General features: G+C 39.9%; 1 protein-coding gene across 3 annotated transcripts in view; it reads right to left on the bottom strand.

The window, feature by feature from the left end:
- Positions 1-70,482: 70,482 nt before the first annotated feature.
- PLRG1 (pleiotropic regulator 1) overlaps positions 70,483-72,089 on the bottom strand; it is an 18,019-nt gene continuing 16,412 nt past the window's right edge. For all 3 annotated transcript variants that reach the window (XM_061383917.1, XM_061383918.1, XM_061383919.1), the window contains 2 exons: positions 71,572-71,765; positions 70,483-70,955 (listed from right to left, as the gene is read on the bottom strand). In XM_061383917.1, the coding sequence (XP_061239901.1) occupies positions 70,896-70,955; positions 71,572-71,765 (254 nt within the window). In that variant the 3' untranslated portion in view covers positions 70,483-70,895. The remainder of the gene's footprint in view (positions 70,956-71,571; positions 71,766-72,089) is intronic.

The raw sequence follows: 72,089 nt of genomic DNA, 5'->3' as shown, positions 1-72,089 counted from the left end.
CCTGGATTCTCCCCAAGCCACAGCTGTTCAGTGGAAAATGCCTGGATCCCATTGAAACAAGGCAGTCAGGGAAAAGAGCCACATCCGGCCCAGTGTGTCTCCTCAATACGACAGGCACACATGAATCCTATTTGATCAAGACACAGTTATTTTGGAAATAAGTAGATCCTGCTGGATTCAAGCATGGTTTATGACTAGCACACACAGATGGAGATGTACTGGGTACAGATATTATCTGTGAGAACTCCCTCAATGCACAGACATTTGGTAAGAAAACGTGTGCCACAGATTTTCGTCCATCTCAATATCTCAGTTATTTTTCTCATGGAACACATGTGGATCTGGCAGTGCTGCTGCTTGATTAAGTTTGCCTGGATCACACAGGATCTACCTGCTTTGCCCTGACTCTTTAGATTTAGCAGTGTGTCTGCAAAGAGAAAGGCAAAGCTGAGTGTCAACCTTATTCATTAGAATAATCAACAACACAGTAGTGAAATCACAATAGAAATGTTCCAGGCCTTTCTGAAAACATGCGAATTAAGGAAAAAAAACTTTCATCTCTATCATCACAATTTACATTTTGTGCACATTTTCATCTTTTTTGAACATAAATATCTTCTGTGTCTAAGGCAACATTTTCATTACATTTCCAAAAAATTTTGAGCAATTCATGATAAAAATACTATGATCAGTCCTGAAACAAATCTGAAAATTAGGCAGATATTTACACAAATTAAATAATCATTGAATTTATCTACTTCAAGGCAGTTTTCTTATAGCTACTATAATTTATAAGGAGTAGATCAGTGCTTAATAGGTTTAAAGATATTTTAAAATTGCAGTCCAAGCAAACCTAAAGAGAGAGCTTATGCTTTGAGAAGCCACAGACTTGGATTCTGAGGACTCTAGAACCCTGAAGTCCTGGGAGAGTCTCTTCTACTCAGCAGATTTCCCAAGAGACAGGACTGCCATCCCCAGAGAGACTATGGTAGAAACTGCTTCATGAGTTCAGGGGCTCCTCAACTTTTTTCTGTTGACTGCCAATTTCTTATTTCCTATAACTATTTGTATCCAGTGCAAAACAGAGAGAGAGAAACAGAGGAATGAAATTCCAGAAGCTCTTGTCTTGGAAAGATGCATTCAGTTAGTAAACCATCATCCTGCAGGAAAGCAGGCCTGAATCCCACGGTCAGTGACCTCCTTCCTGACCACTGCACCCTGTGTTTTAACCATTAGCTGAACTCCAGGGTACCCACAGTAGGAACATTACTGCCTTTGCTGGAACTTCTCTTGAAAGACCACTTCCTGTCTCTGTGAATATATATTTTTTCCTCTCTGCCTTCATGGGCTTTTATCTCTAACCCTTTGCTTTATTTATAAACCCAGCTTCTAAGTTTTTGCTGTGTGTTTTATCTTCAAGATCTCCTCTGAAGCCCTTCAGCCTCTTGTCTCATGTGTTTTTATTCACCTGCTTCACCTGTGGGTTTTGTTCACTGCTCTTTCCTTCTTTTAATCCTTCGACTCCAATCTAGGCATAATGGGGAAGCTTAGATATAACAGCAATAAAGAAAATGCAGTATAGAGGAAATGCTTAAAAACCCAAATGATAAAAAACTTCAAGGACACAGATGAATGTTAAAAGCTCGGAAGCAAACAGCAGCAATCTGACAGGCTCATTTGTGAGCAAGTGTGCTCATGAGGGAAAAGGCAGGGCTGTACCAGGCTGCAGAGTGGCCACAGCTGCCAATCCTTGAACTTTGCAGGTGCCCAGAGTAAAAGATTTCAGTAACCCAGCCCTTCCTCTGCAAGCATGCCACCAGCAACAAAGCCATAGTCACCGATCCAGGTAATCTGAAGGATTATTCAGGACCTCCCTTTCCCCTGCTCCTAGACAAGGAAGACATCCATGCCCTAATCCCAAGAAACTTGCATGACCAAAGGGACTTTACAGATGGGAATTAAATTACAGACCTTGATGTGGGGAGATTGCCTGGATGGGTCTTTATAAGTGAAAAAGGAAACAAGAGGGTCAGAGTCTGAGAAGGAGATGGGACAATGGAAGCAGAGATCATAAATCAGTATGAAGGGACTGTGTGGGAAAGTACTCTGGCAGCCTCTGTTACCAAGTTCAAGCTTGCTCTCCTTGTAGCACAAAAGGCCAATGAATGGGAGAAGCTGGCAAACCAATGTCTCAAAATGATGCCAGGTTCTTTTATAGATCAGAGATGGGGAGAAGAAAGGAAACAAAATAAAAAGGCCATTAATGTTATAAATATCTCCTAGAGTGGCAAGCCCTGCGGGGCAGGGAGGCGGGGGGGAGGGATGTGTAAATTTCTTCCTTCCTACCATCTACAGGTGGACAGAGCTCTGAACAAACACGCTTCAGGTTAACAGACAGAGGGGAAGGATTCTCTGAGGCAGGCCATTATATATAATTATAATAACCAAAGCAACAAAAAGCAAGACAAAGAAAGTCCCAACATGGAGTCAGAATTGACTTCTCCCAGCAACACCTCTAGAAGCTGGAAAAGACAAGGAAACAGATTCTCCTCTAGGCACCCAGAAGGATTACAGCCCTGCCAACACCTCGATTTTAGCCCGATGAGACCTGTGTCAGACTTCTAACCTCCTGAACTGTTAAATAATACATTTGTGTTAGACCATGAAGTTTGTGGTAATTTATTATAGCAGCAATAAGTAACTAATGCATCCCTGGATTGTACCAAGGTGTAGGGAAAGAGCAAATTACCCAAGATGGCATTGTCAGGCTCTCTCACCCCACAGCCTCTTGCTTTTGCCCCACGTTTTGTAAATAATGATCATAAAATATCTGAGCGCCTTGATAGCACTGCGCATGCGTGTCACGAGGTACTCGCTTGGTCACGGGCCGCTCTGTGCTGTATGCTTATCTGCTGCTGCTGCTGCTGCTAAGTCACTTCAGTCATGTCCGACTCTGTGAGCCCACCAGGCTTCCCCATCCCTGGGATTCTCCAAGCGAGAACACTGGAGTGGGTTGCCATTTCCTTCTCCAATGCATGATAGTGAAAAGTGAAAGGGAAGTCGCTCAGTCGTGTCCGACTCCTAGCGACCCCATGGACTGCAGCCCACCAGGCCCCTCCGTCCATGGGATTTGCCAGGCAAGAGTACTGGAGCTCCACCTAAAAAGCAGCGGCATCACTGCTCCTCGCGGCTGCGTCTGTTGGGTCGGCCACGAGAGGAGACGATACAGCGTGTTTGCTGCTGTGGCTGCGGCGCCTGCCAGGAGAGAAGAAACGTGTCTGAAGTTCCTACAGCTCCTTGAGTTTTCGTCCAGCCTCCCTGCTTGTGCCTTGCCTGCCATGGGTTTAGTGAACAGTGCGCACAGTGAGACCCAGTGAGACAGCTGGCCACATGAACAGGAAGAGAAGCAATACACAAGGCCAGTCTGTCCTCTTTATTGCCTTCTCTGAAGTGACTTCCAACGTTTCCAGTGCCTCTGTTGTCTCTCAAACGTCTAAGTTCTCGTGGCAAAGGAGGCGGAAGGTATCACAGCATTGCTTTTGCTTCCAGCCAACAGTATCTCAAGGGATTAATTCCAGCTGGAAATCTGGGGAGATTCATTTCAGAGAAAGTATTTCTTACTATGTCAAATGAGTGTTTTCCCTCTGATTGAAATACATTATTCAAAGTTTTATTCTTGTATGAAATGTTTTAGAAAAATATCTGCAACAAAAAAAAACCCACTCCTGTTTAAAAGGTTAAAGGAATTCTATACAAATAAAATCCAGTCACGATTATTAAAACCTCAACTAGATGAGCATTCAGAGTACAATTGAGAGGTAGCCACAATTTATCTAAGGTAGAGAACAGAGTCTTTGGGAAAGGAGTTATGAACACAAAGGTTAGTTTTAAAGCAGTGCTTGGCCCAAGAGCTGGAAATTGGTATTCTGGGTCTATTGTGGAGAGAAATAAATCCTGAGTGTGGAAACAATCTAAGTGTTCTATAATCAGCCATGAAATCGACTCAGTGGGGGTTGCTGGGCCTAAGAGGTAGGAAACCTACTAACACACAGGCAAGGAATCCTTTTCCTTTCATCCTCAAGTTCTCAAATGTAAATGCACTGGTAGATTTCAAATTTTTCTGACTTTCTCTAAGAAATACATTTTATGTCATAAGAAATACATTTTATGTCATAAGCTGCTACACAGGCGTAGATAACATAATGTAACTGGAACAATAGTTTCACAGCACCTACCTTCCCTTATAATGTGACATGTATTTCCTAATTTGTACTATTATTTTCTTTCTTTTTTTTTTTTAATGCTGGCTAGCACCCACTAACTGATCATGACCTGCAGTTTAAAAACACATGTTCAGTAATACTATTTATCACCAAAGTAGGCATTTTCTGCCCAATTAGTGCTAATAATTTCATTATTACCAAGTGATAGTTTGGAACAGGCTACCTTTCATGTCTTTTCCAACTTCTTAATTTTCTAGTTTTTCCTTGAGAGAAAGATTATTTTATCCAAAGTTTCATTTTTAGTAGAATGAAACAACTGACAACTTGTAATTTTACCTCCAGCAAGTTTATTTAATTAATAAACAAAGGGTTTATTTAATATATAAACAAATGCCAGAGATAATTCTGGCATTTTTTGTTCACCAGTGATTAAAAACCAGCAACTATTGAAAGTATTGCCATATCAACATTGGTATTTTTAAATTTTGGTATCAGGAATTGGGAAATCAGAATCAGTCCTAAAGGGTAAAGTATTTCAAGCCACTTCCTGCCAGAATTTTGGCTTCCAGTCTTGGATTCTAGCCAGCATCACCTTGAAAGTCCTCTCCAGTGCCCATCCCTAAATCTGCTCACAGCAGGTAATGACTAGTATTCTAAGAGTCCCAGAACACTGCTCCATCACTTGATTTCAGCAATTTTGTTTCATAACACACTTCTCAGGTTCTTGCCTGTAAAATAGGAGTGATGCTGAACTCTTGGGGCTGAGGAATAGTTAATAAACTGTGCTTATCCCACAGAGATGCAGAACAATAGTAATCACTCATCCATTTGCTGAGAGGGGACAGATTCCAGTTTCCCATTTTCTAGAGACATACTCCTCACTACCAAACAAAACTGGACCAGTTAACTTACCTAAGATCTATAGCTCACTAGAATGATCTCATTGGTGTGTGTCCCTGATGGGGACTCCAGTTGTTAATGTGGGGGCAGGAGGGGAGGAGAATCGGATACAAGGAGACATATTGCCTAAACAGGCACATCCACCAGGCCAGCTAATTCCCCTTCTATTTTGAGAAGAGCAATTATTTTAAATTGCTGGATATCCAAATGATTTGGGGCCCTCGAATACAGCAAATCAATAAACTGTAATACAAGTGTCTCCAGCTACTTTGATTTAAAACATATATATATGAAAAAAAGAGAGAAACAGCTCATGCCTCTTCCTTTAGAATTGAAGCAGGATCACAATTTAAGGCCTTACAACAGTAAACAGGTAGACAGAAAGCATACTACTTTGGAAACTTTGGACTATATAGCAAAACTGCTTTGTAAGTTTGCTTTAAACCCCATTAAATTCTGGTGAAAAGTTTCATGTTTTGGGGGAAAGGACCTGATCTCTTTTACAGAAGTCGGAGAAGAATGTTGTTGTTTTTCAGTCATTCAGTTGTATCTGACTCTTTGCAACCCTACAGACTAAAGCACACCAAGATTCCCTGTCCATCACCAACTCCCGAAGGTTGCTCAAACCCATGTCCATTGAATCAGTGATACCATCCAACCATCTCATTCTCTGTTGTCCCCTTCTCCTCCTGCTTTCAATCTTTCCCAGCATCAGGGTCTTTTCTAATGAGTTGGCTCTTTGCATCAGGTGGAAAGTATTGGAGTTTAAGGATAAAATAGAAGGATGCTGGAAAGTGGATGTGGGATGTGAGACGGCAGCTAGGAAGGTACCAAGAAATCTCTTGACTGTGTCTAATATTTACCTGAGGCATCAACACAACAGAAGCTCAGAAAAACTCACCCGCCCAAACTGTCCAGACCCGAACTTAAGCAGGCATGATCAAATACTCCATTTGAAATGTGGTTTATAAAGAGAAATGCATCCAAAATTCCAAATAAGGATTTTAAAGGAAATTTTTGAGATTTAGATTTAGATTTAGCAGTGCTGAGGGGGAACAGAGTGTTGATTTATGAAGCTAAGAGAAATTATGAGCAGCTGGAATATTAAGGACGCATTGTCAGACACTTTCATCTCCAATTTGGACTGAAGTGCTAGAACTTTCCAATGTCATGATTTGGACTCATAAAATTTTGTATGTGCATGCACACTCAGTCATGTCTGACTCTCTGTGACCCCATGGACTGTAGCCTGCCAGGCTCCTCTGTCCCTGGAATTTTCCAGGCAAGAATACTGGAACAGGTTATCATTTCCTTCCCAGGTGACCTTCCCAACCCAGGGACTGAACCCATGTTCTCATCCATCTACCTGCATTTGCAAGTGGGTTCTTTACCAGTTGAGCCATCATAAGATCACAGAGGTTCCTATCTAGTCAATTTGAGGAAGTGTTATACCCAACCCTTGGATTATTTGATTGATAGAGCAGTTAAAGACATAGCAGTTAAAGATAAATACAAAAAAGTAGTTAAATATTATTGTTTTATTTTTTCTTTAGACATTTGTTGTTACCGTTCAGTCCCTCAGTCGTGTCCAACTCTTTGCAACCCCGGGACTGCAGCACACCAGGCTTCCCTGTCCTTCACCATCTCCCGAAGCTTACTCAAACTCATGTCCATTGAGTCAGTGATGCCTTCCAACCATCTCATCCTCTGTCATCCCCTTCTCCTCCTGCCTTAGTCTTTCCCTGCATCAGGGTCTTTTTTAAAAAGTCAGCTCTACACATCAGGTGGCCAAAGTACTGGAGCTTCAGCATCCAATGAAAGTCCTTCCAACAAATATTCAGGGTTGATCTCCTATAGGATTGACTGGTTTGATCTCCTTGCTGTCCAAGGAACTCTCAGGAGTCTTCAAAACCACAATTCAAAAGCATCAGTTCTTTGGTGCTCAGCTTTCTTCATGATCCATACATGACTACTGGAAAAACCATAGCTTTGACTAGGTGGGCCTTTGTTGGCAAAGTAGCGTCTCTGCTTTTTAATACTCTGTCTAGGTTTGTCATAGCTTTTCTTCCAAGGAGCAAGTGTCTTTAAATTTCATGGCTGCAGTCGCCATCCAGCGTGATTTTGAAGTCCAAGAAAATAAACTCTGTCATTGTTTCCATTGTTTCCCCATCTATTGGCCATGAAGTGATGGGATCAGATGTCATGATTTTAGTTTTTTGAATGCCGAGTTTTAAGCCAGTTGTTTCATGCTTCTCTTTCACTTTCATCAAGAGGCTCTTTACTTCTTTTTTTCTGCCTTAAGGGTGGTGTCATCTGCATATCTGAGGTTATTGATATTTCTCCCAGCAATCTTGATTCCAGCTTGTGCTTCACCAGCCTGGCATTTCACATGATGTACTCTGCGTATAAGTTAAATAAATGGGGTGACAATATATAGCCTTGACGTACTCCTTTCCTAATTTGGAACCAATCCATTGTTCCATGCAGAGAAGGCAATGGCACCCCACTCCAGTACTCCTGCCTGGAAAATCCCATGGATGGAGGAGCCTGGTAGGCTGCAGTCCATGGGTCGCTAAGAGTCAGACACGACTGAGCGACTTCACTTTCACTTTTCACTTTCCACTTTCATGCATTGGAGAAGGAAGTGGCAACCCACTCCAGTGTTCTTGCCTGGAGAATCCCAGGGACGGGGGAGCCTGGTGGGCTGCCGTCTATGGGGTCGCACAGGGTTGGACACGACTGCAGCGACTTAGCAGCAGCAGCAGCAGTGTTCCATTTCTGGTTCTAACTGTTGCTTCTTGACCTGCACACAGGTTTCTCAGGAGGCAGGTCTGGTATTCCCATCTCTTTAAGAATTTTCCAGTTTGTTGTGATTCACATGGTCAAAGACTTTAGTAGTCAATGAAACAGAAGTAAATGTTTCTTCTGGAACTCTGTTGCTTTTTCTATGATCCAATGCATGTTGGAGATTTGATCTCTGATTCCTCTGCCCTTTCTAAACCCAGCCTGAACATCTTGAAGTTCAGAGTTCACATACCATTGAAGCCTAACTTGGAGAATTTTGAGCATTAGTTTGCTAGCATGTGAGATGAATGCAATTGTGCGGTAGTTTGAGCATTCTTTGACAGTGCCTTTCTTTGAGATTGGGATGAAAACTGACCTTTTTGACTCCTGTGGCCATTGCTGAGTCTTCCAAATTATCTGGCATATTGAGTACAGCACTTTTGTAGCATCATCTTTTAGGATTTGAAATAGCTCATCTAGAATTCCATCGCCTCCACTAGCTTTGTTCATAGTGATGCTTCCTAAGACCCACTTGACTTGGCACTCCAGGATGTCTGGCTCTAGGTGAGTGTGAGTGATCACACCATCATTGTTATATGAGTCATTAAGATCTTTTCTGTATAGTTCTTTTGTGTATTCTTGCCACTTCTTTTTAATGTCTTCTGCTTGTTAGGCCCATTTCATTTCTGTCCTTTTTCGTGCCCATCATTGCATGAAATGTTCCCTTGGTATCTCTATTTTTCTTGAAGAGATCTCTAGTCTTTCCCAATCTATTGTTATCCTCTATGTCTTTACATTGTTCACTTAGGGAGGCTTTCTTACCTCTCCTTACTATTCTTTGGAACTCTGCCTTCAAATAGGTGTATCTTTCCTTTCTCCTTTGCTTTTCACTTCTCTTCTTTCTCAGCTATTTGTAAGGCCTTCTCAGACAATCATGTTGCCTTTTTGCATTTCTTTTTCTTGGGGATGGTTTTGATCACTGCCTCCTGTACAATGTTATGAACCTCCATCCATGGTTCTTCAGGCACTCTATCAGATCTAATCCCTTGAATCTATTTGTCACTTTCACTTAAAAAAAATCATGATGAGTAATTTTTGAAATCAAAAAACATTTTAAAAGAATAATTGAATCAAAAGAAATTTTGAAATCACTCTATTAATTCCGGAAAGCCTGGCTGTCCAGCTGCAAAGCTCTTCCCAAGGTAAAGAATCTAAATGAATATAAACTTCCTCTTATGTGCTGAGCTTGCAGACAGAAGCTTAAAACAATAACAATAATGTCTTGGGGTGGAAAAATACATAATTATCTTCTATATTATTGTATGAATAAATTACTATATTATAAATTATCTTAACCTCTTTCTCTTCAAATTTGTATAAAATCTGCTTTTCTTTACTCCTTACTTCTTGTAGAGGGTTTCTAAATATACTGGATTCACTCCTGATCACTTTTTGGTTTCTTTCAGCCATCTTTAAACCAACATAAAGATGAACAGTTTAAATCGTTGATTTCTATCTCTGTTTGAGTGTTTGTCTAATGTCACTCTTCTGTTGTAGAGAAAAACATGTTGCCTGGCCTTTGTGAGGATCCAGTCATCTACTCTAAACATAAGTAGATTATATATTGGACCCTCACGAGAGTCAGTGAGTCAAATTTTTCCAGCTTGCGTTCCAGAAAGTCCTATTTTAAGCATTTGTATTAAGCATTCAAGGAATAATCCAATAGACAAAATTATCTAGAAGAACTCATATCTACTCAAGGAAGTAGATAACTAAAAAAAAAAAAAAATTACAAGATAAATAATGCCATAATAAGGTGCAAATCAAAGTCTAGCTGGGCTCAGAGGACAGCTTTACTTTAATGCAGAACCAATCCAGCTGAGAGACTTCAGTTCTTTATTTAGTTACTTGTTTACCATCTGGTCAGCCTCTACTCTAAAATGGCACATCCTTGTGTATTTTATTTACTTCTTTCTCCCCAAGGCCCATAACCGTATTAAATTAGTGCAGGTTGCCATTGTTTCTGGAGAAGGAAATGGCAACCCACTCCAGTGTTCTTGCCTGGAGAATCCCAAGGATGGGGGAACCTGGTAGGCTGCCGTCTATTGGGTCGTACAGAGTCGGACACGACTGATGTGACTTAGCAGCAGCAGCCATTGTTTCAAATCTATAGGTTCCAATCTTGGTTTGCTCTCCATAGCTGTTCAATAAACTCATTTATTTTCAATTTATTTATTTTTTAATTGAAGGATAATTGCTTTACAGAGTTTTGCTGTTTTCTGTCAAACCTCAACATGAATCAGCCATAGGTATACATACATCCCCTCCCTTCTGAACCTCCCTCCCATCTCCCTCCCCATCCCACTCCTCTAGGTAGATACAGAGCCCCTGTTTGAGTTTCCTGAGACATACAGCAAATTCTTGTTGGCTATCTATTTTACATATGGTAATGTAAATTTCCATGTTACTCTTTCCATACATCTCACCCTCTCCTCCCCTCTACCCATGTCCATAAGTCTATTCTCTGTATCTGTTTCTCCATTGCTGCCCTGCAAATAAATTCATCAGTATAATTTTTCTAGATTCCATGTATTTGCATTAGTATAAAATATTTATCTTTCTCTTTCTGACATACTTCACTCAGTATAATAGGCTCTAGGTTCATCCACCTCATTAAAACTGACTCACATGTGTTCCTTTTTATGGCTGAGTAATACTCCGTTGTGTATATATACCACAGCTTCTTTATCCATTCATATGTTGATGGACATCTAGGTTGCTTCCATGTTCTAGCTATTGTATATAGTGCTGCAATGAAAAATGGGATGCATGTGTCTTTCTCAATTATTGTTTCCTCAGGGTATATGCCTAGGATTGGGATTGCTGGGTCATAGGGTGGTTTTAGTCCTAGTTTTTTAAGGAACCTCCATACTGTCTTTCATAGTGGCTTATCAATTTGCATTCCCACTAACAGTGCAAGAGCGTTCCCTTTTCTCCTCACCTTCTCCATAATTTATTGTTTGTAGACTTTTTGATGAGGGCCATTCTGACTGGTGTGAGGTGATATCTCATTGTAGTTTTGATTTGCATTTCTCTAATAATGAGAAAATAACTCATAGCTATTAAAAATATCTGAGAAAAAGAATAGAAGTGAAAGGCAGAGAAAAGGAAAGACATACCCATTTGAATGCAGAGTTCCAAAGAATAGCATGGAGAGATAAGAAAGTCTTCTGAAGTGAACAATGCAAAGAAATAGAGGAAAACAATAGAATGGGAACATCTGGAGATCTCTTCAAGAAAATTAGAGATATCAAAGGAATATTTCATGCAAAGATGGGCACAATAAATAGCAGAAATGGTATGACCTAACAGAAGCAGAAGATATTAAGAAGAGGTGGCAAGAATACACAGAAGAACTATACAAAAGAGATCTTCATGACCCAGATAATCACGATGGTGTGATCACTAACCTAGAGCCAGACACCCTGGAATGTGAAGTCAAGTGGGCCTTAGGAAGCATCACTACAAACAAAGCTATTAGGGATGATGGGATTCCAGCTGAGCTATTTTAAATCCTAAAAGATGATGCTATGAAAGTGCTACACTCAATATGCCAGCAAATTTGGAAAACTCAGCAGTGGCCACAGGACTGGAAAAGGTCAGTTTTTATTCCAATCTCAAAGAAAGGCAATGTCAAAGAATGTTCAAACTTCCACACAGTTGCACTCATCTCACATGCTAGTAAAGTAATGCTCAAAATTCTCCAAGCCAGGCTTAACAGTATGTGAACCATGAACTTCCAGATGTTCAAGCTGGATTTAGAAAAGGCGGAAGAACCAGAGATCAAATTGCCAACATCTGTTGAATCATCAAAAAGCAAGAGAGTTCCATAAAAATATCTACTTCTGCTTTATTGACCACACCAAAGCCTTTGACCATGTGGATCACAACAAACTGTGGAAAATTCTTCAAGAGATGGGAATACCAGACCACCTGACCTGCCTCCTGAGAAATCTGTATGCAGGTCAAGAAGCAACAGTTAGAACTGGACATGGAATGACAGACTGGTTCCAAATTGGGAAAGGAGTACATCAAGGCTGTATATTATCACCCTGCTTGTTTAATTTATATGCAGAGTGCATCATGCGAAATGCCGGGCTGGGTCAAGCACAAGCTGTAATCAAGATTGCCGGGAGAAATATCAATAACCTCAGATATGCAGATGACACCACCCTTATGGCAGAAAGCAAAGAGGAACTAAGGAGAGTCTTGATGAAAGGGAAAGAGAAGAGTGAAAAAGTTGGCTTAAAACTCAACATTCAGAAAACTAAGATCATGGCATCCAGTCACATCACTTCATGGCAAATAGATGGGGAAACAATGGAAACAGTGACAGACTTTATTTTTGGGGGCTCCAAAATCACTGCAGATGGTGACTGCAGCCATGAAATTAAAAGACATTTGCTCCTTTGAAGAAAAGCTATGACCAACATAGGCAGCATATTAAAAAGCATAGACATTACTTTGCCAACAAAGGTCCACCTAGTCAAAGCTATGTTTTTTCCAACAGTCATGTATGGATGTGAGATTTGGACCATGAAGAAGGCTGAGCACCGAAGAAATGATACTTTTGAATTGTAGTGCTGGAGAAGACTCTTGAGAGTCTGTTGGATTGCAAGATCAAACCAGTCAATCCTAACAGAAATCAACCCTTAATATTCATTACAGGGACTGATGCTGAGCCTGAAACTCTGATACTTTGGCCACCTGATGTGAAGCACTGACTCATTAGAAAAGACCCTGATGCTGGGAAAGATTGAAGGCAGGAGAAGGGGATGGCAGAGGACGAGATAGTTGGATGGCATCACCAAGTCAGTGGACATTAAGTTTGAGCAAGCTCCAGGAAACTGTGAAGGACAGGGAGGCCTGGCTTGCTGCAGTCCATGGGGTTGCAAAGATTCGGACATGACTGAGCGACTGAACTGAACTGGAAGCTCAGAAGACTGCCATCTTGTGTTGGAAGAGGAAGGTGGAAATCTAACAGATCCTCCCCACATTTTTCCATCAACAGCTGAGAACTGGAGAGATCCTCTCACTATTCTCCCTCCCTTAAAATTAACAGCCTCTTGATCACTAGTAGAAGCTCCAGAATACAAAACTCTACATTCAGTGTCTCTACTATTAATTACTCTCTTCTGTAGAATCTTATTGATTTCCCTCAACCAGATGATTTAAGATATTGAAGGACACATTTTGCAGGCTCAGGTGTCTTACTGGCCCAGAGAACATTTTTAAAGTTTTAAGAAACTCATAAGAGCTCCAAGTCATGGCTGTCAACTCTATGAGGGCAGAAATGTACTGAATGTTTGCCAAGATAAATGCAAAACAGGGCAGGTAAGAAGTCTTAAAGAACTGTTGACTGAGAGAATAAATGAATGACTACATGTATAGCAGATATGGTGACAATTTTAAAAGTGGAGGCAACTGTTTTTCTAATATTTTTGAAAGCAGTCATTTCATTTTGAAATTTGAAGTCCATCTTGAAATATTCACATGTTCTTTAATCTTGACCTAAGCACCAGCAGCACCTGGAAACATGCTACTCTAAAGACAGGGGAGAGAAAAAGTAATAAAGGATGTGCAGAGAAGTGAAGTGTCGTGTCCAAAGGCACATCAAAAATAGGTTCAGAGCAACTGCTTGAGGTCACTGCAAGGACAGAGTAGGCATGACTGGGCAGAGAGTAAATGGAACGTTTAGAAGTTCACCGACTCTTTTTGACATTGCTTTGAAAAAAAGCTTCATCAATATCTCTCATTTCTTTCTTTCTATTTCTCAGCTATTATTTCACCACATACGCTAGCTTATTTTTAAGAAAGTCTGTTCTCAGGATGATTATTTTCAAATGACTTAGAACTGGATTTCTCATAAGCAGCATTGTAGCCACTGGAGACTTCTGTGCATTGATATAAACTACAAGCTGTTTTGAAAGTTCATTGGTCATTCTAAAGCTCATCTGTATCTTGTGACATCATAGAAAAAAATGCTTTATAAATGATTTGTTTTTCACAGAGTCAATAACTAATTACCAGTGTGAACCCTATAAATAAATCAATATTGAAAAGTAAGTCTGAGTGGTTTCATTGTGGAAATGATTAGCTGACTGACCAGTGAACAAATCCTTGGATTACTACTTGGCTTACTTGATCTGTTTACATTTCTTTTTAAAATTGGTTCCCCTCCATCCATCATTATTATGATAAAATACACACATAGAAAAGGTGAGACAAGGATAGTCGAAGATGTGAATTTAAAAATCACTGATTCTAGAAAATGTTTTTGGCTTCTGACTTGTTGAGAATATGAAGCAGTTTTCAGGACACAGAACAGAAAGTTGGGTGGGCAGCCTGAAGATGATGTAATTCATACTCAAAGCAATAAACCGAAAAGAGAGGTACTTGCAGAATGAAAAAATGGCACTGCTCCACTAGTGTGTCTGAAACAAGTTAACATTGTCTCTGAAACTCAATTTTCCTTCTTGGTCTCCTTCAAGGATCTTTTTTTTTCCCCAAAAAAACTTTATTTATTTGTTTATTTTTGGCCACACCACACAGGGATTGAATCTAGATCCTGGAAGTACAAACGTGGAGTCCTAACCACTGGATCTTCAGGGAAGTCCCAAAGAACTTTACCATTTTTAAAAAGTAAGGGTTCAAGATGAAGGAATTTTCTTGGCCACAGTGAGGACTGTGCCCAGGCTGGAGGTCAATCCCAGAGGGAATCCATGCCCTTCTCTCTATTTCCCTCTCCCCAAGTCCCACAGCAGCTGGCTCCTCTTGGCTAAGTTGTCTGTGCTACTTTCGACTTGTTTATACACACAGTGTGATTCCAGCTGGTCCAAGGTGCATGGTATAGTCTATTCTTAACAATATATCCCCAATTTGGGTGCAATAAGTTGAGATTTTCATGATTGCTGAGTCCTGAACAAAACAAATATCTGTTGCTTGGTAGAGTTGAAAGTCAAAATAAAACACCACCAGAGGAAACAAACCAGTAGCATATGGTAAAGCCAAGAAGTGAAGCTGGCCTCAATCTAGAAGGCCAGTCATGCTCAGTCCAGATGTTTGAAGTTGGGTTTTGTGTGTCCTGATGAGTTTTCAGTTCTCATCGTCAGATGTTTTATTCCCATCTTCACGGAAGTATAATTGACAGATGAAAATTGTAAAGATATGATAAAATGATATTTTGATATACATATGCACTATGAAATAATCACCATAATCAAGCTAATTTGCATTTTCTTTCTTTTTTTTTTTCTGATGTAGTGATAATAGTTAAGATCTACCCCCTTAGCAAATTTCAGCATCCAGTATACTATTGTTAACTACAGTCATGTTCGCAGATGACACCACCCTTATGGCAGAAAGTGAAGAAAAACTAAAGACCCTCTTCATGAAAGTGAAAGAGGAGAGTGAAAAAGTTGGCTTAAAGCTCAACATTCAGGAAACTAAGATCATGGCATCTGGTCCCATCACTTCCTGGCAAATAGATGGGGAAACAGTGGAAACAGTGGCTGACTTTATTTTTCTGGGCTGCAAAATTTCTAGAGATGGTGATTGCAGCCATGAAATTAAAAGACGCTTACTCCTTGGAAGGAAAGTTATGACCAACCTAGACAGCATATTAAAAAGCAGAGACATTACTTTGCCGATAAGGTCTGTCTAGTCAAGGCTATGGTTTTTCCAGTGATCATGAATGGATGTGAGAGTTAGACTATAAAGAAAGCTGAGCACCAAAGAATTGATGCTTCTGAACTGTGGTGTTGGAGAAGACTCTTGAGAGTCTGTTGGACTGCAAGGAGATACAACCAGTCCATCTTCTCTAAAGGAGATCAGTCCTGGGTGTTCATTGGTAGGACTGATGTTGAAGCTGAAACTCCAGTACTTTGACCACCTGATGCGAAGAGCTGACTCATTTGAAAAGACCCCAATGCTGGGAAAGGTTGAGGGCAAGAGGAGAAGGGGACGACAGAGCATGAGATGGTTGGATGGCATCACTGACTCAATGGACATGGGTTTGGGTGGACTCCGGGAGTTGGTGATGGACAGGGAGGCCTGGCGTGCTGCGGTTCATGGGGTCACAAAGAGTCGGACACGACTGAACGACTGAACTGAACTGAACTGATAGTAGTATTGATATATGTTAGATCTGCAAAATCTACTCATTTTCATAGCTGAAACTTTGTACCCCCATGCCTGGCAACCACCATCCTACTCTCTACTTCTATGAATTTGACTATTTTAGAGATTTCATGTAAATGAGATCATTCAGTATTTTCTTTCTGTGGTTGATTTTTTCACTTAGCATAATGACCTCTAAGTTCATCCATGTTGCTGCAAATGGATGATTTCTTCCTTTTTTTAAGTTAAATAGTATTTCATTGAGCATTTTTGTGTGTGTATCTCTCTATCTCTGTCTGTATGTCTACCACATTTTCTTTATATATATATATATCTATTGACAGGTTGCTTCCATATCTTGACTGTTGTGAATAAGGCTGCAGAGAATAAGGGAGTGCGGATATCTTTTTGAGATGTTGATTGTGTTTCCTTTGGAAATATAGCCGGAAGTGGGATTACTGGATCTTACGGTTTTTGAAGCTTTCATACTGTTCTCCATAGTGGCACTACCAATTTACACCCACCAACAATGCACAGGGGGTCCCTTTTCCCCACATTCTCAGCACTTGTTATCTTTTGACATTTTGATAGTAGCCATTTTAAAGGTGTGAGGTGATAGCTCATTGTGGTTTTGATTTGCCTTTCACTGATGATTAGCAATGCTGAGCACCTTTTCATGTATGTACCTGTTGGCAATTTTAATGACTCCCTTTTTTTTCACAATAGTAAAAGATGTTTATCAGTTTTCACAATCAATAGCCAGACAGAAAGTAAAAGATAATTACTATTGCAAGCCATAATGGGAACATGACTAATTTAACAATATAAAACATTATGTATAATTTGTCAAGCAGAGTGATGTGGTAACTGGAGGCGTATACATGCACATGTTTTCTCCCACCCAGACAGTCTATGTCTCATGGTTGGTGCATTAAATCCATTTACAGTTAAGGTAATTATCAATATGTATGATCCTATTACCATTTTCTTAATTGAGTTTATTTTGTATAGGTCTTTTCCTTGTCTTTTGTTTCCTGCCTAGAGAACTTCCTTTAGCATTTGTTATCAAGCTGGTTTGGTGGCCCTGAATTCTCTTACTTTCACTTGTCTGGAAAGCTTTTGATTTCGCCATCAAATCTGAAGGAGAGTCTTGCTGGGTAGAGCATTCTTGGTTGTAGGATCTTCCTTTTCATAACTTTAAATGTATCATACCATTCCCTCTGGCTTGCCGAGTTTCTGTTGAGAAATCAGCTGACAGCCTGATGGGAGTTCCTTTGCATGTTATTTGTCATTTTTCCCTTGTTGCTTTTAATATTTTATCTCTGTCTTTAATTTTTGTCAGTTTGATTACTATATATCTTGGTGTATTCCTCCTTGAGTTTATCCTGCCTGGGACTCTCTGTGCTTCCTGGAGTTGGTTGATTATTTCCTTTCCCATGTTAGGGAAGTCTTCAGCTATTATCTCTTCAAATATTTTCTCAGGTCCTTTCTCTCTCTCTCGTCCTTCTGAGACCCCTATAATGCAAATGTTGGTGCATATAACTTTTTGTCTCAGATGTTTCTTAGGCTGTCTTCATCTTTTTTATTCTAATTTCTATATTTTGTCCTGGGCAGTGATTTCCACCATTCTGTCTTCCAGGTCACTTGTCCATTCTTCTGCCTCAGTTATTCTGCTACTGATTATTTCTAGTGTATTATTTGTCTTTGTTTGTTTGTTCTTTAGTTCTTCTAGGTCTTTGGTAAACATTTCTTGAATCTTCTCAAAATTGTCTCCAAATTTTTTTCTGAGATCCTGAATCTTCACTATCATTATTCTGAGTTCTTTTTTTTGGAACGTTGCCTACCTCCTCCTCATTTAGTTGTCTTTCTGGGGTTTTATCTCATCCCTTCATCTGGGACATAACTTTCTGTTTTTTCATCCTGATTGACTTTCTATAATGTGATTTTTTTTTTCTAGCTGCTGTGGGATTATGGTTCTTTTTGCTTCTTCTGTCTGCCCTCTGATGCAGGCGGCTAAGAGGCTTGTGTAAATTTCATGATGGGAGGGACCGGTGGTGGGAAAAACTGAGTCTTGCTCTGGTGTACAGGGCCTTGCTCATTAAAGCTTTAACCCAGTTATCTGCTGATGGGTGGGGTTGCAATCCCTCCCTGGTAGTTGTTTGGCCTAAGGCAACCCAGCACTGGTGTCTATGGGCTCTATGGTAGGGTTAATGGTGGTCTCCAAGAGGGCTTATGCCAGTAGGGACCTTCCAGGACTGCTGTTACCAGTGCCCGTATCCCTGCAGTGAGCCCCTGCTGACCCACGTCTCCACAGGAGACCCTCCACACCAGCAGGTAGATTTGGTTCAGTCTTCTGTGGGGTCACTGCTCCTTTCCTCTGGGTCTTGGTACACACAAGGTTTTGTTTGTGCCCTCCAAGACTGGAGTCTCTGTTTCCCCCAGTCCTGTGGAAGTCCTATAATCAAATCCCATTGGCCTTCAAGATCAGATTCCCTGGGGATTCCCAGACCCTTTGTCTGATTCCCAGGCTTGGAAACCTGATATGGGGCTCAGAACTTTCACAATAGTGGGAAAACTTCTTTGGTATTATCGTTCTCCAGTTTGTGGTCACCAACTTCATGGGAATTGGATTTGATTTTATTGTGATTGCGCCCCTCCTATTATCTCACTGAGGCTTCTTCTTGTGTTTTGATGGGGGTGTATTTTTTTGGTGGGTTCCAGCGTCCTTCTGTCAATGGTTGCTCAACAGCTAGTTGTGATTTTGGTGTTCTCACAGGAGGAAATGAATGCACAGCCTTCTACCCCGCCATCTTGAAACAGATGCCTCTGTACAGCTCCTTGTAAAGAAAGTCTTTTGCTTACTTGTCCATTTTTGGTTTTATTGGCTGTTCTTTTAGTGTCAAATCCAAAATTATCACCAAAACCAACATCAAGAAACTTTTTCCCTGTGTTACGTCTTGGTTGTTGTGCACCTTCCAGTTTCTAGCATCACAAGATGTTCATCTGAACTGCCAGCTTTCCACATTCTGCCATCTGTTATGCAGATAAAATCCCATACAGTCTCCATACAACCCTGGGATACAGTGGCAAAAGTTATAAACCACTGAGTGATAAACCATGCAACTACTTTTTTTATATACGCAAGATAGTCTTACTAATACTCAGCATAAATACTAACCTCAGCATAAATATCGAAATTCATACAACATGGATATTGACAAAAACTGCCAAACACCCTTTCAATATAAACAAGACCTAGATGCTCCCAAGACCCACTGGCCGTCCTTTGCCTTCTTTAATTTCCATGTTTCTGTTTCATCCTAAAAATCTGCCTCCTCCAACATCTTCCATCAGATGAAAACGTTAAACCAGACGTAGTAGAGAGAGTTCTTCACCTGTTATGTTGGCAGCAGCTAATTAACATTATTCAGATCACAGAGTTTTCATTTCCTGCCTATTAATGGGAAAGTATTCCCTGAAAGAATCTCTTTACTGTGTATGGGCACGTGGAGATATTATCTGGAGTCTATAAAACAGACCCGGCAATTCCAATTCTCTGATTTTAATGGAGTATAATAATGCACCAGAGCTCTTCGTTTCCTGCCTTCAACATACACACAACCATAGTTTAACAAATTTGTTTAGCTCAGATTTTCCTAGTTTTCCCACAGAAAATCCAGCCCCTGTCCCTTGGGAAACGCTATTGGTCCTGCACAGACATTCTATTATGCACAAAGCATCAGCCAAGGGCTCTTTGGTAGTTACCCTGTGTATTGGGTACAGTTCTTTTCCTAAAACTATGAGAAAGATCCTTCACTCCCACACATTAAATTCTTCTCTGCATATTCATTCTCACATTTACAAATCTCCCATGGGCAGACAGTTTGCAAAGACCATACGGTAGGAAGACATTTTGCCCTGTTTTTAAAATTCTTTTGCAAAACTGTGATAGACAAATAGATAATTTATCCAACCAAATATTGTCAAGGGATGGAGTAAATTCTAGATCATTATAGTTGGCCCCATTTCACAGGAAAATACCCTTTATGATTTTTAATATATTTTTGGTATGTATATTTTAATGAAATACTAGCTTCTTGCCTTTTAAAGTCTGCTGAACCTAAACTTTCTGTAATGAATCCATGATACAATTAGAAACATCACCGATTCCTCAATTCCCCAGTGCTCCCAGGGTCTGCTTAGGTATATAAAGCAGTTTCTTAATACACAAAACATCTGACACTGAATTTTTTAGGCTTTCTTTTTTTATGTTAACATAGTTTCTTGTCTCTTGGAGCGAGTTCTTATTGTTTGCAAGTGTTCATTTCTAATAGCTTGAAACATTCTAGATGAAGCCTTACTTCACTGCAGTAGGTGATTGTTAACACATATCAAGACATTTCTGACTCTCCACATTTATAGTTATCCTGACAGTTTATGATTTCACTCCTAGCATGTAGAAGAGTCTACCTTCATAACTAGAGAACAAAACTGGGAGATGTAGGGCCTAGTGATTGACAGACTACCTCCCTGGTGGCTCCACATGACATCTTCTCATGAGCAGGATTTAAAACCTGTAGTTAATAAAATTTGAAAGAGCAACAGTTTACATACTTTGAATTGTATCCATAAATGAAAAGAATCTAATAAATTGTATTTCTGGTTACACATCTACCATTATAAGTGAAGACTGTCAACTCAGATATCTTCAGGAACCAGCAAATAATATCAGTGTGTGACCCAGTCAAGTATAAGATACTAGTACGTGAAGCCAGTAGTAGTGTGGGTCCCTCTTAATAATACAAATATCTTTAGGAATATTGTGCCTCAGGCAAGCACAGATATGCAAGTCAAATGTGGCCTCTAGAAAATTATCATTATTGTATTTGAAAATCTTATATTTCTCTTGTGTGTCTTTTTTACGACTCACACAAGACACTTCTCTCCTGATTACCAAATGTGTAGGGATTTCCCTATCATCAGGCAGTTCTCTGAGATACCAGGTAGACCGCCTAGAATTTATCTCACTTCTGACATAAACTACCTGGAGAGAGCATCAAATCCTGCAAGGCAAGGACTCAGTCCCACAAGACAGCCCCACCTCGTGTCAGACACCAATCGCAAGGCCAGGTTGTGCCTCGGCCGTGGACTAGAGGTTCCCAGGGTGCCCTTCTTAGTTTAGTTTATTTGCTAGAGTGGCTCACAGAACTCAGGAAAACAGTGACTCATATTTATCAGTCACTTATATTTATCAAAGAAAACAGTATAATTTTGTCCTGGACCTGCTGTTGGGCATGCATAAGCACACAGGATTGACCTGCCAGTCACAAATAAGCAGACAACAGCAGACTGTTTTCCTCAGTACACCTGGTTCATAGTGTCCCATGGACATCTTTAGGATCAAGACCTGACTCTAAACCTTTTCCTACCTTATCACTGTCCCATCTGGGGTAATTTCATATGTTAATGAGTGGGAGGATTATTCCAATAATCTTTATGGGTTATTTACATAAAGAAAGCTGAGTACCAAAGAACTGATGCTTTTGAACTGTGGTGTTGGAGAAGACCTTTGAGCGTCCCTTGGACTACAAGGAGATCAAATCAGTCAATCCTAAAAATAAATCAGCCCTAAATATTCATTGGAGGGACTGATGCTGAAGCTGAAACTCTAATACTTTGGCCACCTGATGTGAAGAACTGACTCATTGGAAGACTCTGATGCTGGGAAAGATTTAAGTCAGGAGGAGAGGGGATGACAGAGGATGAGATGGTTGGATGGCATCACCAACCCTATGGACATGAGTTTGAGCAAGCTCCGGGAGTTGGTAATGGACAGGGAAGCCTGGTGCACTGCAGTCGATGAGGTCACAAAGAGTCAGACATGACTGAGTGACTGAACTAAACTGAACTGATATTTATCAGGTGACAAACCTGTCAATCCTAAAGGAAATCAATCCTGAATATCCATTGGAAGGACTGATGCCAAAGCTGAAGCTCCAATAATTTGGCTATCTGATACAAGGAGCCAACTCATTAGAAAAGACCCTAATGCTGGGAAAGATTGAAGGCAAAAGGAGAAGAGGGTATCAGAGGATGAGATGGTTAGATAACATCACCAACTCAATGGAGATGAATTAGAGCAAACTCCAGGAGACAGTTAAGCACAGGGAAGCCTAGCATGCTGCAGTCCATGAGGTCTCAAACAGTCAGACATTACTTAGCAACTGAACAACAATAACACAGATGAGCTGCCAGGTATAGAGATGCACAGAAGTCTGGGAGGGTACGAAGTGCAGGAGCTTGTTCCCATGGATTTGGGTTGTATCACCATTCTGGTGTGCGAATCTCTTCACCCACCTGGAAGCTCTCAGAAGCCCATAGTTAGAAGCTTCATAGGCACGATGGACCATTGTCTTCATTTCCAGTCCCTCCCCACTCTCTGGAGAAATTGGGAGTGAGGGTGGGGCTGAAAGTTTCAAGCTTCTAATCACAGCTTGGTCTTTCTATGAGAAGCCCCTACTCAGGAGCCAATTAGAGAGGAGTCTCTCTCTAAGGAGACTTACCTCATTAGAGCAAAATGTGCTCCTAGTGATGTCATCACATAGGAGTTTACAAGAATTATAGGAGTTCAGAGCCAGGAACTTGGGGCAGAGATCAAAATACATATATACTGTTATCTCACATTAATAGTTTCATTTTTAGACCACCTTCATCAGTTTTTTTTCATATTAAAGTAATATAACTCAAAAAATCAATGAGTAGCTTTTCCTTTTTGAGTGCTCTAACAGATTTTTTTCTTTTCTGGGGCATTATCTTTTCTTTCAAAGCATGAAAAAGTACATAGTTAATACCATATGGAGAAAGTGCTTGAAATAATTCTTTTCATTGTCCCACAGTTTGGGGGACGTTCAGGACACCCAGGAAGGAAGAAGCATGTGGAGGCTCTGAACAGGGGCCCTGAGCTCAGATTGCAGGGCTGCACATTTTTTCTCCTCTAGTCCCAGACTGGACAATCCCAGTCATGTTTCCAAGGCTCCCTGAGACTTGACTTCTTCATCAATAATGCAGATGGGAACAACGCCTGCTTCACCAATAGATGCACTTCCCTGGTAGCTCAGATGGTAAAGAATCCACCTGCAATGCAGGAGACCCTGGTTTGATTCCTGGGTTGGGAAGATCTCCAGAAAGTCTTCCCCCCAACATTCCAGCAACGCCGGATTCTCCACTCAAACTTTCACAACACATTCTAGTTGTCTTTGGAGCATTTAAAATGATAATTAAGTAATCCATAGTTTAACAAATTATTGTTTAATTGATACTTACAGCTCCGTTTATTTCTCTTCCTTGGTTCTTGTCTCACTGCAACAAAACTTTGGGACGACAGTATTCTTGGGTTTCCCTGGTGCCTCGGCTGGTAAGGAATCTGCCTGCAATGTGGAAGATCTGGGTTTGATCCCTGGATTGGGAAAATTCCCCTGGAGGAGGCCATGGCTACCCACTCCAGTATTCTTGCCTGGAAAATCCCCATGGACAGAGAAGCCTGGTGGACTACAGCTCACAGGGTCACAAAGATTTGGACACGACTGAGTAACTAAGCATAGCATGAATAGATCACAGGAGACAGGCAAAGAAAGGACTTTGAGCCTGGCAAATATCAAAGTTTAACATGTGATAGTTATCATGATCACCATTATCATGGCATTTTATTTGGTCCAGGAAATGATGTCTTCATTCTGTGATTCCTCACAGCTTCCAGTGGAGTTGCCCCGGGCTCTCCACCCGATGAATCAATGGCAGTCTTTGTTTCCAGGAGGAGGATGAGTAAGACTTAGAACAAGACCTCACTTAAAGCACTAAATTAATTTTTGTAAATCTTTAATAGAAACAGCAAATGAGGAAGCAAGACACTCACTTTCAGGAATTGGGCTTTGTTAACAGAGACAAAGATTTGTGTTTCCAAAGGCCTGGAAAGTGGAGAACTTGGTCCTTGAGTCCATGCTGTACATCAAATGACAAGGAAGAACGGATAATGATGCTCTTGGTCTGCCTCCACACTGGGAAGAGACATCTCCCTGGAGAAGGGAGAGCCAGGAATGGAGAAGATGAGCCAGTGCAAAGGCTGTTAGATACCAAGAAAATGACCTCTCTGGGACCCTCTCCTTGACCCCACACCTTTTCATCAGCATCTCCATCCCAGAAAGAGGGAGTGCTGAAATCCCCAGTGTGTTTAAGGCTCCAAAAGCACAGGGGGATACCCTGAGCTCCAGTCTGGAGCTGGAGATGCAGACAGCTCCCCTGATGATCCTGTGACCACCCGAGCCACAGGAGAGCAGCATCCTGGAGCCCCACCTCAGGAGGAAGGTGTGTACATGCTCAGGCGTGTGTGTGTGTGTGTGTGTGTGAAGGGGGAGGGCCCAGAAACATTTATTTAATTCTTGGCTGGACTGTATTTCAAACCAGAAGTAAGTGAGCTTTGTTGAGCTGGCAGGATGGTTTTTCCCTACTGCCAGGCAGAAACAGGGGCTTGAGGATGACACCGACTTGCATAAAAATGAAGTCACCAAACTCAGTCTTGTGACTGTTTATGATTCTTCTCCTTTATTAACTGATTTCCCCAAAGGTGGTTTTTGTGCCTTCCCTTTGCTCTGTTCTGGAGCTCTAGTTACTAAGGAAACAGTATCACCAACTTGACAATGGTTTACTCTCTCCATGGGGTCTGTGCATCTGGTTTTCTCTGCCCTCATCTCCTCTCTGCATGTTACAGCCATGTCAAAGGAGGTGTTTAAGCCTCCACTAGGCTGTGGCTCAGTTCTTGCTTGGATTCTAACCTAAAACTGGTTTCTTGTGACCAGAAACACGGTGCTGCCCAGCTGCCCAGCATGTCAGTAAACTCCATCCCCCAGCATCGCTGTCCAAGCACATCCTGAGCAGCATCTTATGGGAACTGAAGCCCAGAGAGCCCTTCTAGTGGCTCTTTTCCGACAACCACACTTTCATTAATGTAGACGAGATTAAGGTATCAGAGATCTCTTGCTTCGGCTTCTTCTACTTCACTTCTCAAGCTGACGTCTACTTTTTTAAGTTAAAAGACTTTTGGAGATGTATATATGTGTGAAAAGAATATTTATTGAATAAAGAATTTTCAATTATATGGAAAAGTGAATATCAACCCAGAACTGTTTTATGGTGGCATTTTTAAAAAAGGTGGGCTTACCTATGAAAGCCATGGAATTAAGATGAAAAACATCAGTGTGAGAAGGGTTTTTGACTAGTTATCCTTTTCAGCAGGTGTAGAAGCCCCTCCATCCACAAGGGACAGTGCTATCAAGAGGAAGAGTGTCCACTGTGGAGAGGGAGCCCAGCAGAGCACGGGGCAGCAGAGGTCCAGCTGGGCACTTGTCCTGGTGGTGCTCCGGGCTGGATGCTTCCCTGGTTAGTCCTGCCGTCTGGTGCCCTGGAGCGTCCACGCAGAAGCGAGCAAGCCCAGGATTGCTGCCCTTCCTCTCTGCTTGCTCTTCGCTTCCACGGCAGGAAGCTCTTTTACTAGAGGGAGCACCGAGACAGCAGATTAAGGCCTTGCACAAGGAGGAAAAAGAAAAAGAAAAAGAGATTAGGGAATCCAGGAGAAAATCCCAACCTGTCTCAAAGTCCTTGTTCATCCCAAGCATAAATGTCAGCTTTACCTTGTGCCAGGTAAATACAGAGGCCCAAAAATAGGAACCAAAATAATTACATGCTCAGCACTGAGTTATCTTAAGGGAGAATTTTGTTATTTATGACCTGATATTCCTATTGCTGCTGTGAACCTTCAGATTTAAATCTGTAGGAAACATCCATTGCTTGATTGCAAAAAGATACTTGGCCTCTCACATTCTTTCCCTCTGTAATCCCTAGTCAAATTCATACAGAGCAAACTAGTTATTAAAATGATTCTTCCCAAGTGGAGAGGATTACAGGAAAATAAACTATCAGTATCTAATGTAGAAATACAGTGAGAAAAATTTCGAGATGAAGGTGAAACTCGGAGATAATACTGAGGCACTTCATCCAGTCTTCCTGACTATTGTTTCTCCATCCGAATCCATAAACAGAGCAGTGGGGGAGGGATGGGGACGCAGCATTCAACTCTGCTGTGATGGAAATCCTCCAAGTTCGGGCCGTCCAACGTGGTAGCCATTACTTCATGAGACTACTGAGCACTTAAAATATGACTTGCATGAATGAGGAACTGTCTTTTAGTTTTATTTTATTTAAATGAATTAAAATTTAAAATTAAATTGCCATACAAATCTCATGATTTTGAACTGCAGTGCCCCAGAGGATTTCCAGACCTTGGTTATAAAATGCTGCTCCTTCAGGAAGGGCAAAGAAAACGCCAAGGGGTTGGGAAGGAAAGGGGCCTCAACACAGGCATAGACATAAGGGGGGCCACTACACTCGACCTTGGTGCTGACCCTGCTTGGAGCCTCAGAGGATTTCAGAAGCTGACTCTGGGAGAATGGAAATGGGCTAAGATACCCTTTATGATTCTCTTCCAGGCTCATGAGAATTCTACCCATTCATTGTGCGTAATTGAAGTTTCTCCGTTCCTCCGGACATTTTTTCTCATTTGGAGAAGTGCTGGTTGCTAGGAGACTGAATTGCCTTTTCAAGTAGAGTATTTTAGAGAGGAACAATTCACATGATTTTCTTCTTTAGTAAAATGAAAATTTGTAAAATGTTTGAATGCATAGTGAAAAAATCAAGCTTTTACATTTCTTTATGTATTTGTTTTAGCAGTCATAGAAACTTTCATTTACTTTTCCCACTGCCTCACACTGCAAGAAAGAAGACAAAAACTGATTGCTTTTTCTGTAGAATTTATTGAGAAAGAGTAATATTCCCAGGCTTCCTCCTAGGGATGGTGAGGTGATATCCATCTCACTTACTTCACAAGGGAGCTGTGAATGAGAATCAAAAATAATAACATTTATAATGGAAATTGTAAAACACCATCTACCAAAAATATATTAGTACTGAACTCAATTGTTCATGGTTTTATCCAACTACTTCTTACCATGATTTTCATAAATTTATAAAATTAATCCTTCTGAACACATCATTTAATAAGCAAAGAAACTGCAACTTTGAAAAATGAATAAATTTGCCCAGGTTTCTAACATCCAGACAAAGATGTCACTGTTCTACAGTGATTTCTTGAGGGGTATGAAAAAAACTCTTTTAAATGTTCAGGTGAACTTATGTAATCACCGTCAATAACATTTGAATCCTGCAAACATAGCTGTGTGAAATAAGATTTCCTATATAACTCACCCAATCTGATGTCTGACATATAATAGGTGTTCCATTTAAAAATAGCCATAGTAATGATGACAATAACTTAGCTAGTAAAGATCTTTTCTTTCAAATTGCTTGGCCCTTGCTTTAAAAATCCAGTTGCAGTTATCTTTTTTTTTCACTAACAGGATTCTCTAATTTCACTAACAGAATTCTCTGAGTATTGTTTGAAGAAATTTGACAACATTAATTGATAGAATCTGTGGCGTTTCCATCCCTTTTTGTGTATCTGAGCTGCAGAAGAATTCATCAAACAAGGAATAGGAGTATTTGTTTTACAAAGGAAGACTGACTAATGTAGTTGAAAGAGCTACTTGATAATCCTGTTGGATGCCGTATTTTTCCAGGTTAACAATGGCTTTTGAGGAGCTCAAACTCCTTAGAACGAAGTGTCAGCCTGACAAGCATCCTAGAGGGCTTCTTCCTGGAAGGAACTGCTAAAAGCCAGCACTTTGACACAGTTACACTCCTAAAGATGACACTAGTTTACCAACAACATCCCGCAAACACAAGGAACAACTTGCCAGCTATCCCCAAGGTCTCTGGACCTGAGGTTCTCAACCTGGCTGCCCAAAGCTCAGAACTGCCCAGAGCTTTTGTAAACACCCAGGCCTCTCCCTTGGCCAATAAGTACTATCTTTGGGAGGTGAGGCAGGTCCAGGCAGTTTTAACACCACCACCCCCAGCCTGGGGTGAATCTAATGTGCAGCCGTGTTAAGAACAAGGGTATGAAGGTGTTCTGATTTCAGGTTTCCCTCACTTAAAACAAGCACTTCCAGGCCCACAGCCACCACTCTGGCCCCAGCATAAAGACCTCTGAGAGTAGAAGTCCTCTGTACCACCTAACAAGAGATCGCACCTACAGGATGCACAGACTCTCTGCCTGCTCCGGTCTTCTTCCTCTTATAAGCAAGCAGGACCCTGTAGGCCTTCCAAGAACAGACCCCCACCCATGTCTTTTGTCTGTAGAAAAACTTTAATCAAAGAATAAATTTAATCAGAGAAGGAGAAAATGCAGAAAGGAAAACAGTTGACAAAATAATACTTTTGTTATTAAACAAAATCAAGGGCCGTTAGCTCTTCCTCAAGGACTCTAGGTAATATTCTGAGCCTTTGTCCTTTGACGGAGAAGGCAATGGTGACCCACTCCAGTGCTCTTGCCTGGAAAATCCCATGGACAGAGGAGCCTGGTAGGCTGCAGTCCGTAGGGTCACTGAGTCGGACACAACTGAGTGACTTCACTTTCCCTTTTCACTTTCATGCACTGGAGAAGGAAATGGCAACCCACTCCAGTGTTCTTGCCTGGAGAATCCCAGGGACGGGGGAGCCTGGTGGGCTGCCGTCTATGGGGTCGCACAGAGTCGGACACGACTGAAGAGACTTAGCAGCAGCAGCAGATGTCCTTTGAGCTGCTTTGCAGATACTGAAATCCCCACCAGGTGGAAAAACTTAACTATATGCTGCCCACAAGCATGCAGACCCCAGACTGGTTGGAAACAGAAGGTTGACATGCTGACTTTAGATTACCTCACCACCAATGGATAAGAAGAATGTCCATGAGCTGATGATGCCACCCTGCTCCTTGAACACTGTGAAACCCCTCACTAACCCAGCCAGGGTGGGTCACCCAGTCTTGAAGGCTTTAGCCTGCTGTGTCTCCCTTTGCCTGACAAAGAAATCAAGCAATTCTTTCCTGCTTCACCCCAAACTCTGGCTCCATATGTCTATTCAACACTGGTGAAAGAGAGGCTGAATTTCAGCAACACTTCCCTCTCTCCCTCCCTTTCCTCCCATCACCACACCCTTGATCTTGATCTTTCTTCTATCTGTTATTCACATCTCTCTCCTTTTCCCTGTCCCTCCACTAGCCCTCTCAGTTCTGCTCTGAGAAATCCCCCTCTTTGATATTCCTTCATTTTCTTCCTTTTCCCACTTTCTGTCAGTCTATCTTAAGAATCTTTCCTGTGTTCCGTTTCTATATGTTCGTGCCGTTTGTGCGCCAAGCTAAAAGCTTGGGTGGAGGTGGGTGGGGGGAGTCATTGGTCCAGACTTACATAGAAACACTGAAAAGAAATAGGTTCAAAAGGAATCAGTGTCACTGCTTTAAAGCCTTTGAAAGTAGCTACAAGTCCCATTTGGAATGTCTTTACCCTCTAATTAGACTTGCTTTTCCTTAAGCACCATTATTCCAAACAACACACTGTTTTATTTTTAAGCATAGCTTAAAGCTCTTCTCCAGAGAAGGCAATGGCACCCCACTCCAGTATTCTTGCCTGGAAAATCCCAAGGACAGAGGAGCCTGGTAGGCTGCAGTCCATGGGGTTGCTAAGGGTCGGACACAACTGAGCAACTTCAGTTTCACTTTTCACTTTCATACATTGGAGAAGGAAACGGCAACCCACTCCAGTGTTCTTGCCTGGAGAATCCCAGGGACGGGGGAGCCTGGTGGGCTGCCGTCTATGGGGTCACACAGAGTTGGACACGACTGAAGTGACTTAGCAGCAACAGTGGCAAAGCTCTTCTTTTTTAATTAAAGGCACTGGAACATTACTCTGCTATTGTTTCATTGCTTTCAGATTCAATTCTCCCATTCTGTAGCTGGATGCCTGTAATCCCCATGGCAGTAAAGAGGTGGGAGATGGAGAAATTTAAAATGTGAAGGAAAAACTTATTTGAAGTCATCAGGAGAGTAAGCCATTATTATTAACTGTTAGTGCCCTTTTGACATCCCTTCCTCCCTGGAGTCTTTTGAGGATCTCCCATCTAGGCCATTTTGGGGAGATTGCTTATAAATTTATTTCACTTTCAGGAGACATAGGTTCAATCCCTGATCTGGGAGGATCCCACATGCAGGGGAGAACTAAGCCCATGCACCACAACTATTGAGCCTGTGCTCTAGAGCCCAGGACCCCCAACTACTGAGTTCACGTGCTGAAACTATGGAAGCCTTCACACCCTAGAGCCTGTGCTCTGCAACGCGAGAACCACTGCAATGAGAAGCCCCTGCAGCACAACTGGGGAGTAGCTTGGCTTGCCTCAACTAGAGAAAAGCCCATCCAGCAATGAAGAAACTACAAGCCAAAAATAAATAAACAAAAATTATTTTTAAAATAAAGTAAAAAATAAGAAATAAAATTCATGCTAAAAGGCGTTGGTCTCTGTGTCTGACCTCTCACTGAAACTGATTGACAGATTTCTGGGATTTTCACTCAGCAGTTGTTTGTGCCCATCTCTGCCTTTGTGCTCCTGAGTCCCTCTCACTGGAATTCTTCTCCAGTTCTTCTCCTGTTTTCCTCAAAAGACGCTGACATTCTGCCCTGGTTTATCCATCTCTGACACTCTCCCTTTAGTTATCTCACTGAACTCTGGAAGGAGTGGCTTAAAACTAACCTAAATAAGAATTTGATTCCTTGAGATTGTCGTGAATGCATGCAGAAATGAATTTAGTGCACCAGGACCTTTTTTTAATAAAAGAAAGGAAAAGAGATTAATTAAACAATTGTTAAGCTGGTCCAGGTTCCCTGAGTTTTTACTGACTGACCTAGGAACCTACATAAAAGAATGGCAATTTTTTTAATGCATTCTGAGTTCCTAATAACCAATTTTCAGCAAATACATGACACAAAATTGGCGCATAACTAGTCAATATATAGCTACTGTTCTGGAAGTCATGAACTAGAGGCTGCCTCAGGTGAACAAACAAACAAGAAGAATTTGCCTTGAAAAGTCTTCTTAGCCTGTGGAATTCTTAAATCACACTGGCTAAAAATATTTGGAGAATAGACATTGAAGGAGTTGGTGGTGAAAGAAGCCAAAAAAGTAGGACCATAACAGGAAACTTGATGGGTTTCAATACCTTCCACCTACAATCCATGAGCACTTTCTGCCAGGGTCACCCTGTGCCCACCCTTCCTCACTCTCACCATCAAACAATGTACCAAACAATGACAACCCAAATCCCTCCCGGAAGCCAAAAAAAAAAAAAAAGAATTTAGTGTCCTAAAGATCAAAAGTTTAAGAAATAATAATATTTAAAACTAAGTTAAAATGGAAAAAAAATAAACAAACAATGTACCAAACAATGTACCAAACAATGACAACCCAAATCCCTCCTGGAAGCCAAAAAAAAAAAAGAATTTAGTGTCCTAAAGATCAAAAGTTTAAGAAATAATAATATTTAAAACTAAGTTAAAATGGAAAAAAAATAAACAAAATGGACCAAAAAGCCAAAGTTATATTAAAACAGCTCAAAAAATAACTTGGAGAATAAAATTTAAAATAATGCAGATTATACTTAAATAAAAATTTCATAAAGAATATTTTGAGGAGATATTACAACTGATACCACAGAATTATAAAGGATCATACAAAAGAGACTCTATGAATAATTATATACCAACAAATTGAACAACCTAGGAGAAATAGATAAATTCCTAGAAACATACAACTCCCCAGTCATGATGATACAGAAAATCTGAACAGAGATACATTAAATCAGTAGTCAAAAACCTCCCAACAAGCAGAAGTCCCAGATCAGATAGCTTCCCTGGTGATTTCTACCAAACATTCAAAGAATAATTAATATCAATCCTCTCAAGGGAGTTTGTAATTTCCTCGGTTCTGTCTCATCACAACAAAAATTTGAAGCAATGGATGGACCAGCGTTGCAGCCCTCAGACGGACCAGTGTTACAGCTCTGGGGTACAGCTCAGTTTTATTTAGAAAGTAAAGGAAAATACATCTTCAAGGCATGAAGGAATGCCAACCCAAAAGACTCAAAGAGAAGAGAGGCCCCAGCCCAATTTTGGCCCCTCTTTTTATGTTTTTTCTCCTCCCCCTGGGCCTGCCCTATGTAAATTGGGCTAGCCAGAAGTGCTGTTTGTTTTACCTGAGGTCCTCACTCCAGTCCTCGGACCTTCCTTTGTTCTATTTTTGCAGGCTTTTCCCTTCCTTGTCTTTTAGCCACTGCCATTCTGGGCTCCTTTTTCCTATTCTAACTACCTAACATTCCCCCCTCAAGAGGTAGAAGGCCCAGTTCTTTGGGAATAGGGGTGTCAAGGTCTTTATGGCTACTTCCTGCTGAACTGGAACAGTGACAGGGCTTTGGCCTCCCCCCTTGGGACTCAAGCATCAGAGTCCTTATAGTGGTGTCCATCTAAGGGTGAGTGATATTTTCTGTGGTCAGCTGTAGTTTTATATGTCCTTGTTGAACTGACATTACATGTTGTAGTTTGTTGACCTGGGCAGAGACAAAATGGGTTAGACAATTGATAATACATGGGACAATCATAAGCAGCATCAATATGGTGATAACAAGGACTAGCAGGGGCATTAGCCAACTCAAAATTCCCTGTCTCACCAGAAGAACCACCCAAAGAGAGATTGTAGCCACCCAGAACACTCTCCAGTTCATTCTTTGAGATCCTGTAGGGTCTGAATGTCTTTCTTGAGGATTGTGAGACTTTCTTTAACTTAGCTAGAGGTATTTACCCAGAAACAATTTGTCTCATTCAAGATGGCTCAAGTCCCTTCTTGTTCAGGGATCAGGAGATCTATCTCCAGTCTGTTTTGGAGTACAACCCCTGTCAAACTGTGCTGGCTCTTTAGAGCTGTCTTGAGAAATCTTATCCCCAGAAACTTAATTTTGGGGATGTTCATCAAAATGGCACTCATTTGTAGTTCTGAATAGGTATCTGAGATCTCCCAGGGGCTCACAGGTGTATTGAGTGTCCTTGTCTGTTTTCTCCATGGCTTGATTCATGAGTAGTGAATCCAGGAGTCATGTCCTGATATCCTGACTGCTGTGGGGGTAGACCTTCCATGTGGGCTGGAGTTTAGCCTTTGGGGACACATCTTTCCAGACTTTAATTAGGACTTGAGTCCCTGGAGCATATAGTGGTGACTTTTTAGAATCTTTTGGGTCTAGGTTGACACCCTACAAGCATATATCCTGTTGGAATTGCCCAATGGCTATGGTATAAGACCAGAGAGTCTGAGCCTCTGGATCTAGGAAGAGGTCATTGACATAAACGAAAGGTCTCTCACATAGCATCTCACAAGGACTAAGACCAACCTGTTCCTTAGGGGCAATACGGGTGCAGAGGAGAGGTATTGGTAAAGCCTCCTTCCATCCCAGGGAGGTCTCCAGGTTATCTTTTATCACTGATTTTAAGATTTGGTTGGCTCTTTCTACCTTTCATGAAGACTGAGGCCTCCAGGCACAATGGAGATAATAAGTAATGCCCAATGCTTTAGAGACCCCTTGGGTGACCTTTAGGTGACAATATACAGCCTTGACGTACTCCTTTTCCTATTCGGAACAAGTCTGTTGTTCCATGTCCAGTTCTAACTGTTGCTTCCTGACCTGCATACAAATTTCTCAAGAGGCAGATCAGGTGGTCTGGTATTCCCATCTCCTGAGGAATTTTCCACAGTTTATTGTGATCCACACACTCAAAGGCTTTGGCATAGTCAATAAAGTAGAAATAGACGTTTTTCTGGAACTCTCTTGCTTTTTCCATGATCCAGCGGATGTTGGCAATTTGATCTCTGGTTCCTCTGCCTTTTCTAAAACCAGCTTGAACATCAGGAATTTCACGGTTCCCATATTGCTGAAGCCTGGCTTGGAGAATTTTGAGCATTACTTTACTAGCATGTGAGATGAGTGCAATTGTGCAGTAGTTTGAGCATTCTTTGGCATTGCTTCTTTGGGATTGGAATGAAAACTGACTCTTTTCCAGTCCTGTGGCCACTGCTGAGTTTTCCAAATTTGCTGGCATATTCAGTGCAGCACTTTCACAGCATCATCTTTCAGGATTTGGAATATCTCAACTGGAATTCTATCACCTCCACTAGATTTGCTCATAGTGATGTTTTCTAAGGCCTGCTTGACTTCACATTCCAGGATGTCTGGCTCTAGGTCAGTGATCACACCATCGTGATTATCTGGGTCGTGAAGATCTTTTTTGTACAGTTCTTCTGTGTATTCTTGCCATCTCTTCTTAATATCTTCTGCTTCTGTTAGGTCCATACCATTTCTGTCCTTTATCGAGCCCATCTTTGCATGAAATGTTCCTTTGGTATCTCTGATTTTCTTGAAGAGATCTCTAGTCTTTCCCACTCTGTTGTTTTCCTCTGTTTCTTTGCATTGATTGCTGAGGAAGGCTTTCTTATCTCTTCTTGCTATTCTTTGGAATTCTGCATTCAGATGCTTATATCTTTCCTTTTCTCCTTTGCTTTTTGCTTCTCTTCTTTTCACAGCTATTTGTAAGGCCTCCCCAGACAACCATTTTGCTTTTCTGCATTTCTTTTCCACGGGGATGGTCTTGATTCCTGTCTCCTGTACAATGTCACGAACCTCATTCCATAGTTCATCAGGCATTCTGTCTATCAGATCTAGTCCCTTAAATCTATTTCTCACTTCCACTGTATAATCATAAGGGATTTGGTTTAGGTCATACTTGAATGGTCTAGTGGTTTTCCCTACTTTCTTCAATTTAAGTCTGAATTTGGCAATAAGGAGTTCATGGTCTGAGCCACAGTCAGCTCCTGGTCTTGTTTTTGCTGACTGTATAGAGCTTCTCCATCTTTGGCTGCAAAGAATATAATCAATCTGATTTCTGTGTTGACCATCTGGTGATGTCCATGTTAGGGTCATTAAGAGTATTTTAATAATAAGCAGGGTGGGGCAATGTTGCCTACCAAGTGGCAGGGTCCTGGTTGTAGGAGTTAGTAAGTGGCTTAAGAACAAATTGATAAGAGGCAACAGACCAGATGTTCCATAAAAGTGGAGTGGAGATTTGATCTGGGGGTATGTTTGTAACTTTTAGAAGGGTGGTAAGGGTTTGGGCCCAAATGGTCTGCAGGGCTAAGTCCCAAAGTGACATTATCCCTGGAAGCCAAATAGCCCTTGAAGGGATGCCAACAGATGGACTTCTAGCAGGCATTGTGTGCCTGTCACCCGCCTTAGTGGGTTCACCTAGAGATGCTGTTGTTGCACATGTTGTAGGAAACACGGAAGATGAAGGCCTGAGTATCTAGAGGGATTGGATATTACACAGTATTTCCCTCCCAAGGGTCAGCTATTTTCTGGTTGTCTCTCCAGAAGATTGTAGAGGCAACGTTGTTGTGGGCCTGGACGGGGCTCAGGAAAGGAGCATGAAACAGGAAGGAAGGGGCAGGGCACAACTTTTGAAAGAATGCCATAGCCCAAGGGCATAACATAAACCTATTAAAATCAAACAGGTCCAAGATGACAAGTCAAATTCAACTAAACCTTGATCCCCAAACTGCAAGCTAAATGACGCACCCAGAGGTGACAGGACAGCTCCAAGGCACTGTCAAAAGACGGAGGAGTGGGGTGGGTGGTTCCCCAATGGTTGGGATGATCCTCCCGCTCATTAGCATATGAATTCACCCAGCTTGCAAAAACTAGCCATAGCATATTGCATGGCACTCTCCTCTGTGATGGCCCACACCCTGTGGAGTGTGCTTCTCTCTGAATCTGAACAAATCCACCTCTTATTGCTGTGTCTCTCACCGAATTTTTGCAATGAGACATCAGAGCCTGAGCTTCATTAGGTCCTGAAGCCAGGCACCATGGGTTTTGGCAGGGCTCAAGTCCTGGGAGAGGGGAGCTGAAGGATAGGAGGAAAAAGCAGTAGAAAAAACATGCTGAGGAATTCATTCATAACCTGCTGGAAAATCTGCTAAATACCTAACCTGTGCTCACAGTTTTCATTTTTTCATTGGCCTGATCCTTGGCACAAATAAGATTAAGAACAGAAGAACCCCCACCAGCTTGGGCAACAGCTACTGGGGCCCAGCAGATAGTGGAGCCTTTGAGATACACAGGAGTAGCCCCTGCCAGAGTCCCTCAAATTGCACCCACTGCCACTCGCCTGTTCATGGGGGGTTCAAGGAAACAAGAAATGAGAGATTGTAAAGGAATTAAGATTTTGTTAGGCATATGTCCTTCCAGCCATAGGAGCGAGGACCTCCTACCTTAACCAGAGGTCTTCTGGAATCTGAGACTGAGCCACATGAGCTTTCTTTTGAGTTTGTTTTTCACTGTCCTGGTTTCCAGCATGCTAGGCTTCTTGTCACTTCCCCCGCACTGGGTTTTCTTCACATTCAGCTTCCACTGTGGGAGCGTTTGCTGAGTTGAGCTCCTGCTGTGCTTGGCCTCCTCCTTGTAGGGGCCAAGCCGAGGGTGTCTCAGCCAGGTTAAATCCGAGAAACAGCACCATAGATGTGAGGGGAGTTTGTATATTCCTCAGTTCTGCATTGTTGCAACAAAAATTTGAAGCGATGGACAGACCAGCATTACAGCTCTCAGACAGACTGGTGTTAAAGCCCCCTCGCAGGGACCAGTGTTACAGCTCCTTGGTAAAGCTCAGTTTCATTTACAAACTAAAGGAAAATACATTCTCGAGGCGTGATGGAATGCAGACCCAAAAGATGCAAAGAGAAGAGAGGCCCCAGCCCAGGTTCGGCTCCTCATTGTATATGTTTTTTGTCCTCCCCCTGGGCATGCCGTATGTAAATTGGGCTAGCCAGCAGTGTTGTTTCTTTTACCTGAGGTCCTCACTCCAGTCCTCGGACCTTCCTTTGTTCTATTTTTGTGGATTTTCCCCTTCCTTGTCTTTTAGCCACTGCCATTCTGGACTCCTTTTTCCTATTCTAACTACCTAACACTTCTCACACTCTCTCAAAAAAATAAAAGATGAGGAACTTATCCAAATGCATTACAAGAGGCCAGCATTACCCTAATACCAAAAGCAGACAAAGATATCACAAAAAGAAACTTTTAAATGGCAGGTTGATATCCTTGATTGAACATAGATGCAAATATTCTCAACAAAATATTAGCAAACTGAATTCAGTAATACATTAAAGCACTCATACACCATGACTAAGTAGGATTTCAGGGATTCAAGGATAGTTCAACATCCATAACTCAGCCAATCCAATATATCATTAACAAAAGGAAGAATAAAAATTATATGGTTATCACATTAGATGTATAAAAAGCATTTGACAAAATTCAACATCCATTTAAGATAAAACTCTGAACAAAGCAGGTATAAGGAGAATATACCTTAACAATATAAAGGCCATGTATGACAAGCCAATAGCTAACATCATACTTAATGATGAAAATCTGAAAGGTTTTCCTCTAAGATCAAGGATAGGGCAAAAATGTTCACTCTTACTATGTTTATTAATGTAGCAATGAGTCATAGCCAGAACAATTAGGCAAGAAAAAAAAATAAATTCAAGCTGGAAGGATGAAATAAAACTGTCACTATCCACAGATGACACAATATATACATAGAAAACTCTAAAGACTCCATCAAAGAATTTGTTAGAACCAATCAATGAATTCAGTAAATTCATAGAATATAAAATCAATACACAACATCAGCTGCATTTCTCTACACAAATAATGAATGATCAGAAAGACAATTATGAAAAAAAACCTATTTACAATTAAATTAAAACAAACAAACAAAAAAAAAAACAGAATAAATTTAACCAAGGAGGTGAAAGACCTGTATACTAAAAACTATGACATTGATGAAAAAAATTGAAGAAGACACAAATAAATGGAAAGATATTCTGTGCTAATGGATTGGAAGAAGTAATATTTAAATTAAGTATTTATACTATCCAAAGTGATGGATCATTGAAAAAGCAAGAGAGTTCCAGAAAAACATCTATTTCTGCTTTACTGACTATGCCAAAGCCTTTGACTGTGTGGATCACGATAAACTGTGGAAAATTCTGAAAGAGATGGGAATACCAGACCACCGGACCTGCCTCTTGAGAAAGCTGTATGCAGGTCAGGAAGCAACAGTTTAGAACTGGACATGAAACAACAGACTGGTTCCAAATAGGAAAAGGAGTATGTCAAGCCTGTATATTGTCACCCTGCTTATTTAACTTATATGCAGAGTACATCATGAGAAACGCTGGGCTGGAAGAAGCACAAGCTGGAATCAACATTGCCAGGAGAATTATCAATAACCTCAGATATGCAGATGACACCACCCTTATGGCAGAAAGTGAAGAAGAACTAAAGAGCTTCTTGATGAAAGTGAAAGAGTAGAGTGAAAAAGTTGGCTTAAAGCTCAACATTCAGAAAACAAAGATCATGGCATCTGGTCCCATCACTTCATGCAGATAGATGGGGAAACAGTGGAAACAGTGTCAGACTTTATTTTTCTGGGCTCCAAAATCACTGCAGATGGTGACTGCAGCCATGAAATTAAAAGACACTTGCTCCTTGGAAGGAAAGTTATGACCAATCTAGATAGCATATTAAAAAGCAGAGACATTACTTTGCCAACAAAGGTGCGTCTAGTCAAGGCTATGGTTTTTCCAGTGGTCATGTATGGATGTGAGAGTTGGACTATAAAGAAAGCTGAGCACCAAAGAATTGATGCTTTTGAACTGTGGTGTTGAAGAAGACTCTTGAGAATCCCTTGCAAGGAAATCTGACCAGTCCATCCTAAAGGAGACCAGTTTTGGGTGTTCATTGGAAGGACTGATGTTGAAGCTGAAACTCCAATACTTTAGCCACTTGATGCGAAGAGCTGACTCATTGGAAAAGACCCTGATGCTGGGAAAGATTGAGGGCAGGAGGAGAAAGGGACGACAGAGGATGAGATGGTTGGATGGCATCACTGACTCAATGGACATGGGTTTGGGTGGACTCTAGGAGTTGGTGATGGACAGGGAGGCCTGACGTGCTGTGGTTCATGGGGTTGCAAAGAGTTGGACATGACTGAGCAACTGAACTGAACTGAACTGAACTATCCAAAGCAATGTACATTCAGTACAATCACTAGCAAATTTCCAATGGTATTTTTCATAATAATAAAACAGTTTTAAAATTTGCAATGAACCTCAATAAAACACCAAATAGCCAAAGCAATTTTGAGAAAGAAGAACAAAGCTGTAGGCATACTCCCTGATTTCAAACCATAGTACAAAGCTATAGTAATTAAAACAGTATGATACTGGCATATAATCAGACACATATATCAATGGAACAGAATAGAGAGCCCAGAAGTAAACTTGAACATATATTGTCAATTAATTTATGACCAAAAAAGCCAAGAATACACAGAAAGGAAAGGACAGTCTCTTCAATAAGTTATGTTGGGAAAATTTGATAGCCACATGCAGAAGAATGACACTGGAACACTATCTTCCACCACACACAAAAATTTACTCAAAATGGATTAATGACTTGCATTTTAAACCATAAAACTCCTAGAAGAAAACATATGTGGTAAGCTTCTTGACACAGCATTTGTTGTAAAGCTAGTTTGGTAGTGCTCAATTTTCTTAACTTTTGCTTGTCTGGAAAGCTTTTGATTTCTCCATCAAATCCGAATAAGAGTCTTGCTGGATAGAGACACATAGTAATCAAACTGACAAAAATTAAAGACACAGATAAAATATTAAAAGCAACAATGGAAAAACAGCAAATAACATACAAGGGAACTCCCAGGTGGAGCTCTGGGACACTGCTCTCCTGTGATTCATTGTCACAGGGTAGGTCCTCAGGGAAGCTGTCAGCTCCTAGAACTCCCCTAAGAATATCAGCTGAATTCTCAGCAGAAACTCTACAAGCCAGAAGGGAATGGCATAATATATTTAAAGTGATGAAAGAGAAGAGTACTCTACCCAGCAAGACTCTTATTCAGATTTGATGGAGAAATCAAAAGCTTTCAAGATGAGCAAAAGTTAAGAGAATTCAGGGCCACCAAACCAGCTTTACAACAAACGCTAAAGGAACTTCTTTGGGCAGGAAACAAGACAAGAAAAAGACCTACACAAAATAAACCCCAAACAAGTAAGAAAATGGTAATAGGATCATTCATATGGATAATTACCTTAACTGTAAATGGATTAAATGCACCAACCAAGAGACATAGGCTGGCTGGGTGGATGAAAACTTGTGCATGCATGCACCTCCATTTACCACATCACTCTGCTTAACCCCCCCAATTGTATGTCATTATTTTATATTGTTAGGTTAATCATGTTCCCATTACGGCTTGCAATTACAATTATCTTTTATTTTTTGTCTGGCTATTGATTGTGAAAATGGATAAACCTCTTTTACTCTTGTGATTATATAACTGTTATTTGATTAATACCATTGTATCATGATTGGTCAACCAAAAATAATAGAATTCTATATCACTAAAATAACCAGTTCATAGAAAAACCTGTAATCACTTTTTAAAATCCAGATGCATATCAGAATTATTTTGGAATTTTTTGAAAAACACAAATGCTTTTTTTCCCAAAGCTCCAGATGTGTTTCTACTGAGCAACCATGTTTGAAAACAACTGGACTATATGATGATCTACTTTTATCTAGCTTGTTTCACGTCTCCTATTTCATATTCAGTGTTCCCATTTCATTTAGTTTATGTTTTCCAATTTACTTTTTTTCTCCATCTCTTTTTTGTTTGAATTCGTCCTCAAGCCTTTATTAAGCATAGTAGAAAAGCTTCTGTACACACACACATATATAAATAGTATGTATAATATAATATATATATTTTATAAAACATATAAATATTTGCCTAGCTAAAAATATATGACATTTTGATTCCACTTGTTTGGCTTAGTATGAATAGAATGCTAGATTTCTAATTTATATTCACTCAAAACTTTGATATAGTTTCATGTATTTTGGCATCCAGTATTACTGTTAAAATTCTAGAAAGTTTATTATCTTAGTGATTTAAAAAAAAATTGAATGAGGCTTGAAACTTCTAATTCAATTCTGAGGAAATAAATATTATGTTGTAAAAAAACATAAATGGAATGGAATATAAAAAAATATATATTGACTTCTAAATGTTTAATTCACTAGGACACATTAAGCAAGCAACCAGTAAGCCTGCTAAATTGTGGGAATTCTGTCCCAATCACTAAATTATCATAGTACTACTTAAAATAATTCTCTGCTTATTTATATGCATGTTCTTATACACAGTCCACATAGATATCTAGGCAAATACTAAATGACTGTCCTATAAACAGTTCATGAATTTTAAATCCCCATAGATTAATGCACATAACAATTTGATATTGCTTTTCAAGATAGCAAAACAAGAAGAAGAAGCCTTGCTCACAAAGGAATTTTCTATGCAGACATTATTGCTTGGTTATTCAGAAGTGCATTGTTAACACTATTTAATTTTAATAGCTTTTTAAATTCTGAATTCTACTTGCAGAATGTGCATTCAGTTCTTGATGTTTCATGCTTGACTTGTCCATGCACTTAGGAGAAGTTTCCATTTTGATTTGCATTCAAGATTTTTTTAAGTCATCTGTTTGGAATCAACTAGTATCTGAAAGCACAACCAAATAAATCTTTTTTCATTCATGTGACCCAGGAAAGCCAAGATCAGCAACTGTGAATGTGCTTTCGAAACATCAGGTCTTTAGGATCAAGGAGGTTTTGCCATGTATTTTTGCATATACAGAAGTAAATGTCAAAAGTACACACATATATTCTATTCAGTTGAGGTTTTGGCTGCTTATATAATTTAAAAATATTCCCTTTATCTATCTGTTCATCAACCTATCAATCTTTGGTCTGACAGAATCCAGTGCTGCTAAAGGAGATAGCCTGTGTAAGATAACATCAGATATATTTTTAATGGTCATTAAGATATGGTGAAATCTCAAGAGTGAAGATATATAAGAAGATCCATTTTTTGGAACTATGCAGAAAAAAAATGTTAAGAAACTAAATTTGAGGTCTCTCTTTCATAGAGTTATTGGCAATCCTCTCTGAGAAACTGATAAATTTCACTATGGATTGGTTGCTAGGATACCCCTCAAAATCTATTAAAGTAAGTTCTTTCCTTTAAAGGGCTGGAAAGGTTTTCCATTATTTCAAAATGACTTTGAAAATCATGATGTGTGTTCTAAGTCAACAAAACAGGTGAATGATTGACCCTTAAAAAAAAAAAAAAAGATTTTCAAAGTCCTAAAAAATAATTAGACTCTCTCATATGGTTTATTTAAAAAGTCAGCTTGTCAGAGGGGTTCAAATTCTCAGTCCTGAAAAAAAAAACAAAAACTCAAGGCCAAATGGACAGTGCAAAATTCCCTGGGGGTTGTTAAAGGCCTATAACTGAAGGAAACAAGGGGAGAGAATTTACATTTATAGTGGACCTATTATTGCCAGGTCTCATCATAAAAGTCCTTTTTCTTTGGAATTTAAAGTAGCACAGATAAACTTTTTGAATTTCTGTCAATAATCTTGGAAAAAATTTGTAAGCAGGTCTATAAGGAAGTTTGTATCTAATCCCATTATATGTAAGGCAGGCTGGGGAAAACAGATGAAGATGTCATAGAAAGAGAATTAGAAATATGACTTACTAGGCTCAAGGACACACAACAAATATTATATATAATATGTATATATATGGAAAGTCATTAAACCTGGCTATTCTCCTCAACTCCTTATAAACTGTGGATAATGATGCTGAAGATGATTAATCTTTTCAACTGGACATGGAACAACAGATTGGTTCCAAATTGGGAAAGGAGTACATTAAGGCTATATATTGTCATCCTGTTTATTTAACTCATATGCAGAGTACATCATGTGAAATGCCAGACTGGATGAAGCACAAGCTGGAATCAAGATTGCCAGGAGAATTATCAATAACTTCAGATATGCAGATGACACCACCTTTATGGCAGAAAGCAAAGAAGAACTAAAGGGCCTCTTGATGAAAGTGAAAGAGGAGAGTGAAAAAGTTGGCCTGAAACTCAACATTCAGAAAACTAAGATCATGGCATCTGGTCCCATCACTTCATAGCAAATAGATGGGGAAACAGTGGAGAAAGTGACAGACTTTATTTTTTGGGGCTCCAAAATCACTGCAGATGGTGACTGCAGCCATGAAATTAAAAGACGCTTACTCCTTGGAAGAAAAGTTATGACTAACCTATACAGCTTATTAAAAAGCAGAGACATTACTTTGCCAAGAAAGGTCTGTCTAGTCAAAGCTATGGTTTTTCCAGTAGTCATGTATGGATGTGAGAGTTGGACTGTAAAGAAAGCTGAGCGCCGAAGAATTGATGCTTTTGAACTGTAGTGTTGGAGAAGACTCTTGAGAGTCCCTTGGACTGCAAGGAGATCCAACCAGTCCATCCTAAAGAAAATCAGTCCTGAATATTCATTGGAAGGACTGATGCTGAAGCTGAAACTCCACTACTTTGGCCACCTGATGCAAGCAACTGACTTATTTGAAAAGACCCTGATGCTGGGAAAGATTGAAGGCGGGAGGAGGAGAGGACAACAGAGGATGATACGGTTTGATGGCATCACCAATTCAATGGACGTTTGAGTAAACTCCAGGAGTTGCTGATGGACAGGGAGGCCTGGAGGCCTGCAGTCCATGGGATCGCAAAGAGTGCAACAAGACAGAGCGACTGAACTGAACTGAACCCAAAATGAAAATCTTAATGTCAATATTATGCAAAATAACCCAAAGATTTATTCCAATCCCTATCAAACTCTCTGTAGGGAAAAAGCAAATTAGCCAAGATGACGAGGTCAAGCTCTTGCCCCAGGGCCTCTCACTTTTGCTGCAAGTTTTGTAAATAATTAGGTAACAACCGAGATCACTTACAGCACTGTGCATGTGCCTCGTGAGGTACTCGCTTGGCCACAGGCTACTTTGTTATATAAGCTCCACCTGGAAAGCCAGGAAAAGATGCTGCATTATGATTACATTATGGTTAGGTTATGTTATTTTATGACTGCTGCTATGGCTGCTCATTAGCCAGGAGAGAATAAACATGTCTGAATTTCCTAGGGCTCCTTGCATTGTCTTCTAGCCTCTTAGCTCTCAGCTTACCTACCCTAGGTTCAAAGAACAGTGTGCACAGTGAGATACAGCAAGACAATCCAAAATACAGTTTTTCAGGAAAAGAAAAATTTATTGTAAGATTCATATGGAATCTAAAGACACAAACCTTGCATAGACAAAAATCTTGATAAATTACAGAGTTAAAGGTCTCACACTTTGTAATTTCAAAAGTTACTACAAAGCCATAGAAATGAAAACAATGGTATTGACAGAAAGACATATACCAATAAACTAAAATAGATCAGAAATAAACCCTTGCATATATGGTCAAATGATTTTCTTCAAAGTTGTCAAGATAATTAATGGGGAAAAGATAGTCTTTTTACATATGGTATTAAGAAAACTGGATATCCAAAAGCAAAAGAAAGAAATTGGATCCTTATCTCATACCATATACAAAAATTAATGAAACATGGATTAAAGACTTAAATGTAAAAGCTAAAATTATAAAACTCTTATGAGAAAACATAGGGGAAAATCTTCACGACATTAGATTTGTCAGTGATTTCCTTGATGTGACACTAAGAAAGTGAAAGTGTTAGTCACTCAGTTGTGTCTGACTCTTTGTGACCGAATGGACTGTAGCCTGCCACACTTCTCAGTTCATGGAATTCCCCAGGCAAGGACACTAGAGTGGGTTGCAATGCTCTTCTCTACGGGATCATCACAACCCAGGGATTGTGTGAACCCAGGTCTCCTGGATTGCAGGCAAATTCTTTACCGTTTGAGCCACCAGGGAAGCCATGACAGCAAACACATAGGCGACAAAAGTAGAAATAAGTTAGCCTAGGACTTGCTGGCCGTCCAGTAACCAGGTTGGGAGCCTGCCTTGCAGTGCAGGTGATGTAGGTTTGATCCTTGGTCAGGAACTAGGATCCCACACGCCACACAGAGCAACTAAACCAGCAGGCCACAGCTGCTGAGCCCGCACGCTCCGGGGTCCTGAGCGCCATACTACTGGGCCCGTGCGCCACAGCTAGAGAGTCCCTGAGTCACAGTGAAAGACCCTGCGTTAGGCAGCGGAGATCCCACGTGCTGCAACTGAGATCTGGAGCAGCCAAATAAATAATGAATACCACCTCAAACCACCAGGATAGCTACTATCAAATAAAAATACAAGCAGAAAATATGTATTGATAAGGATGTGGAGAAATTGCAACCCTGCTGCACTGTTGGTAGGATATAAAATGGTCCAGCCACCATGGAAAACAGTACAGCAGTTCCTCAAAAGAGTAAAGATAAAATTACCGCATCAGCTCACAATTCAATTTCTAGGTATATACACAAAAGAACTGAGAGAAGGATCTCACCAAGATATTTGCATACCCATGTTCATGACAGTCAAAACGTAGAAACTACCCAAAAGTCCAAATGTCCATTGTCAGCTGGATAACAAAACAAAATGTGGTATTACACACATGGTTAATGTCAAATACAAAATAACCAAAGTTGAAAATCCCCTGAGCAGAAAAGAACATGAAAAGCACATAACTGAAACAATTTAGCTTATTCTTTAAAATGAGTGGAAATTAACTAGAGCTGCTTCTTGTAAATGTCACTGAGCATCACAGTAAAAACTTAAGCCATTCCCTAAAATTGACAAGAAATAACAACTTTTAACCAATCCCCACCACCAGGAAAACTCCAATGCTACAATCAGTCATTGTAAAGAATAAACAAGACTCTGCATTTCCACTGTATCAGATCAGATCAGATCAGATCAGTCGCTCGCTGTCTTAAAACAATATAACTCTGATCTTCATTTCATGCTTGGTTTGAGAACTTCCAGTTTGTAAAATGTTTTATATGCATAACAAACTCTTACTAAATATTATTTTATTGATGAGGTGGCATAATTTTGCTATTTTTGCTTTCTTGATAATACATGGAATATTGCTCAGCCTTAAAGAGGGAGGAAGCTCTAACACATACTTCCTCCAAGGAAGGAGGAACAACAAGGATGAAACCTGTGGATGTTATGCTAAGTAAAATAACCCAGTTACAAAAAGCCAAATATTGGATTATTCCACTTATATGAGGTATCTGCTGTTGTTTAGTCACTAAGTCATGTGTTACCATTTTGAATTCCCATGGATTGTAGCCTGCCAGGCTTCTCTGTCCATGGGATTTCCCTGGCAGGAATACTGGAGTGGGTTGCCATTTCCTTCCACCCAGGGATTGAACCTAAGTCTCCCGCTTTGGCAGGTGAATTCTTTACCACTGAGCCATGAGGTATCTAGAGTAGCCAAATTCATAGAGACAGAATTGAAAAGGGTGGTTGGCTAGGGGTTTGGGGAGAAAAGAAATGAGATTGTTTAATGGATACAGAGTTTCCGTTTTGTAAGATAAAAAGAGTTCTGGAAGTTGGGAACACAAAAATGTCAGAGTACTTAATACTATGGATATATAAAATGATAAAGATGGTAAACTTTATATTATGTGTGTATTTTATCTTATCACAAATAAAAGAAATTAGAATAAACAAAAAGTCTGGGCAAGTATAGGAGGTTAGTGATGGAGGCCCTGACTTTTTTAAAACAAAAATAAAGCACTATCCTAAATACCCCAGGGGAACAGAATCATGAGCACACCACCTTTAATGGTAGGATCCTGATTTATGTGAATTAAAACAAGTGTACCCTGCTGGCTCAGCTGGTAAAGAATCCATGCAATGCAGGAGACCCGGGTTTGATCCCTAGGTTGGGAAGATCCCCTGAAGAAGGGAACGCTACTCACTCCAGTGTTCTGGCTGAAGAATTCCTTGGGGTCACGAAGGGTTGGACACGACTGAGTGACTTTCACTTCCCTTCAGTGTGAGATAAAGGTACTGCTGCTCCTGCTGCTGCTAAGTCGCTTCAGTCGTGTCTGACTCTGTGCAACCCCATAGACGGCAGCCTACCAGGTTCCCCCGTCCCTGGGATTCTCCGGGCAAGAACACTGGTACCAAGTGTAACCAGTTGATTAAGCGAAGAACAGAAGTGACAAGCTTCGATTCCCAAGTCTTTCCCCCATTTACTTACCTTTCAAACATAAATCACACATACTAAATTTTAACTCGTCATATAAAAAAGCAACCAGAGCAACTTAAGGAGGAGGTGAATGAGAACCAGGACTGAAAGGCAAAAGAAGAGCGTTTAAGGAGAGGTTTATCCGCCAGGCCTTGGGAAGACCAAGGACACTGAGGAAACAGAGAAGGTTAAAGTAAGGAAATGAGGAGAGACAAACCTGGAAGAAAAGAAGTCTCATTAGAGTGTTATAAAGATTTAAAAAGTGTTTTCCACTTTGTTCTATGAGGAGAATATTTGCAAAATTTTCCCTGGGAAATTTTTAAAAAGTAAAGCTGGTGTCAAACTTCGCGTTGGATATTTTTACCTATGCATGTTTTTCTGCCTTTCATAAACTAATATGTACATTTTATTTTAAGAGATAGCAAAGATCACACTTTTAACGTTATTAACATCTGTGATTCAGTTAGTGCGATTGGGTTAGGATGACCAAATCAGAAGAATGTTGTAGTTTATTAAATTTGTCTCCTTATTTAAAGTAAAGTAATTAAGCCTAGAAGACTTCCCAGGTGGCTCAGTGGTAAAGAATCTGCCTGATGATGCAGGAGACTTAGGTTCGATCTCTGGATGGGGAAGATCTCCAGGAGTAGGAAATGGAAACCCACTGCAGTATCCTTGCCTGGGAAATCCCATGGACAGAGGAGCCAGGCAGGCTACAGTCCATGGGGTCTCAAAATGGTAAGACACGCTTTAGCCACTAAACAACAACAATCTCTTGGAAGGTAGATCTCTATTCATGGCCTGAGTTCTGCTGGAGGACAAGTGAGATGAGGATTCCTTGGGGTAGGCAGGAGCCGGTGGGGTGAGCATTCCCTACCCAGTATGCATGGGTGGGCCTCTGCAGTCTCTACACCCTGCACGAAAGGATAATCCCCAGACACATGGTTCCCACACTCCCCAGGGTGCCCCAGGACTGGAAGAACTGCACTCTGCAGCTCATGGAAGAACCAGGGGAATTGAAAAACTCACTATCCAAGAAGGTTGATTTTGTCCTTGAATGCCGTCCACCCTGTGCTGGGCCCAGGGTGGGGGCAGGGAACTAGGGCAGGTGGCATTTATATTTTTCTGTATTTTCAAGGAAACATAAATAGAACTCTTCCTCTTTTATATGCCATTGTTAATAAGTACAGACCTTGGAGATTTAAAATCAGCTGTGGATTCATGAAGATAAACAAGAATGAATTTTTATTTTTCCATCAAACTCAATCCTCACTTAAAAAGTATTTAACAGATACTACTTAAAGGAACATCACACTATTTTTCATCCCTGATTCAAATAAAATTATAGAGTAACAATGACCCATCCATGTTCTCCTTCATATATATTATCAATAAGGCAACTTAACAAAGTTCAAAAATTGATTTGTCTTCATAATGAAAGATTTACAGTCTAAATGTGAAATGTTATCATTCATTGATAGGCAAGTGTCCACAACTAAATGGCTTAAAACTCAATATTAAAAAACTAAGATTGTGGCATCGGTTCCATCACTTCATAACAAATAGAAGGGGGAAAAGTGGAAGCAGTGACAGCTTTTGTTTTCTTTTATAACAGAAAAGCTGAAGTAATAGTAGCTTAAAGAAGATATAAGTTTATTTCTTTTATTTTCTTGGGCTCCAAAATCACTGCGGACAGTGACTGCAGCCAGAAATGAAAAAATGCTTGCTCCTTGGCAAGAAAGCTATAAAAAACCTAGGCTGTATGTGTGCTCAGTCTGTCAGACTCTTTAGGACCCCATGGACTGTAGCCTGCCAGCCTCCTCTCTCCTTGGGATTATCCAAGCAGGAATACTGGAGTTGGGTTACCATTTTTTCCTTCAGGGGATCTTCCTGACCCAGGGACCAAACCCACCTCTTCTGTGTCTCCTGCACTGGCAGGCAGGTTGTTTACCACTGATCCACCTGGGAAGCCCTAGAAAGTGTGTTAAAAAGCAGAGACATTACTTTGCCAACAAAGGTCCATATAGTCAAAGTTGTGGTTTGCCAGTAGTCATGTATGGGTGTGAGAGTTGGCCTAGAAGAAGGCTGAATGCCAAAGACTTGATGCTTTTGAATTGTTGTACTGGAGAAGATTCTTGAGAGTTCCTTGAATAGCAATCAGTCCTAAAGGAAATCCTAAAGGAAATCAGGAAATCAACCCTGAATATCCACTGAAAGGATTGATGCTGAAGCTGAAGCTCCAATAGTTTGGCCACCAGATGTGAAGAGCCGACGCATTGGCAAAGACCCTGATGCTGGGAAAGGTTGAAGGCAGGAGGAGAAGGGGACGACAGAGGATGAGATGGTTAGATAGCATCACCAACTCAATGGATATGAATTTGAGCAAACTCTGGGAGATAATGGAGGACAGAGGAGCCTGGCATGCTAGTCTATGGGTCACAAAGTGTTGGACATGACTTAGTGACTTAACAACAATAACAAAGATAGCAAGGTTGTATATTCATAGCTGGTTTTTGTAAATAAAATGACCCACAACATGTTGACAATGTTATATTAATTTTGACAAGATCTACTGTATTCACGGGTTCTCCTTTTGAGAATTTTCTCTTGAAGTATGCATACTCCATGCAGAAAAATACTTCTTAGGAGGTTTGATGGATATTTCTGTTTTGCTAGTACTTTTTAAAGTAAATAGAAACTATACTGATTGTGATTTGCTTGAGTAAATGTGTTTTCATGTTACCACAGCATTAGAAGACATCCTGGTGGTGGGTGCCTGCAGTGAGACAATATGATAAACTTTCATTTCTGTGTTTTTCTTCCCCTACTGCCTGACCTTTCCACTCATCACTCAGAAGCAATCATATTGCCCAGAGGAGCAATTAAAATTGTTAGAGCAGAATTTCAAAATAAAAGAAATTATTTATAATATTATTTTCCACTTCCAGATGAAGACTTTAGATTTAAAGGAGAAGCAGAGAAGGAAACAGGGGAACAGAGCAGAGTGTTTATAACCTTTTCAAAAGGAGAGAGTCGGCCAAATGCCAGCTCTAGCCCCTGGCAGCAGGAAGTCCAGCAACATGGGGGACCTTCACTTATCATTTCTGTGAGCTCATCCTTTTGCCCCTGGCAGAGAAGCTACAACTTCCCCTCACTGTGGAACTGGACCATGGGTCATTCAGCAAAAGACCGACCCCACCCTCCCTGCCTTGAGACTTTGATGAGCTCCCAACTGAATTGCCCCAGATCCTCATCTCCTATATCTGTGAAGATCTCACTCTTCCTATATCTGTTAAGATTCAATAAAGCTATATGTAACAGAAAAGCTGAAGTAACAGTAGCTTAAAGAGGATAGACGTATATTTCTCTATCATATAATAGAAGTTTAAAGGTAAGCATCAAGGGCTGGTACAGCTGCATTGTGGTCATAGAGACCTCCATTTCGTCTGCATTTCTGCTGTATTATCCTAGCTCTGGTTACCATCTTCAAGGTCACCTCTTGATGATGGCTGGAGTTCCAATTATCACAAATGATTCCTGACAGGAGAAAGCATGAAAAACCATACCTCCTTACCGAGTCAGTAGCTTTAATCAACCTGTCTGGAAGTTCCACACAATGTTTCTGATTAAATCTTGCTGGCTAGGACTTTCCCCCATGGCTACCCGTAGTTTCAAGGAAGTCTGAGATGTGATGCATTTACACCTCACAAAAAAAAAATGTTCTAAGACAGAAGAGGAGAAAGGATACTGGGTAGGAGCTTACAGACTGCTATGGGTTTTCCCTTAACAACAGCAGCAACAACAAAAATACCTCCAGGGTCTTTGAAAGGGAATTGGTATAGAATTGAATGTAGAGATACATTCCTGTGAAAGAGGCTGGATAGTGGGGAAACGCAACCTTGTTTCATCATAAACAACCAAGTAAATAGGTTTCTATTAATAGCTTTAAAAATAATTAAACAGCAATTAACAAAGTCAAAGATTTCAAGTGTATTGTATATTTATATAAAATATATAAATATTTATATATAAAACTATATAAAGAATAAAATATATATCATATATGTGGGTGTATTATATATTTGGAGAAGGCAATGGCACCCCACTCCAGTACTCTTGCCTGGAAAATCCCATAGACGGAGGAGCCTGGTGGGCTGCAGTCCATGGGGTCGCTAAGAGTCGGACACGACTGAGCAACTTCACTCTCACTTCTCACTTTGCTGCATTGGAGAAGGAACTGGCAACCCACTCCAGTGTTCTTGCCTGGAGAATCCCAGGGACGGGGGAGCCTCATGGGCTGACGTCTCTGGGGTCACACAGAGTCGGACACGACTGAAGTGACTTAGCAGCAGCAGCAGCATATTATATATAATAAATAATGAGAAGAAAAGCGTGTGATGTGGAAAGACACTGAAACATCTTTGTAGGGAAGCCTGCAAGTAGCAAGGATGGAGTTGTCCAGGGACATCTGGATTTGCGTCTAAGCAAAAAGAGCTGCTTTGCCAATGGCTTTGGGAAAGATCAATTTCTTGGAGTCTAAAACAAATTTACCAGCCCCAGCTAGAAGTTGGAGTGAAGAACCTGTAAAATTTTTTGGCATTTATAAGACTTAAGCAGCAGCAGCTAACAATTATGGAAATCACTGTACCCAGGCAAATAATAAACAATACTTAATAGCATGCTTACTATTTGCCTGGTCTTGTTATGACCCCCTGATCATTTAGTAGGCACTGCAGCTCTAAGTCATCGCCTCTCTTTTACCAGTTAGGAGACAGAGTGACAGAAAGTTTGGCGGCTGCCAACGGCATGACGGCTGCTGCGCTGTTAGCCTTGGCAGGCTAAGCCTCGCGCCAGGCAGCCCCTCTCTGAGCTGCACTCTGGACACTGCCTCCTCCCCTTCTCAAACTGAAATGTCTGAACGTTTTAAAGAAATTCATAAGCATCGTTTTAAACTGATGTCAGAGAAACCAACCAAATACTGCTCTTCTCAGTGCTGGGCCGTTTCTCTTCCAGTTGTCTTAGGGGAAACACACGGACTGAAACCACCCACCCTGGCCGAGCACCCCAGCAACCACAGTAACAACTTGCATGAGCTATTTTACAGGAGATCCTGGTAAGGAACTAGTAACCCACCACCAACCGGAAGAGTTTGGGAAAGGTCAAGAGGATTCCACCTCCCAGAACCCTTCTAGTGGACACCCATCTTGGCTGAGTCATGCATGCCCACCAGGAAGGACCCCGAGTCGGAATGGCTGGCCAAAGGCAACCCAAAAACCAATGCCTTCACCTAAAACCAGAGACCACAAGCCGTGTGGCAGAGCACCTCTCCTGGGCTCCCTCGCCCTCCTGCTGTCCGCCTGGTGTCCCTTCCCATGAAAATCTCTTTCTTTGTCAGCACGCATGTCTCCTTGGACAATTCAGTTCCGAGCGTTAGACAAGAGACCCCTGGGGCCCTGGAAGGGGGCCCCCTTGCTGCAAAAGTTTCAGAAATTTTCCGTTGCTACTTTTTATTGCCCCAAATGACAGCTAGAGAAAGACTGTAAAAAGCACATCAGTCCTTGACTTTCTTAAATTCAGTTTCTAATGAAGCTGGAGGGGAAAAGATGCTTATCCCCAGAGCGTCTTTCAACTCTAAGTCAAGTACAGGAAACACAGTTTTGATTCTAGACAAATGCAGTGTCTTACCATTGACCTTCAGGTCATCCTCACTTACCTGAATTTTTAAATTCATCACAGAAATTAAATAAGAATGCAACACATACCATATTTAATAATATTGTTTCAAGACTTCAGAGTTAAATTCCTCAGAAAAGTAATCCCTATAGATCACGCTGAAGGTAAAATCTCAAGTAATTTTGCATCTTGGTAGTTGTTGTTCAGTCACTCAGTCGTGTCCGACTCTGTGACCCCATGGACTGCAGCACGCCAGGCTTCTCTGTCCTTCACTATCTCCCAGAATTTGCTCAAATTCATGTCCCTAGTTTATTCAGGGTTGATTTCCTCTAGTTTTGACTGGTTTGATTTCCTTGAACCATAAGCTGTACCAAAAAAGGGCAGTAGAGGGTGCAATTTGTTCAAAGAAGAGAATTGTCCAGCCTTCTTGAAAAACTGAGTGGTGCAAATAACGGGACAAGTAACACTTTGTACATTCAGCTTAATTGATCAAAGTAACTTCCAAATTGGTAAATTTGTTGTGCTAACTGTTAATTACATATTAAATTCATAAAATTATAAATCATCCTTGTTAAAATTGCTTCTAATCTTGCAGTATTTAATAATTCATTCAATAATTTACTCATTACAATAGTAAATAAAATCAAATAAGATCACTAGAACGTAATTCTCCTGATTTTAAATTACTTAGACTATCTGACTTCGATTATCTAATGAAATATACTGAGTATCTAGCACATGTCAGACACTGTTCTCGGTGCTGAAAGTACATCGATCAGTAATATATTCCTATTATTTGCAGGTTACATTCTATTGGGTGAAATAGATTACTAAAAATGAACAAACTGTATCAAGAATAAAACAGAGACAGAGGATAGATAGGCGTGTTATGTGGTTAAAATGGGAAGGTCCAAAGAACAAACAACAAAAACAAAAATCACAAGTGGGACTACTTTGAACTCAATAGTTCTGCACAGCATAGAAACAACTAACAAAACTAAAAGGCGGCATACATAATGGGAGAAAAGTTTTGCAACCCATATATTGAACAAGGGTTAAAAAATCCAAACTACGTAAAGTACTTATACAACTTAGTAACAAAAAAATCCAAACAATCCAATTTTTAAAGTGGGTAGAATGCCTAAATATATTTCCAAAGGAGATATCAAAATGTCCAATAGGCACATGAAATGATGTTCCAAATCACTAATCACAGTGGAAATGCAAACCAAAACCACAATAAGATATCACCCCACCCCTGTCAGAATGGCCATCATAAGAAAGCACACAAATAACGAATCTGGGGAGACAGAGGAGAAAAGGTACACTTGTGCACTGTTGGTGGGAAAGTAATTTAGCCCAACCACTACTCAAAAAATTAAAGACAGAACCTCCATACAATTCAACAATTCCGCTTCTGGGAATATACTGAAAGGAAACGAAAACAGAAATTCAATGAGATACACGCACCTCCACGTTTATGGCACAGGACTTTCCTGGTGACTCAGCAGTGAAGATGGAGAAGGCAATGGCATGCCTGGAAAATCCCATGGACGGAGGGGCCTGGTGGGCTGCAGTCCATGGGGTCGCTGGGAGTCGGACACGACTGAGCGATTTCACTTTATTTTTTCACTTCCATGCATTGGAGAAGGAAATGGCAACCCACTCCAGTGTTCTTGCCTGGAGAATCCCAGGGATGGGGGAGCCTGGTGGGCTGCCATCTATGGGGTCACACAGAGTCAGACACGACTAAAGCGACTTAGCAGCAGCAGCAGCAGCAGCAGCAGTGAAGAATCCATGTGCCGATGCAGGAGACCTGGGTTCGATCCCTGGGTTGGGAAGATCCCCTGGAGGAAGAAACAGCAACCCACTCCAGTATTCTTGCCTGGGAAACCCCAGGGACAGAGAAGCCCTGCAGGCTACAGCTCGTGTGGTTGCGAAACGTTGGATATGACTTAGTGACTAAAAACAACGTTTATGGCACTATTCACTACAGCCAAGATATGGACACAATCCAAATGCCCATCAACAAATAAATGGATAAAAAGAGATGTGGTATATATTCACAATGTAATATCATTCAGCAGGAATGGAGGAAATTCTGCCATTTACAGCAAAAATAGATGGACCTTGAGCACCTTATGCTAATTGAGGTAAGTCAGGCAGAGAAAGATAAGTACTGTATGAGCTCACTTAAATGTGAAAAAAAATATATTTAAAAAAAAACCAGAGAGCAAAATGGTGTTATCAGGAAATGGGGGTGGAGGATAAAATTAATGGTGTTTAAATATTTGGAGAAGGAAATGGCAACCCACTCCAGTATTCTTGCCTGGAGAATCCCAGGGATGGGGGAGCCTGGTGGGCTGCCGTCTATGGGGTCGCACAGAGTCGGACACAACTGAAGCAACTTAGCAGCAGCAGCAGCAAGCATGCAAATTAGCAATGAGTACTAAAATGGGCATAGGGATTTAATGTACTGTTTATTGAACATAGACAATAATATTTTACTATATATAATGTGAGGGATATCAATACAATGACAATTATATTACAGTATATAAATGTATCAAAGAAACACAATGTACACCTTAAATTTCCACAGTGTTGTGTGTCAGATTTATCTAATAAATAAACAGTAGCAGAGTCGCAATTTAAAATCAGGTAGAAAGCACACCCATTCCCACATAATAAGGCAGAGGAATTCAGTAAACCTCCTTCTGTATCAAGTTAAACCACATTGTATGAAACTGAAGTATCAATATTTCTATTTTGATACATTAATATAATTATTAACCAAGTGCCAATATACTTTTTGAAAACAGATTTGTTTATAATAAATATCCTAGAACTTACAAAGGAAATGTGCATGTATAGCCTACTTCATCATACTCTGTGTGAAGTCCAAGGTGTTTTTCAGTAAGGAGAGCACAAGTATGGGCCTGGAATTCTTCTGTTAGATGGTGAGCATGCATTCAACTCAGGAAGAATATTATGGCTCCAGTGGTCTTTGTGAGAAAATAGAGATATAAAAATCCATGGTCACCATTATAGCCCCAGTGCCATCAGCTTTGACTATGATAGAGTAAGTTGTCAGAGAATGCTTGTTGATAAATGTACTAGAAAGCCTGTTTCACTGTGAAAAAGTCTGAGATGGCCAATAACAAGAATGCTGTTGATTCAAACAAAGCAATGATACACTTACTGGAATCTGTGTGTAAGATGTGGACATGCATTGGGACTTTCAAGACATTCCTTTGCTAAAACAGCTTCCAAGCCATTGGAAAGGGAAATTGGATAGAGAATTCTGGAGCTAAGAATGGTCTTTTTTTGTCCACATTGTTCATCCATTCACTTTCATCTCTAAATTATCTCTTTTCACCTTTAAATCCAGACCTTCAGAAGAAAACATTTTTCATTTTGCACTTTACGAATTTCTTAAAATATATTTTCTGCCTAACTTTGAAAATATTAAAAGGTTGCAAGCAGGTTTGCTCTAGATATATAAATGACAATAGCCAAGTTTGAATCTTGACATTTTTTGAAATAGTTTCAGAAGACCCAAGCTAATTCCATTATGCTGGATATTGAGGTCTGGCCGTAACTCTTAGGGCAGGTGACCAAAAGAAAGCTCCAGAAGCCTTTCCTATTCATCTACTCCTAGAGAGCCCACAACCCCAAGACACCTGGGTGAGACCCACTGGGTAGGGGATAAGAACACACAAATGTCATTTAAACCAGAATCTGCTCCAGACACAAAATAAAGCAGTTGTATTTTAACAAACACAGATGACCAAGGAGTCCTGTCACAGCCTTTCTTATTCATGTTGCTTCTCATATTTGTCAACCAGTTATGCTGAAAACGGTAACATAAAAGGAAAGGGAAAGATTGGGAAACGTGTGGTTCCTTTTCCTTTCAAGCCTTCCTTATTCATCTATAAGTCAGAGTATTTGTAAGATGCCTATATATTAAGAAATGGAAATAAAAGCAATTGAGTTAATTTTCTGCAGAGTTTCCACAGCTAGGTAAGAGCAAAACATCTATGCATATAAGAGTAATGAATTACAAATTATAATTTTGGGGATTTGTTATATGAGTTAAGTGCTCTTATATTTGTATTTAAGATAGGCATAGTGCAATATAAAGGCAACGGCTAAAACTTTTAATAATTTAAGTTTCATTTTTTTACTTAGAATGACATTAAGTAGCAAATTCTAAAAACAAAGTGTAAGAAAGAAAAAAGCTTTATATTTTAGTGTGTATTGTTAATGGCACTTTATTCTTGGTTTTTAAACAGCAGAATCTGCATTTTCATTTTGCCCTGGGCCCCACAAATTACATAGCTGACTGTAGTCTTAAAGCTTATGAGTTAATATATATAAATTCACTTGGCATAATTTCAGGCTATATGCAAATGTTTTATGAGTGTTGCTTTTACTGTCATTATCATTATTTAAAAGATACAGACATTCAGATAATTTCTTTTCACAAAAGCAAAATTTATCCACATGCTGCTTATAAAGGTATTACCTATAATAAAATGTTAAAAGAGGGTTTATTTTAATAAATGTGAATATTTACTAGTTATTGTATTTGTTGAGTGGCTATTTAGATATATACCATAATATTCTTTATATGTTACTTCACACGTTTGCCTATTTTCTGGCAATCATATATTTATTTTACCTTTTTGCTTCCCTGGGTTAGGAAGATCCCCTTGAAGAAGGGAATGGCTACCTATTCCAGTATTCTTGCCTGGAGAATTTCATGGACAGAGGAGCCTGGTGGGCTACAATCCATGGGGTCTCAAAGAGTCAGACACAACTGAACGACTAACACTTTTGCTTTAGAATTTCTAACTTATGTGAGGTGAACCATAGCTGCTTTGCACCATTTTTAATGCAGAATATTGAAATGGCTCAAATGCACAACCAGAAATTTAAGGATTCTAAAATAACTTATGATCTTTCCTCTAAACATGTTAGCTATCCTTAAGCAAGTATTTATTATGGTGTCTTATACATAAAAGTTTTCTCACCAAACGTTCATTAACTGATGAACGGAATGGTGTATATCCATACAATGAAATAGTATTCAACAATAAAAATAAATGAAGTGCTGATACCTGCTACATCTTGAGTGAAATTGATTGTGGTGATGATTGTACAACTCTGTGAAAACACTAAAAACCAATGTATTGTGTATTTTAAGTGGATGAATTGTATGCTATATGAATACTTTCCAGTGACATAATTCAACTGTTTAAAAGGGGTAATTCAGCAATAGAAGGCCCATATTAACTTTTTTTTTATTTTTTAACTTTATGATATTGTATTGGTTTTGCCATATATCAACATGAATCCGCCACAGGTATACATGTGTTCCCCTTCCTGAACCCTCCTCCCTCCTCCCTCCCCATACCATCCCTCTTTTTAACCCTATATTTTATCAAGCAATCTCAATACTAAAAAATTATCAAAATACTATCAAACAAGCAGAATAGTATTAAAATTGTTTGATTTTTTTTTTTTTTTTTTTTTTGCTTTACAATATTGTATTGGTTTCGCCATATATCAACAGGAATCTGCCACAGGTATACACGTGTTCCCCATCCTGAACCCTCCTCCCTCCTCCCTCCCTGTACCATCCCTCTCTGTGGTACATATACACAATTGTTTGATATTTTAAAGAACAGATAACTTCAAAATAAACCCTTCTGCTTCCTGACATTTCAAGAGTCCTCAAATTGTTGGACATTTAGCTTTTTCCAACAGATTCTCCTATTGTTAGATATTAAAGATGTTCCACATGACCTTCTGTGGATGGGGAGAGATTTTACAATGTTGCACCTTAACTCATTTACAAACTTTAAAGAGAAGGAATAACTGGATTCAAAGAAATTAAGGTACAAAAGCAACATAAATTGTTGAAAACTTGACTGTCATTTGGCTGTCTACGTGAAAACAGGGGATCTGTTACTAGCTCTTGTCTTATAGAAATACTCATTATATACACAGAGATCAATGATATGAGTTATAGGACAGCTTGTATTAACCAATTAAAAATGAAAAAATTGTATTTCTTCAAGTAGTAGAATATTTAAATGCATGACACATTGTAGAATATAATATAATTAAAACCAATGAAGCAATGTACAAATACAGGGTATGGGTAGATCCTTAAATACATTGTTTAAGAAAACACACAAAGCATTTCTCAATATGTACAGTGCAATGCCATTTATAGAAATCATGTTTGTTTCAGTTGGGGCTGCTGTAACAAAAATACCATAGACTCAGTGGCTTAGACAGCATTTATTTCTCATAGTTATGGAGGGTAGGAAGTCCAGGATCAAGATACAGCATTCAGCGACAGCCTTCTTAGTGATTGGTTCATAGATGGCAATCTTCTTGCTGTGTCCTCACCAGAAAATTCTCAGGCTTCTCTTCTCAAGGACACTAATCCTTTTCTTAAGGACTCCACCTTCAGAAACTAATCACCTCCCAAAGGCCTCATCTCCTAACATTAATACATCAGGGGTTAGAATTTTAACATTTTGGATTTTGGGGTACTCATTCAGTCTATAGCACTCTGCCTAAATACAGGGGTACCAATAAAACCTAAATAGATACATACATACGTATGAGAATAGACAAAAATAGGCACATCACATTGCAGTGAAATATAATGTGCATTGCAAACTGTTCATGAAATAACTTTAACAATTTACATTTACCTTGAAAGCTTATGAGTGTGGAATTAATGGGGCTTCCCACATGGTGCAGCGGTAAAGAATCCGCCTGCCAACGCAAGAGATGAGGGTTCAATTCCTGGACTGGCAGATCCCCTGGAGTAGGAAATGGCAACCCACTCCAGTATTCTTGCCTAGGAAATTCCATGGACAGAGGAGCCTGGTGGGCTACAGTCCATGAGGTCGCAGAGTTGGACACGACTGAGCATGCATGTACGTGGAATTAATATAATTTGGCATCAAAACATTTTTGGATTATATATATATATTTGATTTAGAAGAAAAGTTTATTACTTTTTTTTCAGAATACTAGAAGAAGAAAGCTTGACGAAATTGGTTTTGGTTGGGATAAGAAGAAAGCAGTAGTTTACAGTAGGTGTCATAAAGACTCTCCAGGGTGGGTATCTGTGAGTAGTCAACTGCTTATCAACAAGGGCCACCAGTTCTACAAGGTTGAGACCCATTTCTCTAAACTTGCTTTCTGAGAAATCTCATCCATTAATGTGTCCTCAAATACTCTTGGTTTACATCTAACTTTGTTCCTTGGTTTAAATGTCTTTGAATGATTTCCCATTGCTTACACGTTATATAGCAGAATAAAAACCAAGTTCTTGGCTCAGTATTTAAGGGCCTTTTCCAGCAAGGTGCTCTTCCCACATGACCAGACTTGTAGCCACACGTTCTGGGAAACAAACTCGCTCAGAAGGACAATGCAGATAGTGGAGTGTGGACACCGGCGGGCCCAAGGCAGAGTCTCCTCTTAGCCAAGGACTCCAACCAGTTTTGTGAAAACCTTATATACCCTAAGTGTATCAAACCCACCTCCCCAAATTCCCTGAAACTAATCTGAACAAAGGAAAAGAAAGATAAAATCAAAGTTAACCTGTGATTCATATGCCTTAAGCCTAGGTAGTTGACAATGGACAGTTATCAGTAGGCCTGAGGTCATACCCCAATAAGCATAATAGAATGTATGATTGTATTTAGTTACACAGATAACTCAGGTATTCTTTTAGGCGATGGAGAGTCTAGGGGCCCCAAACCCAGCATTTCCTAGGTTTTTTTTTGCCAGTTGGCTTCCAGTTAGATTCTGCTAATAGAATGCATCATCAGGAATTCACACGGCAGAGAGATGGGGGAAATCAGTGTTTGTTCTCTGTACACCTCTCTCCGTCCTTTGTAGAGAAGCATTCTTGAAGCTGTGTCCATTCCAAGTAAAGTTTGCCCGATTTAGCAAATAAAAATAAAAGATAGCCAACTAAACGTGAATTGAAAATAAGCAATGAATGCTTTTCTTATTATAGATATATCCCATGCAATATTTGAAACACACTTATAATGAAAAGTTATTTATTTGAATTTTACATTTATCTGGGTGTCCTGTATTTTACTTGTCAACTCTAATGACAAAAGCTCAGCATTTTGTTTAATTATCTTCCCTTATTCTAGTTTCTGGGTTGATACTGTCCATTTTTGAGTCTTTGAGGATTGATTCTACTGTATAAAATAGCTTTCCCTTTTTGGCTTCATTCATTGACAGCTTAAGTTTTCTCTAGCAGCAGCAGCAGCAGTGTGTTGGTTACCATTTGTTCTACATGACTTTATTTCCAAAATTTTTTGTTTTTTTCTTGTTGCTTATTCCCACTCTTGTGGTTTTGTTATTGGTGAACTTGAGGTTCTTTCTTCATCATGAAAGAATTTGGAGACAACCAAAGAGGTTAAGAAAGTAAAGGAAATGTTTATTAAGTAAGGACATGCACATGCTCTCAGAGGGCTCCCCGGTGGGAAAGAGCCTGCCTGCCGATACAGGGAACAGGAGAGACGCAGGTTCAGTGCCGGTGTCAGGAAGACGTCCTAGAGGAGGGCCTGGAAACCCACTCTAGTGCTCTTTCCTGGAGAATCGCATGGACAGGAGTCTGGCAAGCTACAGTCCCCGGGGTCACGAAGTCAGACAGGATTGAAGCGAGTTAGCACGCATGCATTCTCAGAGGGAGATCAGGCAGACATGTAAAGAATTGGTGCCCTGGGCCTCTTTGGCAAGTTGGTTTTGAAAGTGAAAGTGAAGTCGCTCAGTCGTGTCCCACTTTTGCGACCCCATGGACTGTAGCCCACCAGGCTTCTCTCCCATAGAATTCTCCAGGCAAGAGTACTGGAGTGGGTTGCCATTTCTCCTCCAGGGGATATTTCCGACCCAGGGATTGAACCCGGGTCTCCCACATTGCAGTCAGATACTTTACCCTCTGGGCCACCAGGGAAGCCCGTTGAGTGAAGTGAGTGAAGTTGCTCAGTCGTGTCCAACTCTTAGCGACCCCGTGGACTGTAGCCCACCAGGCTCCTCCGTCCATGGGATTCTCCAGGCAAGAATACTGGAGTGGGTTGCCATTTCCTTCTCCAGGGGATCTTACTGATCCAGGGATCGAACCCAAGTCTCCCGCATTGCCGTCAGACATTTTACCGTCTGAGCCACCAGGGAAGTTGGTTTTGAGCGACAAACAAATACAGGGATGGAATATTCACTGAGGAAGAAGAAGTTTGGGGATCAGCTTCCCTGATTTTCATCCCGGCTCCATTTTTTCAAGGGGAGGAGGGATTTCTGTCCCCATTTAGTTTAGATCAGAAGTGCCATGACATTGGTGCATGAAGAGTGCTTCTTATCTATAAGGCTAATCTTATGGGTCTTCTCAGGTGACGTAGTAGTAAAAAATCTGCCAGCCAATGCAGGAGACCCAAGAGTTGTGGGTTCAATCCCTGGGCCAGGACGATCCCCTGGAGGAGGAAATGGCAACCCACTCCAATATTCTTGCCTGGAAAATCCCGTGGACAGAGGAGCCTGGCAGACTGAGCACAGTCTTATCCAACGGAAAGCACAAGGAACAAAGGTTTACATTTGGATGCAATGCAAGAGATCCCGCCTTTCCCCACCTTTTTTGGGTCTGCTACTCAGATCCTTACAACGCAATTTCCTGCCAGCCTGAAGTTTTCTGCTTTCCTTTGTCTATGAGCCCCTACTGTTCACAAGAGGCCTGATTTCCTGCCACCTGGCCCCTGTCCCGATTTCTCTGCTCATAGCTAGCTACCTGCCTGCTATAACAGTTTTATGCCTAAAACAAACAAAAACAATTCTACTGTCACTTTAGTGAGGTTTTGGGAAGAAGCAAAAGTAGATTTATATATTCAATCCACCACTTTTATATTTATTTAATATATTCTTACCATTTTTTTTTTCTATTTTGGCTATTTTTCTTACATCAGCAAGTTTGAATCCACTTCAGTTTTTCTTTTAATGGCAGCATAGTATTCTCTGTGCCACTGTCTCTATGTGCCAGAAGTTACTACTAAACTAATTTTTACTAAAGGAATTAGAAATTTCTGTTGGCTTTTGAGAGCTGGGAGATAAAGACAAATGTGGAAACACATTTCCTATGAATGTGTCTGGATATGGAACAGTTATGTATGAGTGAGGAAACAGCTAATAGATTTGATTATCTGGTTGATATTTTCTATTAATATTTTGACTGGAAGTAGTAGTTACTAATTCCTAATAGATTGCAAAGTAAAAGATTTACCTTAGCTTCTATTTTATACTCCCATTAAGGGTTTAACTGATGTCCTTCTAGACTTAATACAGACTTTTTTGTATTAAGATCATACTATATATTGTTCTACACATTTCCCCCAATATTCTGTGGCTATGTTGTTAAAACTAACTCATTATGTTTGGCTTCCCTGGGTCTTCACTGCATGCAGGCTTTTTCCAGCTGCAGCGATCTGAGCTATTTATTCTTTCCTGGCGGAGCTTGGGCTCTAGGGCTTAGCTGCCCCGCAGCATGTGGAACCTCCCCACACCAGGGATCCAACCCACATGCCCTGCATCGTCAGGCAGATTCTTAAGCACCGGAACATCAGGCCAGTCCTGTGGCTATCTTTATACATTGACATTGTCTAATATATTCTTTTTAAAACATGCTATTTTTTCATACAGAAAAACGTATTAGTCAATCCTCTATTCATGGGAAGATGCTTTGTATATGTAGGACAGATACTCCCACCTGCCATTCTGATCTTTCAAAAGTTTCTTAAATATTTCCCAATTGATCATCAATTTGTCAACACCTCCAACAAAACTCATGGAAAATTTGATTAGGATCATATAAATCTACTTTAATTTTCACGGAAACAGCATATTTTAAAATTTATCTTTTCTTCCATGGTCAAGGTGTGTCTTTCCATTTAAAAACTTTCAATCAAACTTTACAAGATTTCATGCAAAGATGAGCACAATAAAGTACAGAAACAGTATGGACCTAACATAAGCAGAAGATATTAAGAAGACAGAAGAACTATTCAAAAAAGATGATGTGATCACTCACCTAGAGCCAGACATCCTGGAGTGTGAACTCAAGTGGGTCTTAGAAAGCATCACTACAAACAAAGCTAGTGGAGGTGATAGAATTTCAGCTGAGCTATTTCAAAGCATCTTTTAAGATGATGCTGTTAAAGTACTGCACTCAATATGTCAGCAAATTTGGAAAACTCAGCAGTGGCCATAGGACTAGAAAAGGTCAGTTTTCATTCCAATCCCAAAGAGAGGCAATGCCAAAGAATGTTCAAACTACTGCACAATTGCACTCATCTCACTGCTAGCAAAGTAATGCTCAAAATTCTCCAAGCTAGGCTTCAACAGTACGTGAACTGAGAAGTTCCTGATGTTCAAGCTGGTTTTAGAAAAAGCAGAGGAATCAGAGATCAAATTGCCAACATCCACTGGATCATCAAAAGAGCAAGAGAGTTCCAGAAAAGCATCTACTTCGGCTTTATTGACTACGCTAAAATCTTTGACTGTGTGGATCACAATAAACAGTGGAAAATTCTTAAAGAGATGGGAACGCCAGACCACCTGACCTGCCTCCTGAGAAATCTGTATGCAGGTCAAAAAGCAACAGTTAGAACTGGACGTGGAACAACGGACGGGTTCCAAATTGGGAAAGGAGTAAGTCAAGGTTGTATATTATCACCCTGTTTATTTAACTCCTATGCAGAGTGAAGGAAAGTTACATGGCTCAAAATAGCCTGGAGTTAAAACTCCCCTCAAGGTCCTCCCCACCATTCTATGCAAAACAAAGAACTCTCTCATCCCCCCCTACCCCCAGCAAAAAATGGACGTTAAGGTTGATTACACCCAGCTCCCAGCCAGTCCAGCCCCTGGCCTATCTCCAAAATTCCTTGCCCCAGCCATTTAAGAGATAACTTCTCCGATAACCTCGGAGAAGAACAGGCCCCCTTAAGACAGTAACTTTCCACATACATGCTTATATATACTTACTCTTTTCTTGGGTAAGTGCAGCAGCTTGCTAATCTGACTGCTTCCCCTTCTCGCCTCATTAAAGGTGATCTGTTCCTATAAAGTGCTGGTCTCATTCTTTTTCTGAACCTTGCCTTCTCTCTTACCTTACACAGAGTACATCATGTGAAATGCTAGGCTAGATGAAACACAAGGTGGAATCAAAATTGCCGGGAGAAATATCATATATGCAGATGACACCACCTTTATGGCAGAAAGCAAAGAAGAACTAAAGAGCCTCTTGATGAAAGTGAGAGAGGAGAGTGAAAAAGCTGACTTGAAACTCAACATTCAAAAAACTAAGATAATGGCATCTGGTCCCATCACTTCATGGCAAATAGATGGGGAAACAATGGAAACAGTGAGAGACTTTATTTCTGGAGGCTTCAAAATCACTGCAGATGATGACTGCAGCCATGAAATGAAACCATGCTTGCTCCTTGGAAGAAAAGTTATGACCAGCCTAGATAGCATATTAAAAAAGCAGAGACATTACTTTGCCAACAAAGGTCCACCTAGTCAAAGCTATGGTTTTTCCAGTAGTAATGTATGGATGTGAGAGTTGGACCATAAAGAAAGCTGAGCACTGAAGAATTGATGCTTTTGAACTGTGGTATTGGAGAAGACTCTTGAGAGTCCCTTGGACTGCAAGGAGATCCAACCAGTCCATCCTAAAGGAGATCAGTCCTGGGTGTTCACTGGAAGGACTGATGCTGAAGCTGAAACTCCACCTGGGTTGGCCACCTGATGCGAAGAACTGATTCCTTGGAAAAGACCCTGATGCTGGGAAAGACTGAAGGCAGGAGAAAGGAACGACAGAGGATGAGATTGTTGGATGGCATCACTGACTCGATGGACCTGAGTTTGAACAAGCTCTGGGAGTTGGTGATGGACAGGGAAGCCTGGCTTTCTGCAGTCCATAGGGTCACAGAGTCAGACACGACTGAGTGAGTGACTGAACTGAACTGAATCAAGTTTTATAGTTTTTTTGTTCCTCTACATAGTTTCCACATTTCCTGTTAAAGGTATTCATATATATATATATATATATATATATGATAGGTTTTGTTCATAGGCTGAAAGAGATTTTGGTCTTTTAATTGGAGGATAATTGCTTTACAATGTTGTGTTCGTTTCTGCCATGACAATGTGAATTAGCCGTAAGTATGCATATGCCCCTCCTTCTCGAACCTCCCTCCTATCCCCCATCCCATCCCATCCCATCCCATCCCATCCTTCTAGGTTGTCACAGAGCACTGGGTTGAGCTTCCTGCGTTGGAAGTTATACAGCAACTTCCCACTAGGTATCTGTTTTACGTATGTAGTGTGTATGTTTCAATGCTGCTCTCTCAATTTGTCCCCTTCTCCTCCCCTCGCTTTGTCCATGTCTGTTCTCTATGTCTATTTCTGCCCTGCAAAGAGGTTCACCAGTACCATTTTTCTACATTCCATATATATACATTTATGATATGTTTTTCTAACTCACTTCACTCTGTATAACAGAATCTAGGTTCATCCAACTCACTAGAATGGACTCAAATTCGTTCCTTTTTACAGCTGAGTAATATTCAGTCCATGGAGTTTTCCAGGCAAGAGTACCGGAGTGGGTTACCATTTCCTTCTCCAGGGGATCTTCCTAACCCAGGGATGGAACCCAGGTCTCCCACACTGTAGGCAGACGCTTTACTGTCTGAGCCACCAGGGAAGCCCAATATTATATTGCATATAGGTACTGTAATTTTTTCATCCATTCATATGTGAGTGTACATCTAGGTTCCTTCCATATCCCAGCTATTGTAAATAGTGCTGCAATGAACACTGGGGTACATCTTTTTGGAAAGTGGTTATTTTTAAGACAGTATAAAACTGCTAGCTCACTGCTGTTTTCATGTCCTGTATTTATCTTGTATGGAATCATCTTATAGGGCACTTTCACTAGTTTTTAACTGATTTTCTACTGCTTGCTTTGTACGACTCATCTATAAATCATTATAATTTGACTTTTAATCCTGTTAAAACTCCCAGAACCATATCAAATAAAAAATGAGTATAGGTATCCCTTTATTATTCCTGTACCTGCCTCTGTGTTCCACCATGAAGGACAATTTAGTATTACTTCCTAATTACTCCTTAAGAAATTTTTGACATCTCAGCATTCTCTTAGACCTGGTATTATTCTTGAATCCTGTCAAATGATTTTTCTGCAGCTATCAGTTGATGATCTTATTTATCTGAATTTTTTTTAATAAAATGTTGTCGAACATCTAACCAGTCTTCAGTTGTTTTTCCAGATATATAATTCAGTCATTTGTTAATAATGTTGTTTCTTACTTTCCAATTATTATAATTTTACTTGAATCTATTAACAAATGTAGTGGAAAGTTCTAAAAAAAGTTAAAGTAGTGATGATGGATATCTTTGTTTCTGATGTTAACAGGAATGCTTCTAGTATTTCCCAGTTAACAACTGAGGCGGGGTAGTTAGATTTAACCATGTTCTTAAAGTATCCATGTGTTCCTATTTAATAATTTTTTATTTAATGAAAAATGGATTTTGAACTGCCTCTACCTTCTATAAAGATGCTCGTGATTTTTTTGTTATATAAAACAATGTGGTGAACTACATCATTTCCTAATAGGAAACATTTTTAATGAAACTTTCCTTGCACTATTAGACTAAATTAGGTATGTAAAGCTTGATTCTTTTATTAAAGTTTAACTTTACTACTGACTTTTGTGTTGATTCATAAGCAAAATGAAATTAAAATTTCCTTTGTGCTTTATTGGATATTTTTGTTATACTCACACTTTAAATCATAAAAAGCTCTCCTTTATCTAGGTCCTAGAAAAATTTAAAGTGCATTGTAATTAGAATTTCACTCTAAATCTGCACAAGCTTGGTGATGTGTGCAGGTGGTTTTGATAGGAGTTGACTATTTCTTCTGTGGTAATCTGTGTAGGTTTTTTGCAAGTCTGCAGTCATAGGAATTTATATAAAAATTTAGGAAAATTTAAAATTTACCATTCTATTTGACTCTTTCAAATATAATAGGCATGGATTTGGACAGAGTTCTCTCCCCCAACCTCCCTTTATCATTTTTATTAGGGTATCTATGATTCTTCTGTTTCTTATCTAAATAGTTTTATCTATTTTAATTTTGTAACCAAAAATTAACATTTAGGTTTATTACTACTAACTCTGTATCTTTATTTCATTATTTCTTATCAATTCTTTTTACTATGTTTTAAAAGCTTCTTCTAATAATTATGTTGAACACATTTGTCTTCATTACTTTTGGATTGGAGTCTGTTAAGACAAAGGGAAGTGAAGAATCAGACAAGAGGTTAGGTTATAAATGGGTAAAGAGAAATGGTACATACCTAGAAACGAACATTTGGTCTAGTGATTTTTTAAGACAGTCATTTTAAATATATATATTATTTAAATTACAACATACTTGTTGATGAGCATCATTTGACAAAAAGGGAATTTATGCTGCAAAAAAGAAAGGGGTTAATTATGAAAGTTAAGTTCTTGAGTAGGCAAGAGTATAAGGCAGTAATTGTATACATACTCAACAGAGTTGTTAGTAGGTGGGTAGTTCATCCTTTGGAAAAGAAGGTATAATTTTATTTGTAGAAATGAGTGTGGTCACTGCTGATGGCTTACATATGGTGTGTGCTCATAAATCAAAAATGAGTTCAGCTAGCACAGTTGTCTCGCTAACATTTTACAGGTTCTTGAGTGTACTCAGGGCCTAGGCACAGGAAGGTTCAGGTTTAACTAGGGTTGAGGTTTTGCCAAGTAAATACAAAGAACAAAGGCACACACAAGAAATCCTGCTTAAGATTTCATGAGGTTCGTGACCATACATGGTGGAAACTTTCTGCAAGAAGATTCAACAGCACCACAATACAGAACAGCATGAATCAGGGAAATGGATTTTTCTCATGCTCTTCAGAATTTGATACTTGTGTCTAACAAGCAGAGTAAGCGGAAGCTTTGCTAGGCAGGATAACAAGGGCTATATCATCCTCACCTCCTTGTTCTAACAGTTTCTCCTTGTCTTTTGGACCAGGCTTTGGACAGTATTCACCTCTATGATCTTTCTTCTGTTGGAAGGCATAATTCATCTCTCAGGGATGCAAGTGCCGTGGGTTTTTTTTTTTTTATTTAAGTTTACAAAATACATGCTTATAGAAAATTAAAACATTATAGAAATATATGAAGCCAATCATGAAAGTTCTCCCATAATTCCACTCTCACAAAGCCACTGATAACAATGTGGTGTTACTTTCCTATTATTTTTTAGAACATTAACAAGTTATCAAAAAAAAATGCTTGTACAACTTCCTTTTTCATATAACAGTAAAATTTGGACATCTTATTATTCCAGAGATATTTCTCACTCTTTATGGAGAGAAACTGAAAATACCATAATATATTAAGCCCTTATTGTTATAACGGACATCTGGGCTAGTTTTAATTAAAGAACAAAGGTGAAATGAACTTGCTGTGTACATTTGTCAGATTATTCATATTAGGCAGTTTCCTAGTAATTTCATTTCTAATGAAGAGTTGGCCAAAGATTCCAAGCATTTTCAATATACTCTGGAAAACTACCCTCCCTAAAGGCTTAACAACTACATTCCCACCTACAGCATGCAAGATGGGACACATATATTTGGAAATCCTTATTCAAAATTATGGTTTAATTTCTTCATTTGAAACTATAAATTGATTGTTCTTATAATTGTGTTTTCTAACTATAGAAAGTGAAGTGTGATAAATTTTCTTGACTGATAGGGAATGAGGATCCTAAGGATAGAGGCACAGGCATCAAAAACTTAAACTTTTCTATGGAGTCTCTGCAAAAGACTGCAATCCTCAGTATAGCTTCAAACAATTGGTATTTCCAGTTACTTCTCCAGGGTTTGATACCTATATTGGTAACCTACTGCTTGTGGAATAAAACTGAAACTCAAAACACAAGCTTTCCCTACAGCTGTTCTCATTCAAGTGCAGCAGACAGCTCTCTGTTCCTGGAACATACACCTCTTGAATGTCTGGTTTTTGAGTTCACACCTTGCCTTAGAATACCCTTTCTTTCTGTGACCTCTCAAGACTCAGCTCAAACACCACTGACTCCATGAAGTCTTCCACAATCATTCCCAAGGAAAAAAAATGGGCTTTTCCTCTGTGTTATCCTGGTTTTTCACTGGCACTTCTATGATAGTATTTCTGTAGTAAGCTGCTAAAAGTGGAAGTCTTAAAGGACAGATACATTTTATCTGTATACTTTCTGAATAGTACCTAGTGCAGAACTTTGCAGAACATGTGCTCAAAAACTGTTGGTGAGATAAACATACATAAGACTTAAAAATCCTTTAATCCCAAAATATCAATCACAGATACCAGTATTTAAGGGTTTAAGAGAAAGATTACTCCCCTCAAAACATGTCCTACTAAAGTAAGCAGTTTTGTAAGTTAAAAAAAAGGGGGTGTGTTTTAATAGAAGTGGCAAATCATTCTGTTTAGGATAGTTATAGTCAAAAAACTCACATATGCTTGATATCTACATCTTACTTTCTAGGATCTCAAACTGTTAATTTTAGAAATAAAAACATGGGGGAGGACAGTTCATTGTAAAATATGAAAATGCAATGATTCAAGCATGAGTTTTTGCTTTATATTCCTAGCCAGAGCACAAATGACTGGATATTCTCATCAAGGCCAAGCTAAAAAGAAACAAAAAAACAAAAACTGCAACCACAATGAACACATCAAAATCTCTTTCTCTTGATAATTTCTGGCTTCCAGCTGACTGGATGAGTTTCTTCTGTCTAAAAACAGAAAAGTAAGTAAGTTAAAACAAAGTATTACTGATCTCCTTCATATTTAATAAGTTCCTCTCTAACAAAAATAAGGCACTTATTCTAAATTATATTACTTGGCATTATACATATAGCAGTTCTTTAACAATTTTAAGATAGGTGACAAACTTTTGGCATTACCTGATTATTTATTATCTAATAAATATTAAGATAAATAATATTTAATATCTAATAAAGGATGAATGCATTTGCTACAAATTCAGTTCATGGTGCTTCATTTTAAATCTAATGGTTTCTAGATATTCTAGTAACACCTAAGATTCTGATTCTAGAATTAATTTGCATAGCAATGTATTTTTTTGCTGTTATTCTTAGGGTAAGATTTTCTTAATAACTCTAATAAGCAAAGTTGAGATAAAATCAAAACTATCTACAGATTTGCTTCATCAATGAAACCAATGCAACAATCTATGAGCAGACACTATTCAGCATGACAAATGTTTTAGTATTATGAAGATTATTTCCTCTCCTGATAATTTCAATAGCTTTAAAATGAGAAAATGCCTGGAAAATTGGTAAAGCTGATTTATTCTACTTTAAAATATCTATGAAATACAGAACTTACTGCTGTATCATCCTCTTTGTACACTTTTATGGTTTTATCAGCTTCAGCAGTTAGTAATCGACTTTCAGACTGATCGAAAGCACAAGCAAATATTCCCGACTCACTGTCCAAAGACCCAGGCTGCACTGCTGCGTGAACCCTCTGGAAATTGTAGCCAGTTCTCCAGTCCCAGAGATGCATAGTGCCATTGTCAGCTTAAAGGGAAAGACAGGTTAGACCAAGTGTCCCCTCAACAGTTCAGCCTGACAAACACTTATTAAGCACCCATCCTCAGCCAAGCACCATGGAGTTATAAAGATATATAATACACAGGCACTTAAGCTCCTCTTAACATCAATTTGTCTACTTTCATTTGTGCTTAATTCAGAATTTATTATAGATCTCAAAAAGCACCACAAAATGACATTCAACTTCAAAACACACAACCAAACTTTACATGATTTCTGGCATAAATCCTTAACTTAGATTTATCAATGTGGGAACTTAAAGAGAACTGAACTATGAAATATGCTATATGT

Source organism: Bos javanicus, chromosome 17 (genome assembly GCF_032452875.1).
Source record: "Bos javanicus breed banteng chromosome 17, ARS-OSU_banteng_1.0, whole genome shotgun sequence".
Taxonomy (NCBI): domain Eukaryota; kingdom Metazoa; phylum Chordata; class Mammalia; order Artiodactyla; family Bovidae; genus Bos; species Bos javanicus.
This window is presented reverse-complemented; position numbering and strand designations above follow the sequence as displayed.